At 40.4% G+C, this 72,089-nt stretch overlaps 1 protein-coding gene and 1 long non-coding RNA gene across 2 annotated transcripts in view; both read left to right on the forward strand.

Moving 5' to 3' along the window:
- The first annotated feature begins 7,004 nt into the window (after nucleotides 1–7,004).
- Nucleotides 7,005–26,678, forward strand: LOC117827626. Its single transcript, XR_004634246.1, has 3 exons — nucleotides 7,005–7,120; nucleotides 7,298–7,344; nucleotides 26,133–26,678. It is a non-coding gene; the product is annotated as an uncharacterized LOC117827626 (long non-coding RNA).
- Nucleotides 26,679–67,867: 41,189 nt separating this feature from the next.
- The window catches only part of cx39.4 (connexin 39.4), a 6,216-nt gene continuing 1,994 nt past the window's right edge, over nucleotides 67,868–72,089 (forward strand). Inside the window, exons 1-2 of the mRNA XM_034704190.1 lie at nucleotides 67,868–69,030; nucleotides 72,001–72,089. The exon at nucleotides 72,001–72,089 is cut by the window's right edge and continues 1,994 nt beyond it. Coding sequence (XP_034560081.1) covers nucleotides 72,010–72,089 — 80 coding nt within the window. The 5' untranslated portion in view covers nucleotides 67,868–69,030; nucleotides 72,001–72,009. The remainder of the gene's footprint in view (nucleotides 69,031–72,000) is intronic.

The raw sequence follows: 72,089 nt of genomic DNA on the forward strand, positions 1-72,089 counted from the left end.
TAATAAGGATATGAATAACTTATTTAATCGAGTACAGTAGTCTGGTGCTAACTGGCAAGCAATTTAGTTGACGTAGCAAATACATACGTCACTGTCCTTGTTACATGACTTTGGGAAATGATTTTATGAGAAAATCATCGATGAAGTTTTTGTTCAACTTGTCTTATAATTCCATTGGAAAAATATAGTATTATATTATTCACACGTTAGCACTAATTAGCACGTATTTGGTGTCTGTGTTCACCTTGAGCTGCTTGTTAGCATAACTTTGACTTTGTGACTGTATAATTTTCATAACTAACCTCTCACAACTCTAACAATCCTTTCTCTCATCCAAACATTGTCACTTCTGGCTCAAAAAACAAAGATAGTGATGGTCAAACAGTTTTTTAATGTTGCAGTCTTAAATGGTTGGCTTCTACTTCTTTTTTTAAAACATGGTAGGCCACTCTTGTATTTGGTCCTACATTCGCCAAATTAGTCTACCTACACTTGAGGTCAAAATTATTAGCCCCCCTTGTGAAATCAGATAAAACCCTTGATTTCTCCATGATAATGACCATTAAAATCAAGTGTTTATAGTTCATTTGTTTCCAAAATAACAAAGTCAAAATGTTCACTATGTTTGATTTGGATATTTTATTGATGCAATAAATTAAAACAAGAGCAGGTAAAAATGACACTTCCAAAATGATTAGCCCCCTGGCCCTAAGTAGTCAATAGTGTGTGGTTTCTGAGCATGGACATTCACTTTGAGCACCCGCCACAAATTCTCCACAGGATTTAGATCTGGGCTCTGCACGGGCCACTCCAGGACCTTAGTTTAGGTGTCCTTTAAGAACTGTTAGACCAATTTTGAAGTTTGCTTTGGGTCATTGTCTTGTTGGAAGACCCAGCGCCGACCTAAGCCTAGACTAAGAGCAGATTTCTTCATATGATCCCTCAAAATGTCAACATAACTTTCTTTTTTCATGATGCCATGCACCCCAACAAGGATGCATGTGCCTGAGGCTGCAAAACAGCCCCACAGTGCGATGCTCCCACCACCATGTTTAAATGTAGGAACGGTGTTCTTAAGGTTGAAGAATTCTCCCTTTATTGGCCAAACATGAACAACATCCATATGCCCAAAAAGTTCCATCAGAACCAAAGATGGACTTCCAAAACTTATCTTTACCTTTCAAATGTTCTCGAGCAAAACCTCAGTCTGGCTCTGATGTGCCGCTCTTTTAGTAAAGGGGTTCTTCTAGGATGGTGGTCCTGAAGCCCATCACAATGAAAATCCCTCACAACTGTGTTCCTTCAAACATCAACTCCAGAGGAAGTCAGGTGAGCAACAATCATCTTGGCAGGTGTCAAGGGCCTCTTGCAGACATCTTAGACTACTTTCCTCCCCAAAAGTTCTTGAAATCTTGTGTTTTCTACCATGCCCAGGTTTGTATCTAACAGAGTTTAACTCCTTGTACTTTGCAATGATGCAATGTACAGCTGTTCTGGACACTGTAAAACACCTGGACATGACAGCATAGCCTTCCCCCTTATTATGAGCCTCTGTTATCTTCTTTCTGAGCTCAAGACTAATTTCCTTTGTCTTTGGTGTGGTTAATATGAGTAGTCTCTCAATAACGTGTTCAAGTGCCCTGTTTGGAGTCCCTTAAGTAAATCTCAATGCTGTTTGAATGCTCAGGTGTTGTTAGGAAGCCAATTGACCGGCAGGTGTTGTTAGGAAACCAGCTGACTGCACAGGGGTGTTTTGAAAGCAAAAAAATCACATGGGGGCTATTATTTTTGACCACCCCATTTTTCACTATATTTGATATAAAGCTATCCTAAAAATGTATTTTACATTCTTAAATGTTCCAAAGCTACTAAAGAACACTGGTGAATGTTTGCTTATATCAAGTTTTATCAATGATGCAAACGTTGGGCAGAATTTAAGGGAAATGTTCCAGAATTCCTGGGGGGCTAATCATTTTGACCACAAGTGTACATATTCATCTAGGATCCCTGAATACATGTTGGCCCTGACATATCATCAACCCTGGTGAAGAGTAACCCATCAGAAGAGCAGATTTCTACAGGAAAGGTGGGGGCTCCAAGTGTAAGGATCTTGTCAAGGTCACAAATGATGTTACAGTGGAAGCTTCTTCAAGCGAAGTCATCAAAGCCTCATTTATCCTTTCACCAAGGCGTGCAAATTAGCCTCACCACTCAGGTGGTTGTGTGTGTATTTGTGAATGTCATTTACAGTCTAATTTGTGTGAGTGCAAACTGAACCAGCTTTGTGTGCATGTTCATGGGTGTACGTATGTGTGTTTTTGTGTGCACAGGTGCTAACTGCGTTTAAAATTCAGTCCTTCAAAGAAACACACAACACTTGTGGTCGTATCCTGATCATAGAAAAGGACACAGCATCAAAAAGTGCATCATCAAACAGCCAAATTATAATGACAAGTGTAAAGGAGGAGGCATAAAGAGATAAAAAACAAAGAAGGGAATATCTCGTCCTCTTAATACAGCTTTTTCATTTAAGAGAGACTGAGGGAGAAAAATTGCTGATAAACTAGAGAGGAGTTGATTTATTTTCAAATCGTCATCAGCCTGTCTTTCTGCTTGCAGCAGAACCATGGGCGTGACATTTGTCATGGACTGGCTGCTTCTGCTTCAATTTGCATATCCCTGTTTGCATAATGCACACAGGTTTGTGTGTCTAATTACAAAATAACGAGCATCAAAATTGATTGCTTGCGTATCTCTCCAGTTGGGGGAGTCGCCCTTGATCTAGACAGTGTGTGTGTGTGTGTGTGTGTGTGTGTGTGTGTGTGTGTTAAAACAAGTGACACTGTAACCTTTTAGTGAGATGGTGGTAAAATCAGGGATACACAAGCTTACATTCACAAACACACACATACAGAAGAAACTAACACTGAATGTCATCTTGGGTTGGTGCATTTATTTTGCTGATTGAAGATTCACCATATCTGGAGAGCATGTAAGACGCTCCATCACAGGGAGCTTTGCTAAAGGCCAGCTCTGTCACAGCTGCTTTGTGAGTCTCCAGGTAACTGCTGCACATATTTGCCACGTACATACAGCCCCCCTTAATCTGTACCGACACATAAGACAAAAGTAGCAGGGATGTGTCCAGGGGATGGGGGCTGGGTGGTAATGCCTCTACTCTAGTTTGGTCTATGAATTAAGTATATATATTTCATAAAGTATATATATTTTTGTATATGTTTGCAGATCAAGCAGGTATCAGTGGTAGCGACAAACTGCCCCGTGTGAAGAGGCTGTGTTCTTGTCGCAGCGGTCGTGGGTTTGGTGCTCGACCTCAACCATTTGCTGAATGTCTTCCCTTACTCTATGCACCCTGCATTTCCTGTCTCCCTCTGCTGTATTATCCATTAAAGATAAAGCTGCTTAAAAATATATCTCTAAAAAAAACCCCACCTCTGCTTTTACTGTTTTCGTGGGAAGCTTTTGGGGAACGCTGATGCCATTACCTGAGCTTGTGCATGGCAATTGGTGTTTACATATGTTGTGCATGAGCCAAGATGGCAGGCCACTGGTTTGGTTACGTCTGTTTGATACTATTATGTCTATTGCATGTTTATAAGGGAAACTTGCCTGATCTTCATCATTATACTGTGGTGCTGGGGAAAACTTAATTAATTAGTCATGCTCAATCGTTTTTAATTGGCCACTCCATTTGCAGTTTAAATACCACTGTTTAAAATTGCCTCTCACCCAACAAGACACTTAATTTGCATGGGCACAGTGTTCTTCTGTGGTGTTTGAGGTGACAGACTGATTACACATTACCGCCACCTACTGTTCTGGCATGCTAATTGAGGCATTTCAAACAGTTTCTGCATTGTTCGGGATAGAGGAATAGTCATAAACACCTCTAGTGTTGACAGGATTCTGTGTTGAAAAACATCTGTATGCGTGTGGACATAGCTTTAGTATTTGCAAAGCCCTCGCTCCTCTCCAGCTTCACCCACATCTCCAACTATGATCACTTCTAACTCCATACCTAGCGGCAACCAAATCCCAAACTATGGGCTTCATATTTATTTATTTTTCATCTAAGGGACAAATTAAAATTAAAAGCAACAAACTGCCCTTTAAGCTTCATGTGTTTGTTCTCTTATGTAGAAAAACACCTGTGACAGAATCCATTTTGAGCTCCCATTTTGTGACACATGAACACTCACCCTACTCCAATTAACTTGAAACAAATCTGCAAAGACTAGAATTACACTATAGGTGTCAAACAGACCTGCAAGTGTTTCCAGCAGAGAGAGAAAGAAAGAAAAAGAGGAAGTGAGGAAAAACTAGACAAAAGTAGACACTAATTAGCGAATGGAAGAAAAATGGCACCAACAGTTTTGACAATGAGGAATGTCGCAAATCTGAATCTTCCCCTCTACCTCCTCCTCCTCCTCCTTTCTGTCCCTCTCATTAATTGTCAGTCTCACTTGTGAGCGTCTTGATGTATGTCTGGTATGTGTGTGCTGATTGTCAACATCAGACCACCGAGGGCTGCAGTTTCCCCTGGCGATGAGCGGCCACATCATTAGAGGGAGGTGATTATCTTATTCAGTGTGACGATTCTTGGTACACTAGTGACCTACACACAAACACACAGTCTCTTTTTTTCTTTTCCTTTAACAGTTTTTTCCCTTCTTTTTCATCAGTCTTGTAATTCCTCCACCTTTTACATCGCAGTCCTTGTAATTTTACTCTCACAATGACACACGGTCATTATGAAGGCAGGCAAAATGCATAAGTGGGAGAAAATGCCACCCAAGTGATAAGGAAGAAAGACATGCCAATGCGTGCGCAAGCTAAGTGCCCCTATATACGTGTATAATCATGTATGTCCACTCATAAGGGTGTGTGTGTAGCCATGTATGTCCACTCATGGGATTACAATAGTAGAATACACGAACAGAGGAATAAGAACATTTCTTAAATTACATTTAAATGACTCATAGAGCAAAGAAGATAAATTAAAAAAGAGATAACTATTTTTCTCTCCTACCTAGATTCATTGACAGGCTGTAGAAATGTGCAATGCCATCTTCCCTGCTTGGCTTGTAGCCCTAAAGCCATACAGGGATTAGCGTAAAATTTGTTCTGTGAAACGGCTGTACAATGTGACCAGGATCTAAATGAATCTACCTCAGTGCATTAAGACCTGAGGGAGAGCTCTGCATAGAATGAGCAAAAACAAAGAGAGGAGGTTTTGGTAAAAACAGTTGCTAAAGGATCTGGTCTATGAAGCTAAGTGAAAGATCTCTTTCAGAATGTGAAGAATGTCCAAGAATCAGATGATAATAATGGTCGTGTTATCCACATGTAACCTAAAGTGACACATCTTGTTCTAGCTGTTAGGTTCTGTTGATTCACTTGCTGTGTCATCTTGTCATGCTATTATCCAGAGGCTGACTGAGGACATGTGTTGTGGTGCTAGATCTAGTACCAACCTTGTTGCTCAGTTACATGGATGCTTTTCAATTGGTTTCTCTTTATGTCTTTATTAAGTCATTTTCAACCCATTTCCTGTGTTTTGTCAATTGGTATTGTCCGTGCCGTAGATGACATGATGCACCAGGAAGGAAAGACCACATAAAGGAAAACATGAAAAATAAAATACCAACTTCTATCTAAAATGAATGTGGCAGCAATTTCCACACAAAAAGCAAGCTATGATGTGTTGGTTTCTCCCTTTGTTTGTTATTTGGTCATGATTTTGTTATATAACTTTTTATTTTCATGCAGCTCACTATCAGGCATAACTGGATTTGAGACTCAAATGATTGTACTCAACACTTCCCTCCAAACTGAGGCAAAATGAAGGATTTTCAAGCCACAGAATTTCATTTGAAAAGTTTTAGGTGGAATCATTATCCCTTTTTACCCCTCCATGCATGACATGCAAAGACACAAGAGTAAGCAGTTGATTGGCCTAGCTTGGCATAAAGGCTCAAAGGGGGTAATGGTGCAGCTAACCAGTATGAAATGCAGAGCAACTATCATTAACACAGTTTCCAAGCATGTGCCCTTTTTCACACACAGCATCCAAATATGTTAGAAGCAATTGTATTTGCAGCCAATCTAGTGTCAATATGCATGTTGGTATGAAAATGTGGTATAAAAGCACAGTTAGCATGAGGGGGCAAAGCTAATTACACTATTAACCAGCCAAAACAAGAAAACTCAATGAGGCAGTATTTTTCTGCTTTTGAAACAACACTCTGCTCTTTACCCACTGAGAGACACGCGTCCTGACACCAAAGTAGCACATGTGGCATAGGCTGCTAACATGAAAGCCATTTTAAAGATTCAAGAAGACAGTAGTGCACTCACTGCTATCTCCCAAAATGCATGCTTCACCTCAGAAAGCTTTGGAGCACTTGGCTTCTGAGGGGAAAGAGAGATGAGCCTCAAAGTGCTGTCCCTATTGTTCACTCTCACACTGGCTATGATGTGCTTTATTAAAGCAAGTAGCTCTTTAAGCTAACACAAATACAAGCTTGCAAACCTGGTCAAATGTGAATGGTAACATATTGCTTTTTGGCAAGTAAAGAATTCAGTATAGCATGCTAACGTGCTAAAGTAAGATGTGTCCAAAACCCTGTAGGCCCGCTGCTATACTGTATATGCTAAGTATGGCATCACAATGAGTATAGTAGATTCTAAATTCATAGTATGGCATTGTGTGTGCGAGAGTCCCTCAAATGTAGACAGGATTGACCAGAACTTTTAAGTGAAACTGGAGCTCACTAGTTATACTCAACCACCCCAGAATGCATTGCGTTTATTCAAACTGTACAACTTTGAAGCTCACCAGCCAGCTAGTAACAAGCAGCATACAATTGTTAGCAATGAATAAGTAATATGTTATTATTTAAAGTTATATCCAGTTAAAAATATATTCAAAAAGCTACACAGCAGCAAAAGTAAAGAGCATTTGTTTATTTTTGTTGAATACTCTGATAGAAACTGACAGATGTGCTAGCTTATAGCTATCATAGCTCTGACTGCAAATAGGCTATATAGAACACAGAGGGGATGTGCATCAGAATGTTGTTAACAGCATAACAAGCAAGTAAGTAAGTAGGTATAGTACACAGCCCCCAACTAGCTACATGCTGTAATACATTTTAGCAGTCAGTTGCCAGATACAGCAATTGATTGTCAAGTAATTAAGTTGATTTCTGTCTTACACTAAAATGCAATGAAACAAAGTCAAGTTGTTGACTTCAAAATACTTTTTTGACTCCAGGGACTGATCCAAGCTCATTGTTCCCTCTTTTCAGTCTGTGAACGAAGGTAAGCCAAGCTAAGCTTATCACCTACCTCCTCAAGCTGAATACTTTATGTACTTAATGAGAGTGGCAAGAAAGCAAATGCCGCCTTAAATGTTCTTCTAAATAGCTAAGTGCAGTCTTTTTACTGAATTTGAAACCTGCAACAAAAATCAAAGATAAATCATTTGACTAACAATCGCACACTAAAGAGTAGGGTGGGTGAGTTTATGTTTCAAGTAAATGAATAAGTTGTTCAGTGAAATGTGGATATTCACTTGGCTTGTGTCCAGATTGTAAAAGCTGAGCAGTAAGATTGACTCTCTTTACATACAATGGAGTAATACTATCTTTTAAAAGGAGAGTAAGTGAAACTGTCTGAGTCATGCAGTAAGATGATACAATCAAGGTTTTCCTCTCAAGATAGTCACAACAAAAACATGTAAGTGTTGTCTTCGTCAGTTTCTTAAAGCTTAATGCTGACATCTCAGGTTGAATTTTAGAAAAACACTCTATGCATTTATGGTAGGATTTTGGTCAGATTTAGTATGTAAAGCCAACCTGCTAAGCCTGATTTTTGATCAAGTGCAGTCTACTGTGTGACTGGAGGGTTCTGAAAATGTTGAGCAACTGTTTTGGCACTCTTCGTCTCTTCCTGTGACGCTCTTTCTCATTATCCTCTTGTGTTAATCCTGAGATCTACTCATTAAACAGAGCAAGAACATCCACACACTGTCAGCATCTCCACGGGAACAAAGTGCCAACACACAGGGAAGAGCTTGCACACAGATGCACACATACAGACCTCCCACGATAAATCTCTCTACCTCTCCATATGTCTTCTAGAGTCATTTATGCTTCAATCACACACAGAGCTGCCTTAGGTTTCCAGTTTGATGACATGTGGCATATTCCTAATCAATATTTCAATATGACAGCCTCAATGTGTACACTGAAGGCTGGGATTGAACAGCTACTCACATTGGCCTGACAAGTGGATGCACCCCTTTCCTGGTTAAAATCATACCTCTCCAGCAGACAACAGTTCATCCATATCAACAACTGCTCCTCCTCCACTGCCCCTCTGTCACAAGGCGTCCCCCAGGGTTCGGTGCTTGGTCCTCTGCTATTCATTCTCTACATGCTCCCCCTTGGTCACATCATACGCAAACAGGGTTTCCATTTTCACAGTTATGCCGACGACGACCAAATTTACATCTCCACCAAATCCATCACCTCTGCAACCCTCACCACACTCACTGACTGTCTTATCAAAATTAAAACCTGGATGCAAAAAAACTTTCTTCAACTAAACTACGACAAATCAGACATCATCATTATCAACCACAAATCCCTCACCACAACCACCCAAAACTTCTCCCTCACATGTGACAAACACCACTCTGACACCATCAATCCATATTCGAAACCTCGGTATAATTTTTGTCACCAACGTCACCAAAACCTCCTTCTTTCACCTAAAAAACATCGCCCGACTACGCCCACCACTCTCCTTCGCTGCAGCTGAAACCCTGATCCATGCTTTCATCACCTCCAGAACTGACTACTGTAACAGCATCTTATATGGTTCATCATCCAAAGTCCTCAATAAACTCCAGTACATCCAGAACTCAGCTGCCCGTCTACTCACTCACTCCCGTTCCCGTGATCACATCACCCCTGTCCTCCAAACCTCCACTGGCTTCCTGTCCCCCAACGCATTCACTTCAAACTCCTTACAAAGCCCTCCATCACCAGGCCCCCTCCTATCTCACTGACCTGCTTCACCTTCACAACCCCTCCCGTGCTCTCCGCTCCTCCGTTGAAAACCTCTTCTTCCCACCCTGTAGGACCAAGCACCGAACCTGGGGCGACAGGGCTTACTCCATTGCTTCCCCCGCCCTCTGGAACTCCCTGCCCAAACAGATACGCAACTCCACCAACCTACAAACATTCAAATCCCACCTCAAAACACACCTCTTCAGAACTGTTAATGTTTTTATATCCACTGTGTTTCTAATTTGTTTCTTTTATTGTGTCCTTTATTGTGTGCTATTTGTGAAGTGTCTTTGAGTTCTGTGAAAAGCGCTATATAAATAAAATGTATTATTATTATTATTATTATTATTATTATTATTATTATTATTATGAGTGTATGGAGCTGGATGTGAGTGTCCAGGCTCAAAGGAGTGTTTCTGTGTTGGTTGGGATCTGTTTGGGATATGAATTATCCTTCCCCCCAAAAACAAATACAATATGTATGTTTGGCAAAAGATAGCTGTCAGAGCTGATCTCTGTCCGGGCCTGCTTTGAGCATCTGTGCGTGTTGCTGCTTATTTTGAATTCCTGCATTTCATCATCAGCTATCTCCCTCAGAACAGTCCACTACAAAAATTACAGAGTATACTGTAAAATCGTTTCACACGAGATTCAGCCTTGCATAACATTACTGCTGTTTTGCATTGCTGCACACAAACTCCCTTTTAGTCCACTCGGAGCACTCAGCGATATACATATTACATGAGAGTAATGCTGTGTAGCAGTCACACAAACATTAAGCAGAACATGCATACTCCTCTCAGAAAAACCCATGCAGAAATATGCATATATGGAATGTATATAAAGACGGCATCCACAACACTCATTATAAAGTACTGGAGTTCATGAGTTCAGGTTGGCCTGCAGCAGAGATAGCATCCCCTCCTCTTCTTCTTCTTCTTCTTCTTCTTGTAGTTTTATTAATTGATCAATGGGAGCTGTACACCTCAAAGCCTCATAAACCATAATTTCACATGCATAGCGCTAACAGCTGTACTATTTTGAATAGAGCATAGTTACATTTCCCCTTTATCCTGTAGATGAAAACAAAGCTATCAACTGAGTTATTTTTGATCTAATGGAGAGCGAAAGAGAGAAATGCTGCACACAGACAATCAGAGAAAGAAATCAACTAAGCCCACCATGCCTGATGTATGTCAGCAAGCAGAAAACGGGCTCGTTAAAGAAAGCAAGAGAGTGTTGTTCCAAGCTTGAGGACACACAACCAAGACTAAAACACACTTTTACAGTATTCAAATGTGCAACTTATCCACTTTCTATCTGCCAGACTTTGAGTTAACCTTCTCTACTCTTGCAGCTTCCCTTCCCTGATTTTCTCTCCTCCTCTGCCCTGAGGTTGTAGGCAGAGTGCCAGCAAAGAAACAGAGAGAGTGTGCATTTGTGGATCCCCGTAGAGAGTGTGTAAACTCGACCTCTAACCCACCCTCGAGAGATTCAGACCATCAAATATGCATATGGAAGCCAGAGCAGAAGTATAGTTTTTGACGTACAGTAAACTCTCAATCACATCCATTCAATACATTTGAAGCTTTAAGATAAATGAAGTACACCATTCCTTCAATTACTGCTCTAAGTTTTATTTACTGTGAAGTTTCTTCATCTGGTCGTAGACTCACCAGATTGTGACCCCTCCTCTGCTCTCACCCCCTTGCCCTTTTATCTGTCTGTTTCTTTTTTAGCTTAGCATCAGCAATTTAATTTATTTCAACAGCGCAAGTTTCAAGCTATGGCAAGGTTGTTCTTGAAGAGATGGGTTCACAGAAAAAGTTCAGAACAGCCCTCTAAAAAACCAAGAGAATGATGGAACTGGATTCTGCTGGGTACTTTCTGTTAAATGCTACAGTTCCGGTCTGTTCACCTGGAAAAATATGAGACGATGGGAGGGAGTCAGAATCCTAAAATGCCATCCAAAGTCCTCTCTCAGGGTGCAGCTTCACACTGTTTCAAACGGGATTGTTATCATTCAGCCAGGATGTCTTTTTCGCAGCTTTGGATTCTGTCAAACACTGTGAACTGTAATCCAATTGAGCCAGATTTCATTTTAAGGTGGCCTCGCTGCCATTTGAAGCTATTTCGATATAAGCCTGGACACAATCCCATAATAGTGGTCTCAATTGAGTCCACCCTTAAGAATTCCACCCAAACAATGATGGATTTTTCACTGCTGGGGCTTTTGTGATGTTGAGTGTTTTTCCTCTATCCTTCCAAATAGTTTCCAGAGTTTACAGCTGTGGCATCAAAAGACAGAGGAATCCGGTTGCAGCCTCAATCTAACAGCTTGCATTGTTGTGGCCCAAAGATATTCTGCGGTTTTCTCAGTTCAAAGACTCCAACACTTAATTCTAATAAGTTCTTATATCACTCTTTAAGGCTTAAGTTAAAACAGATATGGCATTTCAAGGGAAACTGTTTGCACCAGGAAAAAAAGTTAATCACAACACTTGGAATTTGTTAAATACAAGTATGAGTGTGCTTTGCAAGGGTGTACTTTTTGCTTTAAAGTGCCGTGCATTAGTGCTTTCATCTGTCAGCCCTTGAATTAAGCTTGGTAATGGATACAGCCTGGCCTGTTTTAAAAAGTATATATTTTAAGTGATGAATATATTAATCCGAGAAGTCCTCCATTACACACAAATATGCAGTTTGATTATTTTGAAGCTCCCGCACTTAAATTATGCAATAGCAGTTAAAAAGTTAACTGGTCGAATGCCAGAGTGTCAGTCAGTCCACTTACTTGTAACATATCTGCAAACATCATCTATCGTTGTCTGAGAGTCAATATGCCGTAAATCCAAATCTATACCTTTGCTTTTACTGCAGAAGGTACCAGGCCTTTATATGAAGCAGGCCTCTATTAGGCTTATATTATAGGGTGAGCTCTCCATCAAGCTCATCATATGTGGATTGAATTTAACACCATCAGGATGAGAGCGCGCAGCCCCAGCCAATAAATAAAAGCTGGCCTTCATTCACACATAAAGGATGTGATCCTGGCAGTGATAAGGGGCTCAGCCACATATTTAACACCGTTCTTTGTTTAAGAATTTACAGACTGCCCTCTGGGAAAGAATGCCATGCTTTTCAGTAATTCCAGTGTAAGCCTGCAGGTACAAAAAATACTCCTAGCCAAGACTTCCTTTTCTGTGCTGAGTTTACGTCTGCAATGTAAACGCTGTCATTTCTTGGTCCAATATATCCCATGGGACAGTGCCGAATCATCAGTTTCAAGTAACCTTATGTTTCAGTTCAACAGTGGACACAGACACTTCACTTGGGCTTACTTAAAAGATTGAACCCAAATAAAAGAAACCCATTTCAATTTCATTTACTTACAATTCATGGTACAACATAACAATTTCTGATCTGTTCTCAAGAGGAGAAAAACACAACTTTTAAAGTTGTTTGTTGTTGGACCAATCATTCCTGATGCATTTCGAGTAGTAGTAAAACCAAAAAATTCCCATGTTGAAAATCCAGATCCCCTGTGTTTAGATTCTACACTTTTATATATAATCTATTAATAGAGATTAGTCAGTCCACAGCTGTATTATCATGACAATTTACAAATTGTAAATCCTGTTTCAAGGACCATGAAAATGACTTTCTTGTGTGTGAACTGACATATCTGAAAACTATGAGATGGCTTGTCTTGACATTTGCATGCAGCTAAGAGGACATATTCTCAAGATGGTGATGGTCTAAATCTAGTATTTGGGTATGTGATTGGATACCACAAAAAATAGGATTTCATATCAGCTAAGGGCGCTAATGAGCAAATAAACAACTTAGCATGATAGCCAAGTCTGCTGACTATTGAACATTCAATTTGCTAACATCAGAACGCTACAATGTGAACCTTTTAGCATGCTGAATTAGCATTCAATTGCATTCTGAATTATTTTCTACAAGAGAGTAAAGTGGACACTATACTGCTGTAAATGGGCATTTCAATCTTGTAAAAAGACAGAGCGGTCAAGCAGGACAAGGTATTCAGAATAAATATTTAAATAATAATCTCTCTGCAAGATGAATAATTGACATTTTTAGGCCATGTGTGTCCGCCCAGAGATGTGGCCTCATAACACAGAGGATCACATCTCTGAAGTCCCATTGAAATGATGAGTGGAACTAACAGACTACCCTGTTTGAATTGAAGAGGTTGGTACAGCTGTGCATGAATGGTCACACACACACACACACACACACACACACACACACACACACACACACACACACACACACACACACACACACACACACACACACACACACATATACACACTTAAGTCCAGTGACATACTCATAGTCTCTAATTAGCACCAATACTTTGTTGTAAAGGGCAAAGCTGTCTGATGGCTTTCGGGCATTACACTCCTACAATAACCTTTCAGTCATCAGGGAGAGGAAGGGGGAATGGACAAGAAGAAAAAAAGATAAATTACATCACATGTGCACTGTAACAACACACAGTACTCATCATAACACCATTTAGTGATGTTTATGACTTTTGTGTGCGTGTGTGTGTGTGTGTGTGTGTGTGTGTGTAGGTGTAGGTGTGTGTGTGAGTGTGTGTAGAATAGTTTGGTAATACTGTGTCTTTTCCCACTTGGTCATGGTGTGTGAGTCATCTCTTTGAGGGTGATCAAACATGTTGGACAGCCCACTTTATTCACTTGGCAGCCACTTCCTGTTGACGTCATACTCATGGTGGGAGGTTTTGATGCTGTTATTATGTTGTATTGCTATGACGGGCTTTCTTGTTGTATAAGGGTGACAAATTATTAATGGACCAGATCTGGAGAGAAGACATCTGATTACTCATTAGCTAAGATCAGATAACAGCTGACATCAGCTCTCAACCATGCAGCTGGCCAATCATCTCATAGTGTCACACAACATAAAGGAAAGGCATAAACTTGTAGCCTCAGGTCACAGTAGCTAGCGAGTGGTAACGTTAGCTAATAGTGATGTTAGTAAGCCAAAGGTTGTGTGGTCCAGCCAAACTACATTTGAGGCAGGAATCGATGCGGTGCTGGTTGGCCTTGCATTTTAAGTGTGCGCCCCATGTACGGAGGCTAGTCCTTGTTGCAGTGGTTGCTGGACCGACTTCTGGCCATGACCCCTTGCTGCATGTTTTCCCTCACTCTCTACTCCTGGAATCTCCTTTCTCTCTTCAGCTGTTCTATCAATACTGGCAAAACGCCTGTGGGGGAGTAAGGAATTGTTTGAAAGCCCAACTTTAGCTGTTGTGACTTGGCTTTCTGTAACATAGCCCAAAAGTGAAGCTGTGAAAAAAATGATTTAGAGCTTCCCCTTACTGACTGGGTTAAGTATATGACACAGAGTCCATCTCCTCAACATTCACAGACAGCTCAGAGGTCAAACTTAAAAATGAGAATACATGTCAAAGAATTACATTTTTCTGGTTTCTCACTATGATTTGTTATTTGATCCTAAAAAATTGGGTATGACATCAGGAGCTCCGTTGACAAATTGTACAGGGGTATTTTGGTATCACTTTCTAATCATTGTCAAGTTTGTGTCATTCCCGATACCTGAGTCAGAGTCTGACTAGAGTCCTCTGTATTAATATTCTCATAACTTATGATAAGAAGTGCTGATTCACCACAACTACTCTGTATGAACGTTGGCTGACTGTTCATGGGGCATGTCAGGAGATTTTAATTATCAGTCAAATCGCAGTGTTGCGCAATGTGCCAAAATGCATTCTGCAACTCACTTAATGGGTGATGCACTCGTAGATTCTGATGTGGTAGGATCACTTCAGATGTCTCAGAAACTCAAAAATACCTGCAACCAACCACTGTTTATCAGAATGTTGACTAACCAAACAGCTGGACCCAGTGGTTTGGTCATTTTCTTGGCTAACATTACTGTTCATTATTGATCAACAGTCTGAGTTGGTTAACTTTACCTCCTCACTTATTTTTTGGGTACATCCTGGACACTTCACTCTGCAGAAAATTAGGTATAACAGTGACTGAAAAAGGGGGCAACACCACAAACCCGTTAACCCGCCTTCACCACCATCCATCATCCTTCAGATTTCATCACGATTGAAAAAATAAGCTGTGGTCCCTTACACGAGATCTGTGTCCCTGTACCAGCTAATGATGTTGATGTAGTTGGCATACTGATGGCAGATGCCTTGTGGATGTTTTGTTTATCAGTTCATCTGGTTGCCTTTTCACTATTCATTAGTGTACTTCTTCTTTCTTGTACATTTTTTGTGTATTTATGATTACAGACTTTCTCTTTACCTCCCTATGCTTGCGTTTTAAGAACTTTGCCAAACAAAACATGAATGTTGAAGTTATAAATTAATTTGACTGATTATGTTTTTTTTCTATAAATTTTGCAATAATATCGTGATCATGAACTTTTTGGTTACAATAATGGTGAAATGAAAATCTGATATGTGACAGTACTACTTACTATCATTCTTTTTCTGAATTCTTCCCCGCTCATTCTGCATACTCTGAAACTTGACCACAACTTGATTCCTCTCCCCTGAGCTAAACCTCTCAGAAAGAGACAAAAACTGAAAAATGAAGAAATCGATGGCAATTGTGTTTTGAGTGGCCATGGTGGTGTAAACAAAGAACAACTGGGCAGGTAATAGAGATGGAGAGAGGCAGTCAGGGGGCACATGTGCTGCAAAAAGCGCAGACAGCCGAATCAGAGAAAATTGAGTGTGTGGCAGCGCGACACTGAAGGATTTTCAATGAGAGAAAAAAAAACAGTAAATTGATTTTAGATGAACCTCTGGGTCGGGTGCAGCTATGCAGTCAGATATTACCATATTTGAAAAGATGATCATTCCTGCTTAAGTAGTGTGAGTAGTACAGTTCGAGAGGTCCTCCGTCTTATAAAGTAGACTCCTTCAAACACACAAATCCATCCAGTTGTCAGTGGAGTGTACACGCTAGGTGAGCTGGATGCTGTGATGGGCTCAAAGCTCAATGAACCACGAGGCCTCCACTCTCTCTGTCTCATGTCAGAACAGATGGCAACACTACCGAACCCCACACTCATCCATCACCAGCCATTCATTCAGCGAGGCAGTACATAGGTGTCTGCGCAGGTTTGTGAGTGTGAGTTTGTCCAAAATGCACCTTCAGGTGAAGTGACACTGAGGTGATTGACAGTCAAGCGAGCCTGCACGCAAAAGCTCAGCTGCAGGATTTCAGGTCAGCTATCTTAACCCCTGTAAACACTGAAATAAATTTTACAAATAAGAATTTGTCTAAAAGTTGCCAAGCATGTACCTGACAGAAAAAAAGATTGTTTTCCAATCCAAGCTGAAAAAAAAGAAAAAGAAAGCGTATTGGTCAGACAGATGATGACTTGATGGATGCCATGTGTCAGCTGTGATTGCACTGAACACTGAGGCTACCGAATGTGGCACAGTGTCAGAGATGCCTGTCAAACCTCCCCCAATGTGCCCTCTTCTCTCTCCCCCTCTCCCCTTCTGAGGCACTGGAGGAGAGGAAGTGCAGATGTGTAGTTAGCGTTTCAACTCATCATCACTCTCCATCTCTCTTTCCCTCACTCCTTGTAGTGATTTCTGTGAGTATAGAGTGCCTCGGGCAAAAACGCTGAAACCATCTGCTCTGCTAAGCCTGGCCCTCCATCCCACTTTTGCTTCGAGTTTCTCCAGCTTTCTCTCCGCTTCTCACTCACTTTTTTCTTCCCCCTTTAGAGAGAGCTGTGTGATTTCCACCCGTGCCACTGATTGTTATTTGTGCGTTGGCTTGGTCGTCCAGGGCAGCTTAATCCTGAATTTAGATAGGCCTCAGGAATTTTTATGCTTGGAATTGCAAAATCAGGTTATCTTAGCAGCCTGCAATTACAATGTTTATCTGAAATGTATCTTATCACCCAATGTAACAAATGACTTGAGCTCTGAAGCATAACTGCTGTTTCTGAGATGAGCCCTGATTGTACTGACATGTATAGACTTTTTGGCTGTTCAAGTTTTATTTTACCTCTTTATTTTCAACCATATGCTCACTATAACTGAGAGAAATGTCAGCGAAAGAACAGAAGTAAACTCTGTCTTCTCAGTTGTAAGGTTTGCATGGTAATGAACATGTCATGACTTCTTATGTCACATACCTTCTGTTACCAAAGAAAACAGCTGGTTCATGCTAACAGGCTAGTGCATGCAACAGAGAGCTTTACACCGTTGCACAGTTTTACTTGGCAAATACTAACATATGTACTATAAGATAAGATAGTCCTTTACTCGTCCCACAATGGGGAAATTCAAGTGTCACAGGAGCAAAGTAGACAGTGCAAAACAAATATAAAGCAAACAAGGGCCTATAAAGAACAAATATTAAAAAGTTATTAGCAAAATAAAATTAAAATTAAAGAGATGAAAAATAAGCATATCTTACACACACACACACACACACACACACACACACATATATATATATATATATATATATAGCTCAGGAGATAGGTTGTGGAAAGTCCCACTCTGCAAACAATGCATTTGGGTTTGCATTTGAAATTGTTAGTACTTTGAAGTCCAGGCAGAGTTAAACTGACATTTTCTCATTGTCAAATCTTCTGCTTAGGTATGGACAATAACATTTTTAAATCCTAGGCTACTATAGTCTGATGTTTCTTCTGTGAACCTCCGTTCTGAACATGTGCAACTCTAGTCAGATTTAGATACACTTTTTGTTATACTGGTTAAAATGATCTTTATGTCCTGATGGCAATCAATACATAATGTGTTCTTAAAAAATAGCGAAGAAAAGCTGCTATCTACAGCCGGAGTAAACCTGGGAAAACACCAACCAATCCCCGTTTTTTTGGGTCCCCAAATTTTAAACAAATCAAATCCCGTCCTGGCGTTCTGCCTGCCTCCTGCGCATACATTTCCCCGGCGTGCACTCCCCGTCCCCTGCTTCTGCTTCCCCTGACTCTACTGACTGCCCCTCTGCTCGACCTCGGGCCTGACCCCTCTGACCCGATGAGGTTCTTTGCTCAGGACTGTAGTCCGGATCAGAGTCTAAAAAGCTCTCACCACGGGGGCTCTGACAAGCAAAAGAATGTATGACATATAGTAAGTCCTACAGAAAATGTATATGTATTGTAGTGTCCGTCCGGATGCTGTAGGGATGACGAGCCGATTCGTGAACACGTTGATCTTTACTAACCGGTCACTGTCGGCCGTGAACACGCCAACCAACAAACCAACAATCAATGTTTGAATGAATGAAAAACTTCTCCTCTTGTCTCTTCTCTCCCCGCTCGCACACTCTACACCTCTCTTGATGCCTTCACTGACTGTCAACACTGTAGGAATTAAGAACATCTACACTGAACACGTTTAACAAACAGTAGAGCTGTTACAGTATTATATGTATTATAGCTTTTCTCCTGATATCGTGTCACCGGTACAACTGGATAATGCTAGCATGACAGCTGTGAGTACTAACAACAGCCATGTTTGTTTGTGTTTTTAACTTTCACTATGATACCTTTTGGTGAGGACTGGTTTTGAATCAGTCATGATCATATGGTCATGAATCAGCGGCGCTCGTGCATGCTAGCGGGGGCGTCGTCTTGGAGGTGCTCCGAGGGGAAGGGGGGGTGGGGTTAGACGGAGCCCTGAAGGCATGTTACATTCAAATTCATGCTAGTTTTCCAAGACTACCAACCCCAGCTTTAAGCTACTTTGCAGCTGTGCAGTTTGTGCTGTTAAATAATTTTTTCATATACTAAACCTGCAATATATGGTATACCTCTCATATATTAGAGGTTGCATATGATGGGGCTGCACAAAGCCCTAGCTCACAGTATTCAAATCAGCCTATTGATTTTGTTACAGCCCTGAACAGCCAATTTTGGTGCTAGAATGACATCTGTAGCTAGCAGGTTTAGGGACTGTGTCCTCTAACTCAGATTGCTCTCATTACTGGAAGTTCTGAATTTTAGACTTTTGGATGCAAGAGTGCAAAAAAGATTCATAGCATGATCAATAAAAATTAACCAGATGCCAGACAGACAACCTTGCATAAAAAGGGAGAGCATGGTGGGAGTCCAAGCAATCCCCAGGTTTACAGCATTATAAAGATCTGGAGATATTCATTGTTGTACTCTTTGTCTTGCATCTTTCACATTTTGAACTCTTGTGTTTCATCTGTTGATCAACACCATTTACTTGGTGTCTCCTGAGAAGTAAAAGCAGCAGGGTGCACCTTTTGATTAATTGCAACTGGGGAACTGCTCTCCATTACTCTCGGTTCTTCTGCTGCTCTCTAAACGTGATCTTTTCAAATGACCCTGCGTCCATCCTATTCAAACCAGTCTATTCATTAACTGATTAGAATAAATGGCCACTTAGTAAAATCAATTCTGAGACGACTGCTGCACCACCAGAGTCCAGCTCTCTGCCCACAGATCGAGGCCTGTGAGGGCTGATTGCACTTAAGAAAAGAATGTCCTTCTGTGTGGAAACAGCTGAGTTTTTACCGCAATTTTTAAAGATACCGTTAATCTTTCTTAGGAGGTTTTGTGCATTTATATAGTGATAGATCTAAAGTTTTCAAAAGCCAGTGTGGGTTGGACTCACTCTCAGGATAAAGCAGCATCAATGTATTCATAAAAAAAATCCCTGCTGGACAATGAGCAGCATCACAGGCTTCGTCAATAGCAATGTAGTGGTTTGACGGTGTTTCTACCTATGAATTATTTTCTCACAATTAGTTTTATTATACTGTTCGAAGCTTCAAGATGTAACCAGGGAGCAGAAACATGTGTGTATGTCAACCAGTTAAAAACAGAACTGAATCAATGCAACAATACAAATCATTCTTTCATTAAATTTAGCATACCGTTTTTTAGAGAATGGTCAGGAGGATTTAGTAGTGTTTGAATCATTTAGGGTGTAAGTGGGTCACGTCCATTATCCCTTCCATTTCTCTGCTAATGCTGTGTCTGCTCATCAGATGCAGTGTCCAGTAGGGCTGTGCTACTTATCATTATATAATCGACATTACAATGTTCAAAAGTCGTAACGCATAACATATAATGGCAAGTGATGCAAAAAACATATTTTGCCTCAACTTTCTGATTGCCTCCTACCAAAAAAAGCTTGTACGATTCTCATTTTCCATAACCTACCTACCTATAATCCACAAGAAGTTCCATCTCATTTTATAAAACATTGTCTGCATAAGCTGGAGACATGTACTTCATGCGGCTACAGTCCTAGCAATTAAACAGTTGCTCATTATTGTTTTAACCTATGAAGAAGAAACTCATAGAGGCAAGTTTCATGTGCCTTCAAGTCTTGAGAGATCAAGATTCTGATGTAACATTTATTGAGGTATGGCAATGTCCCAGCACAACTGGGCAATAACAAGATGAGACTGATTTCCAGCCGAAGGGTGCCATAAATACGCCCAAACCTTCTTAGCTATTTGATTAACATATGCATGTGTCCCTGATGTCATGAAAACAGCTTTGAAAGTTAACAGGATATCAAGAGAGCTTGAGAATTCCAGCTAGCTAAAATCAAGCTCACACTGTCAGCATGGAGCCATGGCTGGACATGCTTTTCAGAGACAAAAGCAGAACCAGATTTTTCATGTACTTCAAGTTAGGTGCCTGGCGATACAACCTCGAGGGAGTGACGGACTCCACTGCAACATCAGTCTGTCTGACACCCTCCCTGTCCAGTCACATTAACACTGTAGGTGGGAAGAGAGCTGGTGGTTTAAGGGGGTCTACTTCTGTATCTCCCTGCCTTTCTCCATCAGCCGCACCTTGTTTTGCACCTTTAACCACAGACAAAAAGCAAACATAGTTGGATGAGAAACAAACTTGAAGTCTGGTAATTCTACAACAGATGGATGATGATGACTGAGGGAATTTACTGTTCCATCAAGGTTCAGAGATGGATCTCTTGAGGATCTGATGTGATCTGTGGTGGGACAAGCAGAGCTATAATAATTGAAACTGGATCTGAAAGGTAATCACAGCTCTATTATTACTATCAACACCTGGGTTACAGGAAGGAGTTTAATAAAAAAGGACTTTCCTTGTATTCTAACTGCTTATAATCCCTGGGAACATAGACAGTTCTACCAATGTTAAACAGTACTCTAACAGCACATTCTGAAAGTACATTTTGATCATATTGCTTGTTATAATGCAGATACAAGTGTTTTTGTCTGCCCAAATCTAGACCAAAATATGCAAAAGGTTACACCCAACATTAGAAATGCATCATGGGTTTTTGTAATGTTTAAAGGCTATGTAAATGGCAACAGTGTCAAAGGCTGATGCATTTGATACAGACTCATTTTGTTCTATCTGTTGCCTCACTGCACATCTCTGTCCAGATAGAGTGCAATCTGTTTTCCCAACTGAGCAAACAGGCCAATCCAGTGCGCACATGCATTCTAACACCTCTGTGTGCACAAATGTGTGTAACCACTACACACAGATAGATTAAACAGAGGCATAAATACACATGTGCATACATAAGCACATCATGCACGTATTAGATAAACAAGGCACACAGCATTCAAACTCCTCTCACACGGTCCAAACTGTAGCAGGGGAGCTGTACGAGGCAGAGATTGGTAATAAAACTTTCCCTTAGTCAATGGAGTGTGTGAGTGTGAGTGTGAGTGTGAGTGTGTGTGTGTGTGTACTGTGTGCTGTGTACTATTTGCTGCTCTCAGCGGTGTGGGAGGTCTGATTTGTAGCAGTAATATCGACAGGAAGGGCCTCGGAATGAGGTCTTTCCTTCAGGGAGTCCTCCTACCCTTTCGCACAAACACATACACACAAACAAAAACTAGGTTTGTGTGAGCATACGGAGGACATTTGCACTGATGCAACTTCATAGGGTTAAACTAAAATGTGTTGGGGTGTGGGGCCTGTGTCTCTGTGGGTACATGTACACGTGTGTATGTGCAACAAAAATTGATTGATACCATTTGACAAAGCAAGATAAAACCAGGTAAGATGATGCAATGTCCTGGACACTGCATATTAGCAGGATGCTTGATCGTTGTTTACAGTCTGACTTGCACTTTAACAAGCAAGAATGGAGTTACTGTCGACAGTTTTTAGGCAAGTCTTGACAAATTAACTGAAGTTAACAAGCCGCCATTACTACAGTGGCATCTTGTGACATTTATGTATTTAAATTAGGCTTTTCAAAGAAGTGAACAGTTTTTTACTTTTATCAATACTTTAGATGTTACCGTATTTTGACAAAGATTTAGAAGACATTGAGAAGAACCTGTGGAGCTCTCAGCTACTGTAACAGTCAAGAAAACATGGAGTTATTAATAATTTTGTCTCTCTCTGAGCGACCTGTATAAGACATTTTGTTGATAAGTGCCAGGCAATAATGGAATGATCTCATAATACATTCCTCTACTAGTTCGCAAACTCATCAAGTAAGAGCTGCGTGTAAACATTACAGACCAGTAGCATCAGCAAAAAAAGGTAGAAAATGTGTGCACAATGAACATTTGTAAAAAAGCATCTTTGCTAATTAATCTACATGTTAGATCCATGGAAACAGTACTGTGTTATGATATACTGTTTATGTTTAGATGATCTGACTAAGGTACATTCATCAGCAGGTATCATTTCTATGTAGTTAAATTAGTAGTAAATTGCTGTGAGATGGCTGTAATTGGGTTACAATACACCATATCATTCCATATCCTACCGTACTATACCATACAACAACAAACTATACTGTACCTTTCCACACCATACCAAACCAAACCATTCCATACCATACCACATCACACGATTCAATATCATACTGTACCGTACTGTACCATACCACACCATACATCACCATACCATCATTACCATACCAAAACACACAATACCATAAAATTACAATACCATAACACATGGTTCAATAACATACTGTACCGTGCTATACCATACCATACATTGTCATACCAAACCACAACACGCCAAACCATACATTACCATACTTTACCATACCATACCATACCATACCATACCATACCATACCATACCATACCATACCATACCATACAACAACACACCATACCATACCATACCATACCATACCAAAATAACCCTTACCATAACATAACATTACCATACTTTATCACATCACAACACACCATACCACACCAAACCATGCCAGACCATACCATAACATACCACACTACTGTGTACCATACTTTGCAATACCATACCTTATCGCAACATGACACAAGATACCATACCATACCGTACCATATCATGACACACCATGCCATACCATACCATACTGTACCCTACTATACAATACCATACCCTGTCATTTCGTCATAAATTGACAATTTTTTTCTTGAACTCGTGTTGCAGACATTCAGATTTCTACACAGTGTTTTGAGGAATAAAAACAACATAGTTGCAAAACTTAAATATTAAACTTAAAATTTATATTATAAAATGTATTTATAATGGTAAACAACCAATTTATTATTACTTTTCTACAGTTTTTATCCTGACTGTAAAGCACATTGAGCTTACTAGTAATGAAATGTGCTTTACAAATAGAACTGCTATTACCAGTTCTTGTACAATACGAAACCAGAAAACTTGTCATACCCAAAGCTAGCATTGCACCTACAGATATTGCATAAAAATACATAAATAGAATTACTTTGACATAACACTACTTCCAGCCTTAACCTTTAGCCAAAGCAAAAACTATCAAGGTAGCTCTTTAGAGAACACAAACTACAGACATAATAGACCAAAGATACTTAATGTTCTCACACCTTGGAGCGCCCATATGTAACGCAAAGATTGGCACCATACACAGTTACACACCTTTCTCACCTGCTGCATGAATCGGAACAGTGGACACACAGGAGAAACTGACAATCAGACGAGAACATATCTTCTTCAGTAAACCAGAGATCTTGGAGGGTGTTGCGCTCTGCAGTTGTTCACACTTATCTAACACATCCTGTTCCTCTACTGACACAATGGCCAATTAAACTTCTAGATTGACACTCAGCCTTCATGCCTTTTGAAGCATCTGGGGTATTTTCTGAGAGTGTGTGTGCGTGTGTGTGTGTGTGTGTGTGTGTGTGTGTGGTGTGTGTGTGTGTGTGTGTGTGTGTGTGTGTGTGTGTGTGTGTGTGTGTGCACACTCGGGTTATTCCATCCTGGCATTCTGTCATGTCGTGGATGAGTTTCTGTCGGGCTGTGAGACTGCAGAACCTTTAAAAGGTATGAGACAGCAAAGCACTGCCCTTCCCCTCCCTCCAGCCCTGTGCAGTATGGTAGCACAGAGACCTGAAAGAGGACCTTTTATATCCTCTGTCTTTGTCTTCATTCTCTCTTGAGTCACTTAAAAACATATTAAGTTGTTTGTTGTCCAAAAACCAAGTCGTATCCATGAAGCTCAGCCAAACTACAGATCAAAAATAAAACATTCTTATAAAGCCAAATGGATCGTCCTAAATCACAATTATGCTGGGGAAGGGAAGGGATAGTCTCCTTCAACAAAGCAGAGAGACATTTTTTGGATAATTTGGGGGACATCAAGTTTGTCCTTCAACATTCTGAGAATTAGAGCTTCACCAATACATCTGCCAACAATTTTACTGGGCTGATATGGGCCTGTCACAGATATATAGGCATCAAGGTATACCTTTCAGAATCGCATAAGTCACTTTTTATTGCATTGTCATAGTGTCATAGTGTCATAGTGTAATTTATCAAGCTCAGCATCCTTGGCTCATTACTGTCATGACTCTCAGCACTGTCTGCAGTACATGGAGCATATAACAACAGGTCAGTGCATGTGCATGAGTCACATTAGTATTGTTGATAAAACAATGTTAATACTGTCTTAAATATTCTGATTCTGATACGTCAACAACACGTCAACAACAGGTCAACAACACGTCAACAACAGTAATTACGGGGCAATCTGATCACACGCATTACATCCAATTAATGCAAAGAAAAGACTCCAGTACATTTCAGTTCTGCATGTTGACAATGTGGCAAAAATCTCTAAGGTGCTGATCACTACAATGTGACTCAAACCACAAGCAGTAATATAAAAGTAGTGACATGTGCCTCATTTATGAAATCTCAGAGACAAAGGAGAGCTGAATGAGTACAGAAGTGTCAACATCAATATTCCTGCATAAGTCCCATTCACATTGTCAAATGTAAATGTGATGGAAACATTCGGTTTAATATACTTCATCAGAAAGATGCAGGACCATGTTTTAACTTAACCGGAATTTAAATGTTCAGTTTTATGTTAGTTGATCCGACAAAGAGGCTGTTAAGATTCTGTTCGCAATTGAAGCATACACACCATGGAATCAGATGGACTTCTATTTTTATTATAATAATATTTTTCAAACAGATATCTTTAAATCAATAGTTTGTGTCAACTTGTTTGTCTTTAGTTGGTAGCCATGTAATAATAAGGGTAAAGTATAGAGAACGTTTTTTTTTTTTTACACATTATAATCCTGCTCACCTGTTCACAATCAATCATCCGTACTTAGATATGGTTATTTATTTTAAAAAGAAGCCTTCTGAATAACTCTGAATGTGCAATTGGATTGATACCTGTGCACCTACTGTAAACATAGAAATGTCTTGTTGCTTTCTAATTTTAAAATGATCTCAATCGGCTGCAATGTCAGCCTGCCCTCTGAAAGTGGTGCTGGTATCAAAATCACATATTGATCAACTGTACTGCAAATGACTTCTAAACGATATACTCTATAACACCATGACAATAAAAAATCCCTCGCACACAATGCACACACTCCATTATGAGTTCAATCACTCATTTTGCACTACAAAGTGACAGCATGGAAAGTATTTCAGACATTATTCATATGGTTTCCAGGTGGCCGGCTAAGGCTGATTGACAAAGCCCATTCATTTTCTTTTCAGATGAGAAAAAGCTGAAGAGATGAAAAGGCCAGAGGATCTCAGAGTATTTCAAAAGCCTGGAGACCATCAAAGATTCAGTTCACATGTGGCAAATCCTGCTCAGTGCAGAGCCATTAAGATCGCAGTAAAGACAGTAAATGATTGTCACACTCTTGCAGAGCATTACTGCAGGTTATCAGTGGCATGACGAACACCTGCAGCAGGTGTATGTATCTGTATTTGAGTGTCTGCCTGTGTACTGATTTGAATATCGAGTGCGTGCCAGTGTATGTGTGTGAAAGTGACCAGCTGAGTGCGTACGTCCATGCAGGATTATGGAAACACTGGATTATTTCCCCCGCACCTCAAAGAAGCTTCTTTAAATCCTTAAATGAGCAGTGAAGGAGAGGACAGCAGTGAAGGAGATGAAATAATTTCTTCAGAGTCATTCAAAGTGTTACAACTAAAGTGACCTTGCGAATTCACAATCTGCTGTCATTTGTATTGGGTGTTTGGTGTATTTGTTTCAGTTGAAAGCCTTTTTTTGTTGGATAAAGTGTCAGATTTCTGCTGGTTTTGTGAGTATGTTTGTACGTGCAAATTGAAGTATGAAAAAATATGTGTCTCTGTGTGTGTATTTGTGTGTGTGTGCATGACACAAAGTGTGAGCCCGACACCAAGTAGTAACAGTCAAAAAAAGAAAAAAGGATGGCTGAGCCCGGCAGCCTGTTAGAGTGTTGATAAAGAAGAGACCTTCCTTTAAAACACTAGACAAGCAACATCATGTCATTTCTTCTTCTCTTTTTTCAAAATGTCCCTTTTTCTTATTCTTTCTCTACACTTTCTGCCCAGCATGTGTCAATCACTGGAGGCCAATTGCAAAAACAAACAAACAAAAAAAATGGTAGAAGATGAGGGATAGTAAGGGTAAGGAAAGGGAGGGAGGGTATTTGAGAAACAGGCAACAGGTATTCCAAAACACTACAAAATGATGGAGGATAATGGATAGATACAAACAATAATGCAACATGCTGCCTAATAGAAGATATTGTGATCAAGACAAATGTAAAAAAGAAGGGGAATATTGAGGTGTGTGTGCGTGTGTGTGGTGTGTGTGTGTGTGTGTGTGTGTGTGTGTGTGTGTGTGTGTGTGCGTGCGTGCGTGCGTGCGTGCGTGCGTGCGTGCGTGCGTGTGTGCGTGCGTGTGTGTATAAGTGTCTGAAAGCAAAAGTGTGGGATCTGGCAAGCGTTACTTTTTGCCCTCCATTGGGAAGCTGATAAATCCACAGCCGTTTGACTCCTGCCAGACGCCGCCCTACACGCAAGCACACATACACACACACACACATGCTCTATGCACACTACATCTCCATCTGTTTGACTTGTGCCAGTTGCCCCCTTTCAATTACCCAGCATGCCTCAGTCTTTCAGAGAAACCGAGCCTATTCAGGAGTGCTGTGAAAGGGAGACAGATGGACAAACATAAAACAAGATAAAGAGTTTGGGAAAAGACGACAGGGGCTAAAATTATCCTCTTAGTCACCTGAGTTTTACACTTTAACTAACTAGCATGTTGCTGCTGATCTGATTCAACCTGTTTGGTGGAGGTTACTTCATTAGGAGCCTCATGCAATCCAGCGCTGAGAATATTTGAAATAGACCAACCAGTGATTTAATGCAACTTAGATAGTTTCCTGAATGTGTCCCGAAATTACAAGATGCTGACATGTCAAAATGTTCATTTAAAGTGGGACATTCCTCATTTATATACTGGCAAATAGGAGTCTGGGAACATTTTGTATTTGCCTGGGGCAGATTGGGCCTCTGGATTGTCCCTAACCCCAGCATTAAAATTTGGGAGCCGGCATGCTAACCTACTGCCCTAAAAAATTATGCAACGGTACAGAGTCAGAATTGATTTATTTGTCATCATGACTAAAGGCAGAGTATTGAATTTTGGTTCCAATGTAAAAACAATGCTGAACTCAATCAGGCATTTATTGTGACAATTGAGTCAAAGTTCTCCATGACTAAACACCAAATGAAGCCAAACCACAGTGGCTTGTTAAATTGTAACAAAGTGACCTACCGACCGCCACTATAGCTTCATGCTAACATGCAGCTCAGAACATGCTAATGCTAGTCAATCACAATAGCTCTGTGTTAGCTTTGTTAGCTTGGTCAAGTGTTTTTTTAAAAATATCCTAACTTTAAGGTTACATGCTCTGAATTCCGAGAGAAAAGTTAGCATTGATTAACCCTTGTGTACAAATCCACTGGTGATGGATATTTCACTGCACTATTCAAAATTAATTAACATTTTAAATTGCTACAATCTAGAAACCACATTTGATACTCATTGCTCTGAACAATGTTCAGTCATTCAGAGAAAAGCTATCTTTGTGATTTTCATGTTTGCTAGTAGAAGCCCTTATTTAACAGTAGTCTCTGTGGTTCAGACAGCTGCTTCAAGGACTGGATCACCATGACACCCATGCTTGCTGTAAGTGCATATACTGTACAGCTCAAAGCTTCTTCACAGTGACATGGGTTTTATCTCACACCAGCATATTCAGTTTGCTGATACCTTTGTGTGTGTTGAGCCTATTTGCCACCTCAAGGTCTCTCTCTATGTTCAATGGTAGCATGCACTTAAGTGTATCCATGGCCCAATTATGCATATGTTATAGGAGGGATAATGGATGTGCATCTCTGTGGAAACAGTCCCTGATTGACAAGGAAGGCTTGTCAATCAAATGGGAATGCCGTCACTGGAGCTCTGGGTGGGAACACAATACAAGAAAAGCAGAGAGAAGGGGAGGATGATGAAGAGTAGATCTAAACAGTAGTGTCTGATTACATGCTACTGACTTGCCTGCCTGAGGCAAAAACTTAATTCCTTCAGCATCAAACATCAATTCATACCCACCTAACAAGCATGTGAAGGAGAGCCAAACACTGTTTGCTGTCTTCCTGTAACAGTTATCTCAGCCCTAAGGTGAGTCATGGACACTCCATAGCATTAAGCTGGCTGCTGAGAACAGCATAAATTTAAAGACTCAACGCCCAGTATTGCCTGCAACTTAACCTCCATAAATCCTTTTTGGTCATTAAGTTATTCCTCGAGTAAAACGGCTAAAGCGACACAGCTCCTTAGTTGCTCCTGTGCTGAGTTGGGTAGCGTTGATTAACGTGCACTGGTTTCCATTCTGCTGACTCATTCAGGGACCAGCTCTTCTCCCCACCTTATTTAAATAGCAGGGCAGATAAAGAGCTCCACTTGGTCAAACAGTGGTGAAGAGCGTGAGATGGGCTAATGAGAGCTGCATGGGCCAGCCTTCCAGAGTGGTTTGTGGAAAAGAGAGAAAAGGTCTGGATGTTTGGCTACTTTACAGCTACGCCTGTAAAATTAATAGAGCAACAGCGGCGAGGAACCGCTAGTTTGATAACATATCACAAACACACACACACACATTAAAAAAACAGAGCAACAAAGCTGCCCTGCATGTTGGCTCAATGTGAAGCTAAATAAGTTACAGTCACAAACCCACATCCAGAAACAAATTGGCGTGATGTAATTCACAAAAGATGAGGAAAAAAACACAACCTGCTTTGCTCACTTCCAAAATCTAACATCATCCCAGCCTCCCACCCTCCCGCTCCTGTCTCTGCTCAGCTGCTGTAAGTAGGGCACATCAATTTTTCTCACTGCCTGTGTCTCTCACTCAGTCTGTGGCTGTGATCATAGCACCTGTCTGGGCCACATATGTCATACCCCTCTCTATACATCTCATCATGCACTGCCCCGCCCGCTCCTTCAAAGAAACCCTCACATCCTCACTCCCCTCTGCTCCGCCGAGGTCTCTTCAGTCAGCTCCTCCATCCATCTTCCTCTCTTTTTATACAATCCCTGTTCCATCAATTCTCTCACAGAAACACACCATCCAGACTTTAATATATGCAATATGTAATAATCACAGAGGCAGGGAAACACCCATCCATTCCCCTACACACAAGAGATGCAGAAGCACACCTGCCATGCGAGGTAGTGTGATATGGCATGGAGATTAAATGGTTCCTGCACTTTGGAAGAATTTATTCTTTCACCACACACTCACAACACAAACACACACACACATCTGCAAGCACTTGTTCGCACTCCACACTGAAACTGACATTTTTCTAAAGTTCAACTACCATGACTGTGGCTATTGATCTCTTTTGACACAAAACAATAAAGATGGACTGTGTTGTACTTTTTGCCAACAAGCTAGCCCAACTGGAGAAAATAAACCTTATCTTTTTGTTGCATCTTCCAAAAAATGTTTATGCCGTTCACTAGTTATGGGCAAAGTTCTCCATAAATGAAAAAAATGACTTCAGTAACTGCAACCAGCTATTGAAAGCATTAGCTGGCTATGCTAACATTTCTTGGTCTGTATTACATTAGCCGATGTTAATGTTAACTTCCCTCCAAAATAAGTTGCATGGTTTGTAGGGCCACCTTTAAATAAAATAGCACTACCTGTTGAGTGCCAATGTGCAACAGAATTAGCATAACACTATGTTCAGTAATTATCCAACAGGAATGTTGTGCGTTATTTGAGCAGTGTGATGGGAAATGTACAAAGCTAGCTGGAAGAGCGAGCGCACACGAGCTAATGAAATTTTACAAATTGTGAAGCGCACTGAAAAATGTTGTACCTCTGTACCTCACAGCTATACAACTGATTTGCTCTATGCTGTTGTAGTACCTGACTTGAATCATTTAATGCTTGCTTTACTGGTAAATTACTTCAGAACAAATTCATAATGCCATCAAGGAACATTTTCCTTCAACAATGCTCAGTTCAATGCAAAAAATCTCCAATGCAGCACAACCACAGATTCATTCATTTTCTTCCTGTCGTTTCTTAAAATTTCCTACACAGGTTGTAAACTAGGTGTTTTGATATTCAAGGAAAGAAGCAGAGAATAAACATACAAATGTTGCTTTTATTCCAGATTAGTCAGGGGTTCCATCATGATACCCTGCACATTCACGTACACACAAGCAGCGGTGGCAAATGATTTGGTGGAACTAGCGTGACATTATTAGAATTAATAAATCATTAGGAGAACAAAGGTCAAATCTCTAATTTCATTAGTTCTTAAACTTGTCTTTAGTATACTTACCGTTCTCTTTGAGAAATGTCAGGTCAATTGTGGTCAGAGTTAAAGTTCACAGTCACACGGTTGATTTTTTTTTTTCTGACAGTAATGTGGGCTGTGTGTGATGTGCCCGAGCCAAGTTTGCCAACGTGAAAATGCTAAATATTCACACAAAAGAGCAATTTTGAAAGCCCTAACCACCTGTGCTGACCTATCCAATATTATAAAAAAGGGAAGTCACACCACATTGAATAATATGCTTTCATTTCAACCCACTTCAGAGCTAATATGTCTGTAATACCAGAGGGCCCACCCAGGAACCTGCTCCATATTAATACACAATAATATAGTCTGAGCGGAGAAGATTGAAATGAAGGTCACTGCAGGTAATTTCAATAATGAATAATGAGCAGTCACAAAAGCATCAAACAAAATAGTTGTCTCATACTCAAAATAAGACCATAAGAAGAGATCTTTGTACCAATTTGTTCACAATTTTTTCTTCCCTTTAAAAGTTAGTCACTGTTAAAAAATGTTCTGAATGATGATACATGATAGACATAAAAAAATCACAGTGAACCTTGTCCATATGTGTGATTATCAGGAGGTGTTGCCACGCCAGTAGTTGCAAAAATGACAGCTTTAAAATAGCTGTAGCTGGTTACATAAAGAGGTCTGGAGATGGTTTTATATGGTGTCTTTGGAGAGATAATCCATTTGTCAACCAATCTGTGGGCTGAGGACAGGACCCGATACACAGAGACAGACGGAGAAGAGGAGGAAGGGATAACACTTGGCAGCAGAGGCACAAACACAGAGGAGGGGTAGGTAATAAGAAATAGATGACGAGAGGGAAAGACAAACAGAGAAAAGAGACTGAAAGGAGACGATCAAGTGATTAAACAGATGAGGGTGTAAACACAGAAGAGAGGGAACCAGGAGAGAGAGAGAAAAAAAAAGAGAAAGGAGTGACAGTGGAGAAAGGGATGAAGCTGGAGCAGATCGTGCGCAGAAAGAAGCGAGGAAGAGAGGAGACTAGCGGGGGCTTGGAGATACTGTATAAAGCAATAAACAAGCAGGCATGACAAGAGAGCCACAGGGAGTGAGGAGGGCAAAAGAGCGAGCGAAATGAAGGACGAAGAAAGATGAAGACGTTAGTGTCTGTGTGTGTATAAAGAGAGGAAAGAGCAGAAGGGCAGAAAAAGATCAGAAGGAAACAAGGATGGGAAGAGAAACAAGGAGAGAAGATAAAGACGTGAAGAGCAGCAGAGCAGCAGAAATCAATTCCCTTTGGGGGTTCCAGGATCAGGGCAGTGGAGTGCAAATGCTACATCATAAACACTCAGTGGGCTATGGCCGCAAAACAAGAGCCACCAATTTGCCCTGAATGTGTAATGAAAAGTATCTTGATTGCCTCCCTTCCGAGCAATTCCCACACAAGTGGAGTAAATGTTGACCCACAGGAAGTAGAGTCAACGTCATGAAGTTGATGTTTTGAGTATTTCACCACTATTGATGGTAACAAAACGTCACTAAGCACTGGTGTTGTAGCAAAAACAATCTTCTGTTAATTTAAGTGTTTCATAACCACATAAAAAACCCACAGAAACTTTAATTAACATACAAAGCAAGTTGTAAAAATGGCTATGCTGAATACAGAACAATGTGTAATGCTTTTTTTTTATATGAACTAGGCTGGCTTGTATTATACTTTTATTGTGACATAATTATTTTAAATATTTTTTAAACTGACCATGCCCTTTGTACAACCATTTCCTGGCAATCAAATACCTCAATTTAGTAATCCATTCACTGCAGAGAACATTGTTGTTGGACACAAGCCAAACAACGATTAAGTTGTCACCGCAGAGTTATTTCTGGCAGATGAGGCTGACAGCTTGTGGCGGTTTGAAATGTTGTGTGTGGCAACATTCATGTCTTTGGTTGTCCAATTGAAGAGTTGAGACTTTGATTTGCTCAATAGGAAGTAGCTCTTCCAACATGATATCAAGTCCAACTGTACTTACAGAGATAATAACACTTTCAGACAGGTATTCATTGATTGTATATCATTTTACAAATGAAAGTGATGGATTTTTGTGGTAAAAGGAAATGAAAGACACTTCAACTAAAAAGATTTCATGTGTTGGAGATATGCCATCAAGATTTCAGAGTAGTTTGAAGCATATTAAAAACTTACAGGCAAGTCAACCCTTAAAACTAAGAAACAGAAATGGTTAGGCAGAACCAGGGATTTTGTAAACGTGGACAGTCAGTGACCTCACCCATTGGATTTTTTTGGAGGGTTTTAAAGATACAGTGTATAGAAATGGGAATATTCAGCGTTATCAGGTTCTAGATTCAATTCTCCCTTAATCGCCCCTCCTGTTGGTGAAGTCTAGAAGGGACAGTAGCCTTTAAGGACAAAAAGCTCCTGTGATGCATGATAAGTATGATCCTCTCTTTGTTGGGGTTTCACCATCAAAAACATTTAGCGATAAAAAAAAAATGCTTGCACAACAACCAGTTATCTCGTCTAAATCCAAAAAACGCGTTGCAAGATGGCGGCTCCGAAGGCTTATTATAAGTTGACAAAATTAAATAGGCTCATTAAATACTTATTAAACATACTTCTACCAAGTCTGTTTTGCTAATTTTCAAATGACCCTGAAATGGACAAATAGATGGAGCTAAGGTGGGTCTTAAACAGCACATTCCTGTCAGTCCAACACCCTTAGTTTTGCAAATCTATGCATAACTCATGGTCTTAATATCTTCCAATCTGATAAGTTAGAACAAATTCACCTCCAGTACATTGTGTACTGATAAATACATTAGCAATTCTGGCCTACTGTTTTTGTTCAAGGACATAAACATGTTTAATTTTGCAGAAAATTATGGCATTTCAAAATGTTTGTTTGAGGAATCCTTGGCTTTTGGGGCCAGCCTTACGTTGACATTCATGGAAGTGCACTTCCTCACTGGCTTCAGTTTTCAACACTGAACGTTCGTGCTTGGCCGTTGGTATTATCTGCAGGTTGTGATATCATTTTTTGGCATTTCTTCAAATGGTCCACGGTCATTTTTCATAAAGCACAGAGGATGATAGTAACAACAATCTCCGATGGACACAGTTGCAGACAACCCTTGCGACCCACGCATCTCCACTTCATCTGCACTTCACGTTACAGGATGTTGTAACATTATGAATGAACACACTGCATGATGCAAAAGTTAAAGGCCTCAGCTTTCAATTGCAAAAATGATGAAGGGCTTAGATATAACTATAATCATTTTAGATCTAAATTGATGGGATGGTATTTACACTTCACAAGCTTGCAATGATAACAGTAGGAATCCTCAGTCTTAGTTGATCTGTGGTGTGATGATCAACTATTGGATCTGATTATCATGGGATGCATAGCCAAAGTCCTATTGACACAAACCTTCAGATTAGTTTAATGCTTTTGAGATTGAAAAAGGCCTTCAGAAAGTGTTCGATTGAGCAGATATTTGCTGTTTTAAGCACTTCTTTGAGGTCTTGTATGCTTAAGAAAATGGTTCTCATTGAATGTGGATATGTTGTGCTCCTTTGTGCCTAATGGGCTTACTTATGACTGGAGAGGATTGTGAGCAATAATACTACCAGGTACTGAGGTTTAATTCATTGATAATATCACCTAGGCGGCCTGAGCTTAAGCCTTTATCCCCAGGTGCTGCTATGAATCAAAGCTCTACCTCCTCTCTCCCTTTTTTCCCTCTGGCTTGTCTAGTTGAAGTATTGCTAACGTGTGTAAGTTTGCTTTTGCCCTCCGATTCTGCAGCCAAAGGTATCAATAAATAACACACAGGTCTCTTTTATTTTTTGCACCGTGTAGTTTGACTCTTTCACTCAAACACATACACAAACCTGTGCGAAACCTCTGCACACATTAGCTTGCAATGCAGACCCATAAAGATGCCCTGCCAGAGGCGTCTTCATTATTAAAATTCCCACAACCAGTGTAGAAGAATGGCCGCCTCCTCACAATTATCCCATACAATTACCGACAGACTCGGTCACATAATAGCTGGTTTTCATTCATTGAGCTCTGCTGGCCTGTTTCCTTTAAGTCTGACTGTTTTTTCTTACCATTATTTTTCATACTCTCTGCCCTGAGATCTGCTGCCTCAAAGCTACTCTAATTGCATTGGGGATCGGCCTTTAAAGGGTTGCCATGGTGACCAGTAGAGCCTCCACCATGGCACATGACTTGCTCTCTGTCGTTACTTTAACTCGCTTCCTGCTCTCATTCCTCTTTCATGTGTCACTGTACTTCCTACCTCATCTCTACTTTTCCACTTCACTCCTTTTACCCTTTAATCATTCCCGCTTTTGCACAAGCTTGATGAAAGCAAAGGGAAGCCTCCTGAGGAAGACTGATCTGCACATGTGGGAGGAACTTGCCTCGACAATAAACTGTTTACATGTGCAGTCACACACGTATACACACACATACACACACACCCACGTACACACCACCAGACCCAACCCCCAAACACACATGGCCTGGAAAGCTACACTGCTGTGTTATCCAAGGGTGAAGCAGCAGCAGCAGCCTTTGAACGACAGCCCGGATAGTGTGTGTGAGTGTCACCACAGCTGGCCAGCAGTAAATACATGCTGGCTGACAGCTTTCACAAAAAAGAAGCAACATTGTCACTCAAGGAGAAATACCCTGTCAAAAAGTTTCCCGCATTTCAACTTTAATCACTGAGGTGGAATAACAGAGCAAAGGATTGCAGTAGTGAATGAAAAGGTGGAAAACAAGGACCTCATGCTGCGGATTTTTGCAGGAAATCAGCTGCTTGTTGTTTTGTTTTCTGGCCTGTCAGTCATAAATTGCACTACGTAGTTATTTCTTTAATATGGATGAATCATATAAATCTACAATTTTCTGTTTTCAAAAAAATGTGTTGAAATATTCTTTTAAATCTCAAAATCAATTTTCAAACCTATTTCTGTGTTTAACATCACTCATTTTTAAATTGTGTGAAAACTAAAGATAATGTTTAGTGAGTAGGTGGTTACGCAAGTTAGAATCCTGAAAGGGTTAGCATGTAAAGCATAACCACCTGCTCACCGTACATTATCCCTCAGAGCTGCTTTTTCAAAACATGGTGTTTGACAACAGAGGACGGGGCAAAAGCCTTTTATCTTACGCCAACCCACTGCAAGGCAGAGTGAGAAGCTCACATTGTTCTGGACCAACTTCCCACCAAAGGAAGACAATTATACTCACGTTTATTCAGCAGTATATTCTCAACAACAAAACTGCAGGTTAACAAAAGAGGTTGGCTCTATTATACATGTAACCACACCCAGCAGTGCAGTCACACTGTTTCAAAACACACCTGAATGTCACTGCAGCTATTTGAAGAGAAATGACATCACCTTGCATTGGTGCATTGGTGGAATTGTAGTTTTAGAGCTGTTAATCATTGAAGCATACCTAAAATAAGACACATTTTACAAGAGATGACAGACTAGATAGATACCCATGGGCACATACAAGATAGTTGAAGAAGGAAGGAAAGAGGAAAACTGAAAAATAGATGAAAAGAAACTTTCCGGGTATCACATTCAGTTGCCCAAATGGCTGCAGATTAAGTGGCTGTTATCTGTGCCACCTGCTGTCTAAACTGTAAACAAGTCCAAATGTGTGTGTGTGTGTGTGTGTGTGTGTGTGTGTGTGTGTGTGTGTGTGTGTGTGTGTGTGTGTGCGTGTGTGTGTGTGTGTGTGTGTGTGTGTGTGTGTGTGTGTGTGTGTGTGTGTGTGTGTGTGTGAGTGAGTTACAGATGACATTGATCTGCAGCCACATTCAGCTTGGTGCTGATACAAAGCCAGAACTAAGGGAAGCAAAACCCCCTTCAGATGTGGCACTTTATAGCAAAAATACACACATACAGTACATGCAGTGTATACCCATCTGCACACACACACGCACACACGCACACATGCACACGCGCACTTAAAAGTTTGCACACATGAACAGTGACAGGGGCACTAAACCACAAAAATGCCTGATATCCTCGGCAGCTCTGTTGAGCAGTGTAACCTGAGCATGAAGAGGACATTACTGCAGTGTCTGTTTCTCTCACAACATCTCCTTCAGTCTCTGGGGATGCAGATTTCATGTGTGTGTGCCATGCATGCATTACACATCTAGTTAAACTTGGTGTAGGTACTCCCACCCCACTTCTGTATCTTCCTCTGCCTTTTATTCTTTCCTTACCTTCCATTATACTCCTCTCTGCCCCTCCATATCTGTCACTCTACCTTTTCATTCCATCATGCACAAGTTCCCTGTTCACCTCCCTGTCTCTCCACCTGCATTCAATAATTCAGGTGACTTTTCTCTCAGTGTACAGTTGTACGTGAGGTTGCAGTCCCTTCAGAGACACTGACAGCCAGCTTGAGAGCTTCAGCATCATTGGACGAGTGTTTGTTTTCAAAGAGTGCATTCTGCATGTTAGATGACGAAATGGATTGCAGGGAGTCAGATGCATGTATTTAAAAATACGTATGGTCAGTGTTCAGATACAGCAGGCTATTCCAGCTGCATTTTTTGGTGTGTGTATATATGTGTGAGGTTGTGTGTGAGTGTAAGTATGTGTGTGTGTGTGTGTGTGAAGACAGCACTGGGAGTGTTGGTGAGTTTTCAGGCTTTAGAGTTGTGTGTGTTCCTGTGTTGGTCTGTAGGCTATATATTTACTCAAACATCACTTGGGGCTCTAGGATACTTTGTTAGTTTATTTTCCAAAATTAAGCTGTTATAATGTTCATGCATGCTTGTGAAGATAAACTTTGTTGCAGAATTCAGCGCGCTTGCAAGTTATTCAGCAGCTAGCTTGTTGGCCCATTAGCTGGCAAAAACAGAAAGATACGGTGTTCAGTTTGTTTTCAAGATTAATAAAGCATTTTTGAAGGAATTTGACTACATTTAAGTTGCCTGCTAGCTATATACCTAACTACCCAATTAGTTCACTAGCTAGCTAGCCATAGATGGATGCCAAAATTAAGTCTAAAATTTGTTACTGATAAGATAATGAAGTATTAGTTAAATTACGTAAACTAAGGTTGTTTTGTATTTGCTAGGATATATAGATAGCTGTTTAGTTAGCATGCTAATTAGTTCACTGCCTGGCTAGCCATAGAGAGATGCCAACTTAGCATTGGTTATTGATAGGATTAATGAAGCATTGGTAGCATATAAAGGAAGTAAGGTTGTTGCTACCCCATTAGCAAAAACTGTCAGCTAATATCTAGATCGGGTGATACAAGTTGGTTTCAAGGTAATCATTAATTTAGGGAAGGCTGCTAGCTAGCTTTTAAGCAATATGGCCAACATTATGTGTAACATCAGTTAGTGCTAGAATTAATGAAGCATTGGTATAAAGGAAGTAAGGTTGTTGCTAGCCTATTTACAGCAAGCCAGTAAGGTAATTTTTAGGGACAGACAGACAGACAGATATACCTAAAGCGATGGATGGATGGATGGATGGATGGATGGATGGATGGATGGATGGATGGACGGACGGACGGACGGACGGACGGACGGACGGACGGACGGACGGACGGACGGACGGACGGACGGACGGACGGACGGACGGACAGACAGACAGACAGACAGACAGACAGACAGACAGACAGACAGATAGATAGATAGATAGATAGATAGATAGATAGATAGATAGAAGGGCTGAACGATTAATTGCATTTGCGATAAAATCGGGATTGATAAAACGAGAATTTTGTTAAGTAGTTCTGGTGAACAAATACAAGACTGCAAATCAAAGTATTTAGTAAGTTTACAACTGCAATTAAAGTAGATAAATAAACCGTCTTTCATATTAATTCAATGCTTCATTTGCCTTTATCTTAACATAAGCCAAGCCTATGAGAAAGAACGATTAAATCTGATATTGTTTATTATGATAAAGATGGATTTTGCTTGCGTTTGTTGAAAAATACTTGAGGAGAGGACCTTGAAAAAAATAATCGCATATTAAATCGCAATCGCATAATTGAGGAAAATAACCGCAATTAGATTATTTTCCAAAATATTTCAGCCCTTATAGATAGATAGAGTATGCTGTGTAGATAAAGCAGGTAGGTCTGGTGAAACTCCTTAAGTCTTAATGCTTTTGAGAGAACAAGAGACAGAGGGGCATTCAAACGGAATGATACAAAAAGATGAAGCCAAAGAACAAGAAGGCAAGCATAATTTTCTTTTCATTTAGAAAGGGAATTTTAGGTCAAGTAGGAAAGCAGCGATGGAGTGTGCTTGTACCAGCCTTCAGATAATTCAAATGGGGAACCATTCGACTTGACAAGGACATTAAAATCCAATATATTCACATTATAAGGCCTGAGTGTTTCTGGGGTTATTTTGGACAGCTCTTCTCCATGCAGCACTCTCACACATATACACACATCACTTGACGGGCTGAAGACAGCTCTTCCGGGTGTCATCAGTAATATTATTCGGGATTTGTCACTTTAGGTACTTGACTGTGATCTAACTGACACTGTACCCCTGATTACTCTTCATGACCACTCAGCACATGCCGATGTCTCCAAACACAGCCCAACCTGATAGTTGAGAAAGGATCTGCCTTGACACACACACACATGCACACAAAAACAGAAATGAGTGTGCCGTTGAATAGCGCATCATGCAGGCTATGACAAGAGCACAATCATTACCATGAAAAAGTCAATGACTATTGTTTACCACTGGCTTAGGGAGCCTTATGCCTGTAATGAATGGCATTAAGGTGCATGTTGAAGACTCCACACTAATGGGAGGGTGAGTCTGACATTTTCCTAGTCCGAGTATTACTCCTTCAATTACCTCTTGACATTTCTGCATCAGAATCATATTTAGGCCTTGTCTCTGTGTGTCTCTGCGTGTGTGTCTGGCCAAAGTGGACGATTAATCCTCTTATTTACCGCCACTGCAAACATTTGCAGCTGTAATTTCCATCCCTGTCTTTGATAAAGAGAGGGCTGCCGGTGTATCTACGTGGACCCAGGCTCCAAATCCCCACAACGACCACAAACATGACTCAGACAGGCCTTAATCGACTTTATTTCTTTATCACCTTGCTTTCATTTAAATGAGGGATGGGAGTCGTGTTTTAGGGGGGTATTTTTTTGTGCTGAAGGCGAGGGAATGTTAAAACGTAGTGAGGGATCACATAACGGCAGTCTGAGCAGCATTGATATTCCCTCACTTTACTAGGCTATAAGGAGAAAACTGCTGTGTGTTTGTGTAAGTGTAAGTGTGTCTGTGTCTGTGTGTGTGTGTGTGTGTGTGTGTGTGTGTGTGTGTGTGTGTGCGTGTAGCTGCTGCTTCTTTTACATTGCCCAACTTCAAAAGCAGCGTCTCCACTTTAATCTTCTCTTCTCCTGCACTGCGGACCCACAGAAAGACACAAGAGAGAGACCCGGGCTCTTTCTGCCACTCCCATTCCTCCTTCGCTTCCTAAAGATGCCACCTTTTCTCTTTTTGCTCTTCTCCCTCAATTCTTCTCTATACCTCACTGATGCACATGCACACACACTCTGCCTCTCCCTCACCCGCATACACAGACTCCCCATCCTTTCTGTCTAAACACACAGCTCTCCCAGGCTGGACTCTCCGTGACTTACAGTAATAGCCTCATCTTTCTCTTTCTGGCTCACACAAACACACACAGTCACGCTGCATTGCAAAGAGCTGGCGCAGTGAGGTGAATGTATCAGGCATATTAAGTCATACTAGGCAGGCGCTGAGAGGCCAGTGGGGGTGGGAGAAAAGCTGGCACCGGCTCCTTGTGATTTCCACCACTGCAGCGTCAAAAATTGAAAAGCCAATTCCAATTGGACCCCACTAATTAGAAGTGACCTGAATGGCTGCACTGAATATGGAATGAGAGAGAGAGAGAGAGAGAGAGAGAGAAAGAGAGAGAGAGAGAGAGAGAGAAGGGCAAAGTGGAAACAAGGACAAATGACCTACTCCCTGAAAAGTATTGTTGCAATTGCTGGTATGAATGAACCCTGTGGAGGCTAACTGTCATCATAATGACCACATGATTATGTTTGACAGTCATACTGCTTACAAGGCTAACACCAATCTGGATAGTACACAATTTAGGGGGGGACTCTTTATTTCCTATCGGAAAAGAAAAATCCATATCAGTCCAACCGTGAGTGGTATAAAAAAAAAGCATTTGCCTTGTGCTAATCCTGCTTAGCATAAATACAACAGGCAGCAGGAAACACCTAACTGGGCTCTGTCTTTAGTTAAAGCTCATTTATATACATGATTTATCTTATTTTATATACGTATTAACAAGGTATAAAAAAGGTAATTACAAAAATGTAAATTACTATGATGTATCTACATTTAAATTATTACCTGCTTGTAGATAATACGATTTACTCTTCCTGTAATTGTGAAGTGCTGCTCTGAATAAAGAAGGACAGATATCTGACTTTGAAATCAGTGTATTTCATGAAAACTTAAACGACAGCTGCTTTAAGCTTAAAAGAAGCCTTTCTAGTTCATTTTCTAAAACTGTAATCAGTCTGGTGAGTGTTATTGTCATTATTTCTGTGCTAAAAAAATGAAGAATGTCGAATAAGATCAATACAGTGCTGACAAGCAGTGTCGACATTAACACAAGCATCCAGATCTTACTTTGAGCACTGCATTCTCTTCTGGTCTTCGTACAGGAAACATTCAACCAAGACTTATGATGAGACTTCTGAGAGCTGCACACAATATTAAATAGTAAAATATTAAATCCTGTAAATAAATAACGATAACTGTGTGAGCAAGTAAGGGCAGTTTTCCTAGAATCTCTGCAATGCAAACCCCACCCACTGTAACATAAATGCAACATGTCCTTTTGATCATGGTGCTGAACATAAACTGTCAGTGTGCTTCTGACTCTTTCACTGCCTGCTGGAACATCGTAATCTGAAAGCTATACCTGTGTGAAGTCACTTGCTGGGCTTTTCAGTTAATGCTCCTTTAAAAGTTTGAATGATCACTTTCTTCTTCCTCTTTTTTATGAGGGGGTGACATGCCCAGATACAACACAGAACATTTATGCAGTACTTCTGACACTAGCTACAGTATCTTGCAAATAGGGAGGGGGTCAGGGTTCTATATGCTTAACAGAGGTTACAATCAAGTGGCAACCTCTGGTGTTCAAAAATGATGCCAATGTGGAAGTGTAAAGTCTGCAGTTCCTTGAGTTTTCACTTGAGGCAGGGTCCAAAAGCCCATTGATATAGATTGCTGCCCATATTAAAATGGCCATTTTTTAAAGCTGAATTAAATGTGTCTGAAATTTCTGATCCAAAAAAGAAAATAGATCAAGTCTCTATATGTTGTTGAATTTCATAACTGTGTGTGTGTGGGTGTGTGGGTGTGTGTGTGTGTGTGGGGGGGGGGGGGGGTTAATAACTCATCTGTACTTGTCATATTAAGGCTGAGAACATATCTAATTGGGAATAATTGGGGTGCGGCTGATGTCTTACAGGTGGGTGTCTTAGCCAGCAACTAAGATTAATTCCATCTCTTTGCCTGCTCCCAGGTTAGCCCAAAGTTAGCTGGAGTCAGTCTTTCAAGATTGGTCACCACCATGACACCTCTTTAGAAACCAATGGATGGCATCAGACTACTATAATCTACATTGAGATGACAGTTTCTTTATGCTGTTAGTCTTGCTGCTTAGCTGCGCTAAAAAAAAAAGTCCACACCTCAGCTCTAGTGTAACTAAGCTCATGTGAGGTTGATGTTGAATCTTTGATATTTAATTTACATTTTAAAAAGACAAAATGAATGAAAATGACAGTTGAAAAACTATTTTTTTAATATCATGTAATCCTAAAATCAAAGCTGAGGTTCTGTTTGTGTGTTTCATGAGGCAAAGACACTTTTGAACCTGTTCTTTAGAATGGTGAATAACCTAATTTCATCAGAGTAATGCCACTTAAATTAGTGAAACACTTCAAACAAGTTGATTAACATTTGCATGATCTTACTGTACTTGGAAGTGAAACTTCTCATTTCTTTATAAGAGCAGCACCACAGACTGACACACCAAATGAAAAATGTGTTAAAGAAGAACAGTCGTGCATTACTGACCCTGTCAACCACAACTCCGGCAACATTTGTCCTTCCATCTTTTTTTATCTTACCCTTAAATCATACCCCTTCTTCATCCTCTCATTTCACATCATCCTGACCCCGACCATCCTCCACTCTCCTTGATTCATTCCTTTTCACCACCTTCATCCAACCTCTCCCTGCAGACCTCATCCCTCATCTCCTAGGCTCTCGATCACTGCTCACCCTCAGATCTGCTCTCATTCTCCCCCTCATAAACTCCCTGATGACTTCACCTTGACCCTCACCTTGTTCATATACCTCAAAACCTCCCAAGGCTGATGAGGTGAGGCAGAGACCCTGAAAAAAAAGGCTGAAACAGGGGAGGGAGAGAAAAAAACAAGGGGAGGGTGAGCCTGGGGAGGGTAAGTTAGAAAATGTCAAGAGTGAGTGACAGGGGGAATCATGTAGGTTGGAAGGGCAGTTGTATAATGATATGAGCTTTGGGGGTTATTTTTCAAGTCACACACTCTTACACTCGCTTGTACCTTCACAAACTTACACATCATTCTAGTAGAGTGATCCAAATGAGTGGTCACACAATGTTGGTGGGACGAAGTTCAAAGGAAACATACACAGACATGCACACACACACACAACAGGAATACATCACTGTCATAAGTCCTAGCTGCTTTCACTGAGACCTAAATTCAACAAAGAGTTCAATAAATTTGAATTCTGATTAACTTACTATGTGAAGGTTGTTTTAAAAATTGCCTTAGAAATGATTAAAAATGAAGTCATGGCTCAAACCAGCCGATGTATTCTGTGTATACCCCACATCTGTCTACTCACATTGGGTCGTGACAAAAAGCCTAACCAGCATTATTCAGCTCAGTCGCTGTTACTGGCTCAGGTAGATAACTGCTTTTTCCTCATTTTTGACGGCACAATATCCTCTTCAGTACATCAGATACATTTCATTTGAATGATTGTTGAAGTCATTTTCAAATAGCCTGCTTTGTCCAACAAATAATCTGAAAACCATACCAGATATATCTGGCTATATAGCGTATATTCAGGGTGTCTTGCACTCACAAGTTCTAGCAAGATAGAAAAAGTACTATTGAAATCAACTTTGTCAGAAAATGTTTGTTGCATTGCAAACATAATACTCTTTCTTTTCTCTCTGCATAGAGCTTTAAATAAAAGTCTGCTATACACGTCAATACTTTTGAACAACCAGAAGAACTCATCAGAAATTCAAGGTGCTGTACAGGGAAGACTTTTTCTATTGGACAATTCTACAAGTTGTTTTTAATCCATAACTGCGCAAATAGATATATTTGAATTTTGGTGCTTCTCATAATGCTCTTTAGTTGCGTTGTTTTTCATCCGACATCATGTTCATCATTTCAGTTTGTACCAAATACTAGTCCATCTTCCAGGAACAGATTGTTCTTCACGTTACAAAATACAGCAGTTTCAATAAAATAATTTTATGAACCATGCAAAACTGAATTAATCTCCTACTTTAGGGACTTCTATGCAAAATATCTCAACAACAAATGTTTCTAATGAGTAACCAGCTGTTCTGGCAGATTTTCAAGTCTGCTCCAAAGTGAAATCATCTCATATTTATGTCTTTCACATCTACACTGATGGCAAAGATGTATTAGAAACTCCAAAAACCATATTAATTGGTTCGTAACACACCGGGTTACAATCTAAAATGTTCAATATGAGAATAATAACACAGCCTCACACAGTTGTGTATGAAGGCATCACCCCAGATTCTAAAAACGCAGCAAATGGTCTCATTGGAGAAGCAGTAAAAAGCCAATTTCTGGCAATTTGTTCCTGGTAAATCATTTTAATGATCCATTGCTTATCAAAATCAATTAACAGTCCCACCAATGGTTTTGGCACCAATCCTCTTAACAAAATGCCTACAGGCAATCATCCCCACCACTATATGCACATTCCTGCAGTGATCATTTGTAGAGAGCGTGCAGAATTTCCTTGAGCAGAGTAAATGGATGCAGAGTGCAGCCAACACAGGACGACCTGGAAAGCAGTAGCATGATAGGAATGAGGGAGTACATGCATTCATGCATTTACAGGCAAGGATTTATCATTAACTGCGCTCACACACATACATGCACATGCACATTCACACACACACACACACACACACACACACACACACACACACACACACACACACACACAAATATGTTCCTATGTGCACACTAATGGTAATATCCACATACACAGTCACAGGGGTGCTGATGTATTCCATTAGTGGGTGCTGTGGGTACATGAACTCTGGCTGTGCTCCCTCTCTAATGGTCTTGGTCCTGCAGCCCTCAGGTGATTCGCAGCAACCGGGTGTCACACAGGTAAGAGTGTGTGTGTGTGTTTTTGTGTGTGTAAATCTTTCTAGTGTCCCTCTACATAGAGCTCATTTTCTTGCCTGTTTATTTGCCTGCTGGTGTCACTAAATTTTCCCAAGTCTATAAACAGTCAAGGGTCAGATAGAGTTAAAACCCAAACAACCACAACCCTAATACAAGTGAAAGTACTACAATTAAAAGTCGTCCAATTGCTTCTGCTAATGCTGTTATAAATCTCTGTTATTTAACAAGTAATTAGTTCAGGTTTGTCTTCAGTTCTGAGCCCTTCTTATTGAATTATTATTGATATCTGAGTTTTTCTATCAGCCATAGCTGTTACATGGCAGACAGAGGTCAGAGTCTTGCAGTATTATAACAGACTGCTGGACCTTTGCTCCCCTGTATGCAGTCTGATCAGAGCTGTGACAGCTGTGGGCTCCTCCTGCCCTCCTCCTGGCAGCCACCGCCACCTCTGGTCCTCCTCCAGATGAGCCACATTTAACCCAAACTGGCCCCAACTGGGAATTAGCATCCCTGTTGCACTGACAAAACTACAATTTTATCTGTGCTCTGTACAAATCTGTTCCCTATTAGCGGTCGCATTATTCTTTGGAATAATGAATGCATCAGTTTTAACATAAACTGGCTTAAGTAACAGCACTGTTCAGACAAATTAAAAAGTTACAAATGAATGGACAATGTCATGGTTGATTAGCATAGTGCATTTCTATAGTATTGTGGTCTAAGCTAACACTCTATTTTGTGCGGTCTTACAGTGAAAACAGAATTTGATTTGTTTGAGTGACAGTTCAACTAATGGTCAAATTAAGGGGTTCCTTTATTAGTCAACAATTCAAGAAGATCAAAAGTCCACTCCCAATTTGTCTTGAGTCTGCTCTCTTTTAAAGTTGCTTCATGAGCTCAGAGCAACACAGGAGCTGCATTAGCATGGCAGCTAGCTTTATAATGAGCATTAATTGTTCACATACTGAATTATCCACAGAGGTCTTCTCATCTCCAAAGCAAATGGATCAATGATTCAATTCAATTAAAACACTAAATGAAACAGTAAAAATCAGTGTCTCTTTAACAGACTAATGTGGATACATGAGATAAGAGGAGTTGACTCTACTGCTAGCTTGTTTTTCCATGCTATGGCTTCTACTCAGGTTAGGGTTTCTTCAGTGTACATTGCTTACTTGGTTTTTGAATGGCGCTGAATTATCTGTAGGGGTCTTTCTCTGTGTTGACTCATTAGCTCACCATCAGAGGTAGTAAGCAGTTCATTTACTCTTGTTCTTGATTTGTAGGGGTATATAACTTATGGAAGGTTTAGGGTTCTATGAGCTATGCGACCCCTAACTTTAGCTCACTAGCTAACAAAAAATATTTTGGTTGACATTATTTGAAACACTGAGACAAAGAATCCACCTTTTCCCCACTTTGGGGAATATGATAAATAAGCATAAAGGTTTAACTTGAAGACATGGTGTGGTGCTGATGAAAAATAAAGAAGGCTAGAGTAGTTATCATGAAAAGAGAGAGGCCTTGGAGCATTAGCAAAATGTACATCTGTTTTATTGTTTCTGGTCAAGTCCAGTGTGACTACATGCAACAGTAATGGATCCCTCTTCAACACCTACTCAACATCATCTTGAAGCTGCGCAGCATTGTTGAAGGTGTGAAATGGCAGCTTTTAGGGGCCCATATTTGTCAGCTCTGGCAAGAACACTGCTGTCACCAGTATCCTGCACACACTGTCCCACACCTCAGATAGATGACAGGATTTTTGCCAGATTACTCTCCAACTAAAAGAAAGACCCCCATAGAGACAGAGACGGGGGGGGAAAGCAAAAGACAAGATTTTGCATATGTGTCTGCACGTTTTTCTTCTGTCAAAGACATCTTGAAGGAGGAAGAAAAACTCTCAAAACCCTTTTTTAATCTGCCTCTCTATCCTCCTTTCTCTGTTCCCTCTCCTCTGTTGCAAAGCACCAATCTCTCCATCACATCCCAGTGTGACTCAGCACCCCGCTGATCAAACAACGTCTTGTCCTTCCTCTCCTCCATCTCCTCCACTGCCCTGCTTCCCTTCTTTTCCTTTTTCTCTCCGACAGTCGGAGGCAGCCACACGCAAACAGCTCCCTAAAATGCCCCCCTGAGGGACCAGCCCTGTATTCCTGAAAAGTGAGAAGCGCCCTCCAGGAGGAGGCTTTAAAGAAAAAAGTAGTGAATAACCAGCGAGAGAGAAAATAACAAGATAAGATCACAGTAACAATTCTCTCCATCCTCTCTTTCCTCTTCTCCTCAAGCACCAATGCACAGCTCGCAGCCTGGATACCAGGAGACAATGGGCCATATTTTTACTTCTTACAGCTCCACTAATTTCTCCTTTTATAATATTTTCCTCCTAGTTTTCCTTCAGATGGTCCCTAAAACTTTGAGAAAAATTGACAAGCACAAAAAACTCAGTTAAGTCATGTGTCACATCCAGGATAACAAATTTAAACTTAGAAAATAAGTGGTTTTCCTTCTCTTTTTTTTCTACTCTTTTCCTTGTGGACAGGAGGAGTGAGAAAACTCCATTGGATATTCTAGCAGACAAGAAAATCCCATATGAGCAGCCCAACAGTGCAGAAGATAAGTTATCACAACAGAATGGATAACACATAGTTATTAGTCCAGTGGATTGTGGGAAGGGAAACAATCAGCCTTCTGATTATGTTTCATAAGCGCATGACATGAGATCAGATGACAAAGTTAGAAATTAAAGAGGGTTGTGTTGAGTTTATCTTTTGAGATCAAATCAAAGTGGTTATGGACTATATCTGCACTCCCTCCTGGGTACTTGAGACACCTGACCATGAACTGGTTAGTGGTCTAAAAGTAGTTTCTAAAGATCTGTTTTAATACTAAAATCTGACCTCTGCAAATGCAATGCTTTGCTGTAAAGTCCCATTGTCTTTATCCCCCTCTTACTTAAAGAGTAAAGTTTTTTCCCAAAATAAAAACATGTACTCCAATAACAACTGTGCTGTGTTTGCTCATTTTCACGGATCCAGAAATTAATTTGGGAAAAGCAATCAAATTGGCACTTAAGTTTTCATGATGCACTATTTACCACTTTTCACACAATATGAACTGCCTGTTAATTTTGTATGTACTGAAAAGTTAAGTTCACATACAGTAGTTCTTAGTGTCAGATTAGACTGAGCTTTGACACGCCTAATAGTTCAACCTCTTCTATGTTAAGTACTGTCTAGTACTTTAAACAGTGCATAAGGGGTATCTGTAGGCAACGTTAAATCCTTATTCAACAGGGCTTAGACTTATAGTATACAGTAAACCGCAACACCAGCTGATGAACTTTTAACTTTTCAGACAAATCTCGCAAAGTAACTCGTAACCAGCAGTTTCTTGACTAAAGGAAACACAACAGGTATTTTTCTACTATGGTTTTGACAGATGAAAATAAAATACGGTCTACTTATTTGAGAAAGTTATGTTTCTGTTAATGGTAAAATGTATTCAAGGGCAGCACGACACCACTTAGAATGCCAGGCCAATCCCTGGCCTCATGTTCCCTTACAAAACAATGTACATCTATAAGTTCCTCACGTTAAAGTAGCTGGGTTCAAATTCAGGGGTGAAGAGAGCAATTGTTTTTCTGAGTTGAAGTGATATCATTTTAATTACAAGAGAAAAACTTGGAATCAGTGACGGTGAATTCATCACCTCAGTAGTCTTTTTTTCCTTTATTCTGTCCATATTAGAATATGTAAATGAACCATGGCCCCTATGTTTTATATTACTTTGCTTGTATCACCAAGCCGGATAGGAGGATAGGATAAGAAAACAGCATTCTTTGGCTTGGATTATCCACTCCTCTAAGGTCACTGTCATGGTCACCGTTAATATAAAAACTACTTGGCTGGGACATGAGAGGAGCACAGTTTCATGGATTAATACCCAAGATTTTGTTAAAGATGACACAAACTCAATCGCCCTAACCACCTGCCAGTGTGGAGTCTGTAAAAGGGGAAATAGACTGCACTTATAAAGCATTTTTCTAGTCTTTCAACCACTCACTGCATGTTACATCAACCCTTTCACACCAAAACACACATTCATGCGATACACTGTTGGAGGAGGCTGTTATCATAAGTCGCAATCTTCCTATCAAGAAGTAATTTGAATTCAAACACACATGCACATCTATGGATGCCTTTGGAGTGAATTTGGGTTTAGTGTCTTGCCTAAGAAGTGTTTGACACGTGGACTGGATAATCTGCAGATCAACCCACCAATCTGCTGATTAGAAGACGACAGGCCATAGCCTCGAATAGTTTACAGCTCTGTCGGCATGTCTCTCATTCAAGATACCTTTAATACAACCTCTTCTCTCCACTAATGTTCATTTAGACATGTAAGGTAGCATATATTTTCTTCCAACGTGGGGTTAACATCAAACAGTTTGGTTAAAGCTATAAAAAGCTATATAAAGATAAGGGCATAATAAGATAATGAAAAATGTCATGGGTCGGATTAAATAACTGCCATGTTTTCTGTTGCACGTGATTTCAACCCAGGTTTCAAGAGCAAAACACGCCTTATTGTTTGATCCTTGCTTTGCCAAAAATCACCACCCCACACAGAGTTTGTTGGTCCTTCTAGTCCCTTATTAAGAGCAGTTTTAGAGCGTCAACATTGCTGCAGATGAGTTTACATTACAACTTGTTCAAAACCAACTGGGACTCATGCAGACGGGGAAAGATACCGTGCGTGTCTTCATGACACACAATAGAACTGTGAAAATTTGTACATGTTCAACAACTTGCGAATGACACCAAGCTGCTTGTCCCTTTGCACCGAAAGGACAACAGTCAGAGGTCTGACAGCTCTAGGGGGCTTCAACCACAGATTCTGTTTTTCTTTAAAGGAGATACTGTTTATGAGTTTAATGCACAAAACTGGTATGAGGGGTTAAAAATAACTAACTATAACTAAGTCCCTTCCTCTCTCTTGATATCAATATTGCAGGCTTGGGAGCTGGCATATGCATGTCACCATAAGTGAGGCCTGGCAACAATGCCTTCAGGATCCTATGCATTATTCAGAGGGCCCAACAAGCACTCGGGCTCTGCCATTATCTATTTAAATCTGAGTGCAGGCATGTCCCACTGAAAGCATGTACTTGCACCACCACCTGCCCCGCTTACAAGAGATAGAGAGGACTGAAGAGAGGGGGGGCTGTGATGTAGAAGAGGAAGGGAAACATTGCAGAGGGACACAAACAAGGAGGCCGAAATGTTATTCTTGAGAGGAGGGGGTGATAAAGGGTTGAGAGAGAGAGAGAGAGAGAGAGAGAGAGAGAGAGAGAGAGAGAGAGAGAGAGAGAGGTCGCAACAACATGAGGACAGAGGAAGGGGGAGGAATTACGCATGACAGCTATTAGAGTAAGGCAGAGAGGTTAGACAAATGTAGTGAAATAAATATGGGAGTCATGGGTAAGAACATGGAGGCAGGGTGAGAAAGGAATGGAGGCAGATATTAAGAAGGCATTAGGGAAATAGGAAGAGGATGAGATGAGGAGTAAAGAGACTGAAGTGATGAATGGAGGGTAGAAAGAAAAGGAAGAGGAAGGAAGGAGGAAACATGAAAGAGGAGTAATGCAAAGTGAGACATAAAAGCCAAAAGATAGGGATTAGGAAAAGCAGGAAAGGAGCCAGAAAAGGAGAGGGGAGATGAAGTAAGTGTAAAAAAGTGAAGAAAAAGGCACAAAGAAAAATAGAAAAATGGTGCACCTTGAGGAGAGAAACGGAGTAAATGAAATGAATTGCTCCCACATGATGTAGCATTTAAAGACTACTACTCTCCATCATATCACATCCATTTCCCTCCTACCTCGCTCCCTTCCATCATCCATTCATCAAATGAGTGCCATCCCTTCATCCTGAGTCATCGACGCAATTGCTCATCCACTCCATTAGGCCATCATCCGGCCCTCTTTTATTCCTGCTCTCCCCCTTCTTCCTCTCCATCCTGTGATCATCTTCAGGTACAAAACATCCCTCTTAAAGTGCAGGCATGGGGGGAGATCCATGCTTCGAACATAAAAACATCCACTTTAACAAGTCATTTAATCTAGCATCAAGTCTTCTAATGTCGTTACCATTTATTGCCACTGGGGAAAGATCATTTCATATCCAATCAGTCTTCTTGTCCTAATGATTTTCAATGAATCAGGCTACACACTAAGGAGCATGTGATCTATCTTCAGCAACCTTTTACTGTAGACACCAATGGTTGTCTCTTTTGTATTTACGAATTGGCTCCAAACGTGGGCATAACTAGCTAACTAACTTAATACACTTTAACTCAATGCTACTTTCAAACCTATAGGAACTCTATATTAGCTGACTATATGTTTTGTAGAATAACCAGTTCTATAACCAATACTTCTTTGTAGGACTAAAACACACTCAGTCTGGCAACTATCATTAATGATAGTCATTCTGTACTGCTCTCTATTCAGTGTACATCATGGCCTGCATAAAAAATGGACATAGTCTCAGTGGTATAAAGACCTTTGGTTTCTGAAGAGGTGTTATAAAGCCCAACTGCAGAGATCTCTATATTAGAAATTTTGGTCACTCTGGATTTTTTTATGAAGCCACAAATTTTCAAACTAAAATTTAAATCATGACTGACTGACTGATGGAGTGCGGTTTAAGATAGCAGAGTTAGCACCACCAGCATTTAGTCTAGTAGGTTAGCATCCACATTCCTGTGTTGATTGCACATTGCTTCCGTTGAGTGGTTTTATGCCAGTTTAAGCAAACAAAGCATATGTGCAACTTTATCTTTATGTTCCTGATCGGAATATAACAAAGTGCACTGCGGTGCAAGATCCCATTTGTCATGTTATCCAGGTAGCTGTGCATTATAGCATTATGGCAGTAGCCATTAACTGGAGCTACAGCCCCAACTAGTGATGGACTGCTGCGCTACAGCTTAGACACAACATATAAACAGTACTGCAGGCCTACAATAATAAATACAAAGTCTGGAGATTCAATTTGTTGAGGATTGGCATTCTCTGAATAAAGATTGTTTGTTTGATTGATTTAACCGAGCAATTCTGATGCTAATCAAGGAACAGGTAAAAAAGATGAAGCTGAGACAGCCACCTGTCAAACAGCTGTGCTCCAACTCTGTCACACCCCTAATATATGAATAACTATTTGCCTTATTATTACCAAACTGGATCCTTTGTAGTATAAATATATCCCATTACACGTGTAATCAATACATGCAAAGCTAATGATACCAAAACCACTATGACACTGGCTATAAAAAAATAAATTTCAATGTTATGACTTTAGAGGGGTTTCTGTGGCTTTTGCAGACATCTTCAAGTGGAGACTTTAGGAACTGTGTTTTTTTGCACATCTGCACTGGGTTCAGTTTACGCTCAAGAGTTAAGAGTACATCAAATGCTGCATTGCTGCTTGGTTTACAGTGTGTTCAGTCTTTAGTCTGTAGGTTTGTCTTGGTTCCGCTTTTGAATCTGTAAATATTTAAGTTTACTGCCAACTCATGAAATTAGCATTGATAGTTAAGCTAGCTAACAGCTAGCAAAAGTTAGCCTTCAAATATGACTTTCATTGTGAGATTGAAGATCATACAAAAAAAATTACTATAAAACATACAATGCGATTTGTGTGAGAAGGTAAAGCTTGGCAGGTGTAATGGTAACTGCACAGTGATGGGTGTTAGCTCCTGGTCTATTCATTTCTGGAGGAGATTTGAATGGCATTTCAACAACAGGTTTAGTATGCTAACGCATTCACTCAATTCTTTTCATGTTCACAAAAACAAACTTGATAAAGACATTCCTTTATGTGACCACATTCATCTCATGACATTTTCATGACAACAGTAGGTCCTATCAATGCAACCATGCAGGAAAATATTTGCTTCTCACAACTGGGTGCCCACTCTTTAAAGGATTTCTCCTGCACAAATTGTCATGGGAAATGCTGTGCAGAGTGTGTATTCCCCTTGACAATTTCTATAGAATGTACAGCGAGATTATGTAGTACAAACACTCATCCCTTGGGCAGAGTTTATTAAGCACGCAACACAGCAGGAAGCATGTATGATAATGGCTTTCTTTGCACACATGAATGGAGACATATATCATACAATCTGACTTGTTGGACTTTAATGTAGCACATGGCTGTGATTCAAAGTCATCACTCAAGAAATGTGTCAATTCATCAATCATGTGAGAAAGAAACACACACACACATACACACACACACACACACACACACACACACACAGACACACACACACAGAGACACACGCACACATTCCGCTATCAATATATGAATGAACATGTGCAACTATGATTCCTTTCCAGAAGCACTTGAGCTACACTCTTCAAATCAGCTTCTCTCATTCTGTTTTGTCTCTCTGTCTGATTTTAGCGTGAAATGCTCTGTGATCATTCTGCTGCAGTTCTCCATACAGCCCATAATCATTGCAGCACTCTCTCACTTATTCTGTCAGTCAGAGAGAAATGGAGAGGGCCAGCTGACACCCAACACCAATTCCCATCCTCCTCTTTCCCTCCAAATACACAACCAACAACAAGCACTCAAACAAACACTCACACAGGCAAAGCAAACAGGCAACCTCGGTGCACAAAGACACACATGTAGAAAGGCCAACTCGCCTGGCTGGGGATAGGCAATGGACTTGGGCTCGGGGGCTTGCTAGGGTGGAAAGGGGAACAATTTCATGCCCAAGTGCATCAGAGTACAGAGTACACGAGTATACTGGGAACACGAGCAAACATTTTTCCACCCAGATAGGTTACAGCAATTACCCTCGCCTCTTTAACCTCGCCGCACGCCTGCAAGCTCTGTTTCAGGTTGCATCCACGAGAAGATCCCGAATGCAATTTTTCTATAGGAGAGCTTGGAGTTTGATGGGCATCTTTCTCTCTATTGCATCATATTTATGCGCATCATGAGTGTTCCGAAGATTTGTTGTGAGTGTGTACAGTACGGGCAGCGAGTTTTGGTTGACCCTGCAGTAACAGCTGTGATTAAATACTCATCATTCGGTTGGAAATGTGTCAAAACAAGGTGCCAGAAAGAGTAGCTCAATTACAACAACAATGAGGGTTTGCATGAATATGACGGTGAGTGCTGCTGATAATTACAGAGAAGTGTGAGGGATATGACAAAGCGACCACATGTGTGTGATGCTCTTCCTTCACTCCAACAAACCTGGATCAACAACACAGACCATGCTTTTTTATTTGTGTTTGCCTTGTCCCCAATACCTGAGCCTGCCAACAGCCATGAGGGAATAGAAAACATCGAGGGGAAGAACAGCATTGACAATACAAATGCACTTAGATAAGTTAGGGTGGTATTTGAGGAAAACTTAACCTTTTTCAAAGCCTATATGGATTATATATAATAAGTATATATTGACATTTGTCATTCTTCTTAAGTGCTATATAAAAGCGTTACATTATTTTATACAGGCTTTTAAAGGACCTAAGCTTTCTGATCATCCCAAAAGATGGAAAACGATTGACTCACTGTAATTTTATGCAATTTGCAGTAATTTACATGATTCGTTCCACTTATGTAAGTGGGATATGAGAAATGCACCTGGGTCAGATTACCACTGTATGTGCAGAGTCATCATGGCAAGCTTGAGAACAGCAGACTTTTTTTTCATTCACTGCTTTAGCCAAATTTGAATCCACCCTGCATTGATAATAAATGCAACTGATTATTTTAGCTACAATAATGTCTGCAGCATCCAATCATCCCATCTCTCCAGGCCTGCATTTCATAACGGCAGTAATCTACCTCGTTCTGTCTGTGTGGCCCTGTGAGGAGGATACAGCTGCAGGACAGGCAACATTTAAATGGCTGTTTTAACATCCAATGATTAACTGAAAGGAAGATGTTTTGCTGTTAATTACTGCAGGGATATTAGCAAGAAAGTCAAATTACATCATAAATCAGTCAGTGTATACCCTGCAGAACATGAGCTGAACACTAAAACAAACTTCTGCATCTTTATTATACAAATTAAGACCAGCACCCATGCCTCTCTGGATTCCACACTGGATCCTGCAAGCTGGTTTTATCTACTAAAAGTGTGATTCATCCCATCTCTACTTTGATTTGTTTTTGTTTCCACTCTATCTAACAATTGAGTTACAATGAGATGCTGCTACTCATTAAAGTCATCTGGTTGACGTCTTGATCAACCAGATGACTTCTTTAAAACTCACCTCCATAAAGCACATGTATGACAAACCATGCGATCTGCATGAATGGGCACCAATCTGCTGGTTGTGTCTGCACAAGCCCAATGAAACTGCCAGCTCAAGAGCTGAATGCTTTTTATTGATATGCAATATGCAAAATGGCCTGTTTGTGGCATAACACTCAGCGTGGTTTGTAAGAGTCAGAGCTGAGGGGCAAAGAGACAGAGTGGTTGGAAGCAGGGAGGGAGAGATATACGCATGGCTACGACCACACAAAAACTGTTCTCTGTGCTCATCCATTTATCTAGATTTTAAATGAATTCACTTTAGACACATAGAAATCTCTTATTCTAAATATCACCATCTCATGTGCTCTGTAGTTCCATGCAGCAGAAGGCTTTAAAAGCACATCCAAAGAGATGGGAAAAACATTATGGAAACAAAGCCCTTCACCTTGTCATTCACACAACTACCAGGTTCCCGCTACTGCAGTATTTCAGCTCAGGGCTTTGGTTTACTGTACACATAAAGACAAAGTGCTCTGTTGCACAGGGATACCCAATCAGTGCCAGCTTGTATTGGGAAAATGAAGTAATGGGGAATCTGAAAAATGATCATGGCAGTGCAATCTGATATTTAATATTTTAAAGATGGCTCACAAGCCATTATTTATCTCAATAATGTGCAGTTTATTACATTAAGGAAGAGTTTAATCTTGAACCAAGTCCAAATTAAGTTTTCCTTTTAAGCCTGGAGTCATTTGATAGTGAAAGAAGTTGGGTTATAATGTCTTGGCACTCTTTTGTTTGTTCGGCATCACTTGGCTTTTAAAGAGCTCATCCTGTCAGACTGAGCTGGTTGTTTTTTACAGACAACGGTTACCAAAGGATTGCCATTAAATTTCCTGTGTTCATGGTCCCAAGGGGATGATTTATACTGACTTTGGTTATCCCCTAATCTATCAGCAGCTCCAAATTTGTACTTGTTTTCTGAAATGTTTCAGTATTTACTGCAGAGAATGGCACGGAATTTGGTACACAACCACATTAAAGGTTCCCAGATGATGAATCTTGCTTTTCAATTGACGCACAACGAAGAGACTGATGTCGTGGTTCTGACTGAAATGCTTTCACAACTGCCATATTGATTGACATAGATCTTCTACTATAGAAAAGGAATACTAGTTTTTAATCTAATGATATCATCAAACAATTTAATTTAAATACAACATAGGTCCAGTGCTTTGGGATATGACCTTATTTGGCATGATAAGCATGTCTATATTCTGAACAAATATGGTGTAAAATGTATTTTAAAAAATGAGCCTAAAGTTGCTTAACATCAGCATGTTATCATCATACTGTTGATGATGATGTCATCATCACTGCGAGCATGTTAGCATGATAACATAAGCATTCAATAAGAAAGGGATCATTTAATGTGAGCTTTTTGATATGCAAATCAGAATCCCAACAGGGTGAGCAGGACCCTGACTCGCATACAGCTTTAAAAATATGTCTGTCTAATTCCACGCTCAGCAATGCTTCCAAGGCAATGGATACTTGTGTTATGAATACATAATGAACTGAACCTGTTAATTCACAGTCAAGTTAAAACATTAACCTGCTTTTTGGGTAAATTGCATTGAACAGAACAATTCCACTGAAGGTAAATTTTAACTAGGAGAACTTCTGCAGGAATATTTATGTTGATATCTCTGTTCTGATTCAGCTCTCCTTCTCTTCACACACCTTCAAACAAATGACATAGATGTCAACTTTTTTCATTGAATTGCCAATCACTTCAAAATAACTTCAACCATAAGCCATAGTGATAGTAGCAACAGAGATTAACTCACCAGCTCTGCTGCCGTTGCCTGGATTTTAGGACAGGATCCAATAAAAAAATATCCTCCATGTTGTTTAGTAGTTTATAATGCTAATGGAAACTAAAATGTTTGCCTTGGTGTCAACAGACAGAGGTGAAATGTGGCAGACCTCTTTACACAGATTGACTTTATAACAAGTGTGTGATCAGGTTGTCACTGACATTGTCTTTGCCATTGAGAATTGATAACCATTGCTGGGATTCGACCAATCAGAATCAATTGTTTAACACTGCTGGGTGATTAGTAGGAGAGCTGTGTAATACGGATAAAATAATATCTGGATCTCATCATCTTCAGTCAATAATGGCATTGAAATGTAGTGTTAGATACTATTCTCTGAACATGTACATCGATAAGACTGGGCGATGAGATGAGGCTTTAATTATGCTCACATGGTGCAAACCATTGACTTGTTACACATTTATTACACGCTTATAGTGTGGAAGATTCCAGCTCATATTTGAAGAAATTTTCAATAATGTTTCTTACAGCCAAAAGACAATGATTGCAGGAAACACTGATGTGCATTTGTTACTGTCTTGAGGTATTAGAAACATTCCAATACCCTGCATCCACACATTCAGCGTTGAGTTGGCCTTCAAGGGCCCCAAGCATGGCAGTTGACAGAAATTGCGTTTTGAGTCATTATAGAAAATACTAGACTGGAACTTTTAGATGCTTGTGTGCCATCATGTCTCTGCAAGGCGTTGCTTTTCCCTTTTGCCCCAGATCCTTTTTCCTCCAGGAATCCGACCGTAGAGCAACCTTGAATAATAACCTCATCTCCATGCACTCATCAAAGACACAGCATCACTAACAAGCCTCTGATGTGATGGTGAAAAGAAATAATGGGATTTGTGCAGTGTGTGTTGATGCACCAAAACTAACCCTGGCAAATTCAACCCTACACACTGCCAGAAATGCCCGCCCTACGAATCAATTTTGAGGATGAATGAAACCTGATAAGTCATGGTGAACCTGTGCTTTGATATCATCTTGCTTTCTTAATGTTCTGTATTTTCTGCTAAATGAAAACGAGACGGTTTGATTAGCCGGAGGAAAATTGGATTTCTTCCCAAATCTGCCTTCAAAACTTTGCAAGGGTTTTATTTGTTGTTTTGACATATTTATGCCCACAGCACAATGAGATTCAAATAAAAATGGAAATATGATATAAATACTGTACTTTCTTCAGTATTCAATGCATATTCTGCAGATGTTTATTATGACAACAAAAAATGTGCCTGCCAAACGGACCCTTCTTTCAATTTCTAAACACAATCAGCATTGGTTCTTTCATTTACCTGCTATTGAGTGCCTCCATAGAAAGCCAGCAGGACAGACTCAAGAGGAGGCAGGAGAGAGCTAGGTGGATATGGCACATTCATATATTTAACTTGTGGTTTGAATCATTTTGAGAAGTTGTGGTTTGGATCATCTTGAGTGAAGCTAGGCCTGAGCATTCAGGGCCAGTGTGCTACTTGCAAAGCTTAGATTCTGATGCCTTGCTGTAGCATTAATAATTCATCACCTTGACACTAAAAACTACAGAATATTTTCAGTCAGTGAACACACCACTTTGTTATCCAATGATATTTGGTTTCACATGAGTGCATTTTGGAAGACATATGGGATGTAAGGATATTTGGTAAATGTTCACACAAAACATCAGAGCTCCACAGGGAAACCCCTTCACACACTTGCACACACTGGATTCTCGGTAATCAGGCAAAGCAGGCTCATAATTAACTTGATATGCATTAGGTAAACACATCTCATGTGTATACAATCCGTGGTTCACACACAATTTCAACCAATCATCCATTTAATCTGCTTTCCACATCACACAGTATAAAAAAGAGCATCAAACCACACCTGGCTGGTGTGGATGAGCCATGTTCTGTGTCTGATCTCCCTTATCTTTCACACATTATCCAAATAATCCAACCAAAGCCAGGAGATTTAGTAAGGCGGTGCCAGAAGAGGGACTGGATTGCAGCGGCATGGCTGTATCATGCAGGGAAAGGGGCGGTGACTAACTGAGGTAATTCATGTGAAACCAGATGTTTGGAGGGAGAGAACGGTCAGCATTTTTCAAAACAGCGCCAAGTGCAGTAAAAGCTCGCCTCTTCTAACCATCCCTGGCACAGTAATAAATGTGCAGCATCCTAAACGACCCCCATCGCGCCATCAGCAGCTCTCCTTGGAGAATTCCTGGACCGGGGTGGTCCTGGTTGAGGAATCATCTCCCCCTGTCCCGAGCGCCATGGTCGTTGTGCTCGACTCTCTTGTGATTAATCAGGCTGCTGTGTGCACCTCTGCTTCACAGTGTAAACGCGATACTTCTGCAACCAGCGTGAGTTCCTCTCCGGGACACACACACTTGCACATATAATACCCACATTCACTAAACACGCAGACGCAGAAGCGCGCTTTCACGGTCAGCGAACATTTACGCACGGATGGAACTCAGCAATCGTGAACAGCTTCTAATTTTTTTCATGTGTGTTTACGATTTGCCAGCCAAAGACAAATTAGCTCTTGTGCGTTTGTCTGTGTGAGTGTGTGTATGTGTATAAGGGGGGTCGTCCTGCGTTCGCAAATGGCGCAACTTCTCATGTTTTTCCCGTTAAGTTGACACAGCTGGAAGCCCCGCTGACAGCAGACCGACCAGTCTGGTGTTAAATGTCACAGTGCACCAAGACAATCCAAGATCCAGTCGTTCTCTTCACCACATAAAGACAAAAAGACACATGACAGCCTGCCTGAGCTGGTTGCACGGACTGTGAGCATTCAAAGAAGAAGATTTGCGCTGCAGCACCTGCATCAGTGAATTAGTGTGCTTACCTGAAAGTCTTGGTTTTTCTGCGTCGTTATCTCGGGACGTTATCTTATCTGGAGTGACAGAAACGCACGCCTATTCCGCAGCTCCGCGATCGCAGTGTGCAGGAGAACGGAGGCTGGAGAAACAGCAGTTAGATCCAGCGGTGCCTCTCTCTCTCTCTCTCTCTCTCTCTCTCTCTCTCTCTCTCTCTCTCTCTCTCTCTCTCTCTCTCTCTCTCTCTCTCTCTCTCTCTCTCTCTCTCTCTCTCTCTCTCTCTCTCTCTCTCTCTTCTGTGGTTCACAGGCAGGGCTCCCCACTGAAATATTACCGGCAACCGATTGGTCCACGCGATCCTCGGCGGGCCCTCCACTGTGAGGAGGGGCCAGTTAAAAGCAGGGGGACCGAGGCGACCATCACCGCAGATGAACCAATCTCTCAAGCCATTCAGCTGTGTAAAGTGTTTACTTTTAATCAAAACAAAGTGATACAAATTTTGTCTTTTTGTGACAAAATATCACGTGTTTCCGAAACAACGTATTTGTTCATCAGTGCTTAGCAAAACAATTTAAAAAAACTGACATTGCTGATATTTAGTTTCTACTTATCTTCAAACTTTGCAACTACCAATGTGACATAGGCTATTAAGTTACCATTCTGAGCTGTGCCTCACATGGTTCTTATATTAAATTGAAATTTGTCAAATGCTTAATAGTACTATATACCCATGAAAACACAATGGCACTGAAGCAGAATTAAGTCACTCTGAGGTGAACATTTTTCAGTCATGGAGTTTTAGCAGCGCAGTCTCTCATCCTGAATATGACATTGCGTCAACCACTTAACTTAGATCTCAGTTAGTGTATATGGGTCAGAGCAGAGAGAGAGAGAGAGAGAGAGAGAGAGAGGGGGGGGGGGGGGGGGGCAGAGAAAGTGAAGAGTAGTTTTCAATAGGCCAGCAGGCCATTTCATGACTGCAAGTGCAAGTGTGTTTTCATTGCATGAGTTCATGTGCCATATTTGCAATTAATGACGCATGCATGATTTTTTTTCTCAAGTTGTCATTATAAAAGCATTTAAGTAATTAGCAGGAGTGCATGCCCGCTTGGAACCAAAGGGGCCTTGGAGTCTCGGAGCCTCCTTCTTTTTTTGTCACCTTCTACCGGGATCCGTCACTTTCACAGCAACGCCTTCGGTGTGAATTTCCTCTGATGCTGCGTGAATAGATTCAGTGCTGCTGCTTCCACAGAGACAAACATAGGATCATCAGGAGTCAGCTCAGCGGGACACACCCTGTAAGATCTCTGACACGCAGGTGGAGGTCTTCACTACTATCTTTCCACCTTTTAAGTGGAAACATTTTAATACATACAGTGCTGGATGCTTAATGACAACACCCATATCTTCCCACTTAGTATAAACCATTACAGGTTAGTGATGGATGTGCTACTAGAAACACTGGTACTTAGCTCCCCCGCTCTCACACTGCCTCTTTGAACGTTTAATTAGCTGTTCAACTGTAGGCCCATAGCTTGTTTTCATTCTGACTTTTGCTCCCAGTCATCAATACATCATCAATACTCTATTTTCCTGTTACTGCAATTCTGATAATGTTTCACTACTGTTGAAGATAAAAAATGTATATCATTAAAAGTGATGGTTGTACTTATGCTCAAAAATGTGTCATACCTTTGAATAAATAGTCATATTCCTTTATTTATAGCAGTGGCATTGGTGTCTAGGCTCTCGGCTCGGCAGCCTGTAGCTTCAGCACCATGGTCAGTGACACTGAAGGAAAATCTTCCCTTCGACAGGCAGAAGCCTCGAGCAGCACCTGTCTCATTGGTGAAAAGTAATCTGCCACATATTCAAGCTATCACTTTTTCCTTTTAAGGTCTGCATAAGTTGATTTCTCTCACATCATGAGCACTGCAGGGAAAATGTGGATCTGCATGTCGTAATATATGCACGCTTCCACTCATGAACCAACCCCAATGGTAAGAAAGGCTGTAAAATATGTATTAAACATGCATATTACGTATTCCAATACTGACAATGACATTTAGTACATCAACATGTAACTCAAGGCTCTAAGCTTTGCCATAGGCAGTGTGTAATACTCAATCACAGTGTATTAATGCTGATTCAAACTATAGAAGAGAAGAGCCCACTCTAGCATAACAGCATCATTAAGTTTGCAGTGGCATGCCATTCTCCTACATAGCAAAGCCACTGAGATGTTACCGTGCACCCTCTGTCTCAGTGGATAGCAGCCTAATGAATATTTATGGGTTCACTGGGTCAAGGTGTAATATCCGCATTTTCACCCCGACACAAGAAGCGCCCTCACCCCTCATGTATGTGGCAGGGCATTCATCACAGGGCTACAATCGTTTACAGCTTGGCCTTGCAACACCTGCTTCACAGCCTGCCAGCAGATCTCTTCGTATCTTCATTAGCACTTGTCCGAGCTACACTGAAAACACATCAGGAAGTCCTGACCCACCACACTTTGACTAAATTCAACCCTTTGTTGCCATTTATGCAGGAGAAGGGTTTCCCCCTCAAAGTGGCTGTTTTTCTTCTGATCTTAAAATTAAAATGCTGACATTGACAATGCTTTAAAAAAAACAATGGCATTGTATTTGTTTAGGAAATCCATAACCCCTTTTTTGTGATTTCACAGTCCAAGTGTTTGCAGGCTAGTTCCCATGGGAAATATCTTCCTTGCAGGCAAATACAAGTCAATTGCAAAACAAATTTGAATCTTACTCTTAATCTTACGCTAAGAATGGGTAAATTAAACTTTGAACAATCATTCATATTGAAAACAGCAAATACAAATATCATGGAATAGTAAAATACAAGTGATAATTTTACATATTTGACAGAAACTTGGAACAATGACGGTAAAATCTGCTCACTTGTCCTTGCAAAATGAAAGTATTATTGATAAAAACTAAATTACCAAAGCCATTTCAGAATGTTCTGCTATAAGAGAATAACACAAATGCCCATTGGATGGTTTTCCTTCAGTGATGACTCATGACCACCTGTGATTGGTGTACATAATCTCCCAAAATTGATCACCTTTGAAAAACCGGTCGCTCAATTGATCCCCAAACAAATGTGATGAGCTCTATCCGTAGTACATCCCCTTTGGGCCTTTTGATGTGGGAAACTTGCTGATCCACTGTGCCCTCCTTTTTCTAATAAAGCTGTCATCAGCTGCCAATGTGCACTTTCATGGCGTCGCTCCAAGCTGGCTGAGATCAATAGTGCCTGTCAGGGGGCGCTCCCTTGGCGTAATAAGGCTGGGAGACACATGGTAAGTAGACCACAGGGGGGGGTCAAGGCAACACTGTGACTGGATATGGACCCTGATTTCAACAAGGAGACAGGACTGTGTTTACACAGGGGATAAGGAAAAATAGACTCATTCATAGATAAAAACTCCTGCGATAACATTTAATTGTCCACTAAAAGGAGAGAAACCTGATGCAGAATGAATGAGATGCAGTGACCACTGTATTTAGTTTCTGTTGGCACCATAGTGATGTCGCAAACCCTGTTACTGTAGTGTGATATCACTCTTCTCCCACTGGCCTGCTAGCTTCAACACATACTATACATATATATCCATCGCTTCAGAAGATCTACAGCTCTGCCAGTGCCATGCATATTTCATCAAACAACATGCAAGGCTGTGGAGCCCATAGCTCATGCAGCTTTGACATCTTTACTAACCAGGCAGCACTGATAGACACACATGGATTTCTGTGCTGGAAATTTACTGTTAATGTGACAGACTGATACAAAGAGCCATTCTTCTGCTGCCCCTTGCAAACACACACAAAGTAGACACACAGAGTGAGATCACGTGATGCAACCCCAGAATAACTTGGGATATTTATTCTTAGTCTCACAGATTAATTTTGCATGATATAACATGTCACAAGAACTCTAGTGTTTCTCAAAGACTTCTTTGTGCACACAGTCTTCAACTTTGGGGTGTTTAGAGATACACAGCCAAACTATATTGAGTAAAAGACAAAAGTACATCAAATGAGGTAGAACATCATTGGAATACAGAGCTGGTATTTCATCTTTCAGTATTCCTCTTAGATTAGATAAAGGCTGCTGATCCTCTAGGGATATGATACAGTGATGATAAACAAGACTTAGTGCCAAGGTTAGCATCTCTGTGGGGCTGGACGTTGGCACAGTGATGCCTTGAGCAAAATACTCCCATTAGCATGCTAATATCCTCATATGCTGATGTTTAGCAGGTATATTGAATACTAGGTTAACTACTATCGTAGGTAAGTCCACTAATGCTTCCATTGGCTGTATAGCTAAGATGAAAAAGTGACAATGGTCCCTCCGCTAAGAATGTTTGAACCAAATCCCATTGCAACAGTTTGGATGGTTTCATTAAACCACACATATGGGCTTTTTCTTCCATTCTTTTGGAAAAGTAAGTGGGACTCATCATCTTAGAACCATGAAAGTTTACACTGAATGTAGAGCCAATCCATCAAATACTTGATGCTTGAATATTCCACTGGATCAGAGAACATTTTGACCTAAAGTTATTAGGGTTAATCCTCTGGGGACTACGCGTGTCTGGGAATAAGCGTCATGGCAACCTATCCAATAAATGTAGACACTTTTTACTGAAATACACAAATGTCAACCTCAATAATAAACCAAAGGCAAAGTAATTTTATATGCACAGTCATGAGGACTAATCATTTGGGAAGCATGAATTTCTGAGAAAACTGAAAAATAGGTGTCAACACTACTACATGATGAAAAAAAAGTAAAACTTTTAATGGTGTGTTGGAAAAGAAAGGTGGGCACCAAAGCCTGTACATCCACTGGGGACAATGTAAGTAAAAAATGAATCTTAAAGCCTTCTTTACCCATTTCAGTCTAGACCAGAGCGGCGGACTGACCAAATGACAATGCTATACTTATAGCCAGCAAAATTAAAAATAGCACTGGATTCAACCCTGTTTTCTAAAATTAACCCTCCTTTGTCAGTAAAAAAAAAAAAGAGCGCTGCTGAATATACGTTGTTCTTTTTTTTTTCCAGTTGTGGTTGCAGTTAATCATTTAGCGAAGGGAGCTAAGGTTGATTTAACATTCATCTATTACTTATTCATGTAAAAAAAGAATAACAACCACAAACATGGACATGATTTGTTGGCTGTCAGCATTTTCTTTTTTCTGAAGGGACCCACGCTGTCAAGTAAATGGATCAGCTATACAGTTTCATTTTAAACCACGAGGCTGCACATGCCTGTATGTTCATGATATAGGCTCTAAGAGATAAAAACTGACTGAATATCCAAAGGTTTTTCATCCCCAAACTCATAATTTGGTGTCAATGTCTGAATAAATGTTCCCATTCCCTATTTATATCTGAATCATTGAGTTCACTGATGTGCACCCAGGACTGAATAAGTCATACAATACAATAGTGCATGTTTAAATGTGTCCAACGGTGGGGAATTGATTGAAGTTGAAACTGGCAATTAGTTTCATTGATAATCGTACCGGCGAGGAGGAGCACACCGAGCACAGGAAGACATAACACATCTCCTGAATGGAAACAGTCCCATTACTCTCTGTCTGCTGTCCTCACTTCCCTCCTCGTCTTTCATCTGCTGATATAATGACCAAAGAAAGAGCAAGACGCTGATCTGTCAGGATGATTCACTGTCAATTTAGCAGGCTTTTTACAAAGGTCCGCTCTGTGCAGCACCCGCGTGGATGGATCCAGCCCACTACCCGCTCTTATAATCTACATATTGACACATATGATGGTAACGCTCTGATTGGGAACGACTGTGAGGAGATGACTTCTCGGAAGTGACTTTAATTTGACTGAGTGTGCTGTCAGGAGGTGATATCAGGGGTGGACATTAACATTGGGATCTCAGACTGTGATATGCCAGGTGATATGTTGCTGAGCAGAATTATGACAAATGTGGCTATCTTTAAATGTGTGTTATCGTGCAGAAAATATTCTTGAATAGAAAATGTGTTAAGCTTAGTTTCATCTGTATTTCATGCAGCGTGGAGTCTCGCTTATGCCAAGATAGTTTATAAGGTAAATCTAGGATTCCAGCAGCCTTTATTTTGTCATACTGAACTTATAGCCAGTTCAATTTATTGCTAAGCTGTGCCTCAAGGTTTTACATTATCCCTATATAGACTTCTGCAGATCTGCATCTAAAACATAGCAGCATCTGGATCTTGCTTGGGTTGGCAAAGGTCTCAAACAGGCAAAGCCTGTGCACAGAAAGCTGTCTGGGCCTTGAATTAAGAAAAAGAGGCAACAGAACTTACTTGTAAACAAAAAAGAGATCATGTACATAGCTTGCATCAACAAACTGAGCTTCTCCTGAGAGAAAATTATAAGGTCTATGGAAAGATGAGAAACTACACATTGTGTTATTAAATTATTTGAATGTGCAGAATCAATACTATGTGGTATAATAGCTGTCTTGTGGTGCCAGTAATAGACTGAAATTCAAACCACCCAAGTCAAAAGCACACACAAAAACACACACAGCAGGGCTCCCTCCACTTACATCTCAGGAAAATCATTAATTGTGTTCTAAACATTGCCTGCCATAATTAGAGGTACTAAAACAGTACTGGCAGATAATTTGAAGTTACAAATGTAAAAAAAAGGCTTAGTTTGAACAAAGTGAATTGATACAAACCCTAGGTTACAGCTAAACATAAGGAGTATGCAGGCTAAATGCATCACAGCATGGAAAATAGCCAAACATCATCACTATTTGATAATGGCAACCCATGGTCCTATCTATGAAGTACGATCCATGTCAAATGAGGATTTTATTTTAACTAAACTAAAAAGCATTAAAGTTTGCATGAATTAATTTATGGTATTTCCCATAATGGCTTTGCACACAAATCTTCAAGAATCAAGAATCAAGAAAGATATTGGCAAGTAAACTCACACGCACCAGCAATTTGACGTGCTGGTTGGAACACCTATACTTAACAACAAGACAGTAGGGACAATAAAGTAAGAGACCTACATATAAAAAATCTAAGTAAAAATACTTTATGTACAAAAAAGTATGAAAGTACTATTTAAGGACATAAATATATACATTTGCCTAGACCAGAGTGCAAATCTTGATCAGAGAAGAAGCTAGGCTACGACTGTCAGGCTTGAGGAGATAGAAAGTGCATGATAAACTGGTTTAGAAAAGTACACTAATGGATTTAGGACTTTCTGTTGTTCTATCCTGTCGATTTGAAGAGCAGTCAAACACCTCCTTCACCGTGCCGTTACAGTTAGCAGTGTGTAAATTCTGCTAACAATTATAAAACCATGTAGTCGGTGTTTTACAGCTTAGGATGTCAATACATTGCTGTTAAAGTTTGGTTAACTTTCAGTGGTTTCTGGGGCATCAGTCATCAGCCCATCATGTGCTTCTTGGTGTCTGGCGCCATTGCGTGGCGTAATGGAAAATTACAGCCAACAGTAAATTAGTCCATCGTCTCATTTGTTGTGGAAAAATTCTGTCTTACTAGAACAAAGGTATCGAATAAGACAAAGGTAACTCGTATAGAAAGTGTAACAGAACAAAACGTGTCGTCTTTATAATCGAGAAGAAGCTCGAGACCAACAGAAACACGAGCGTCTTAATAAAGTGTTTGAAGTTTTTCAGTTTCTTAAAGTGGACTGAGAAAGTAAATTTTGTATCTTAATAAACTCGACTTAGCATGAAGGTGTGTTTTTTCTGTAAAGAACATGACATGGAGTCCTTCCTATAGCTCACTGTCCTTTCTTTCCTCCATTTCTTAAGCCTCTTCACCTCTAACCTTTAAATAACTCAAGTCAGGCGATATTCCGTGTGATTGATGCAAATTACTGGTCTTCCAACGAAGTTAAACCCAGGCATTAAACCAGAAGTAGCTACTTTGAGTTCATCCATCCCATTTCCTGGACCAAGTTCCTGAGGGAGGGACACTACAAACAGCCATGGGAAAATTCTCCCCTCTTTTTCCGACTACATCGAGTCTTTTTAAAGAAGACAAGCACAAACCGAGTGGAGCGTCAGAGTTTAGAGCTCGTGTGAGGAGCGGAGGGTGACACTCAATGTACACGGAGTGCTGAGTAAACCTGTAAGGAGACGAAGAAGGCTTCACGAGAGAGAAAGGTATGAATATAATACAATTAGAGAAAAAAAACTTTTTTGTAAGTGGGGAAAGACAACAGACACACTTATGTTTGTTTTGAGGTCCTCTCAATAACCATAATGACATGTTTACAAATGGGTAATGAAATTTGAATGACTTTTGGTTGGTGTAATTATTGTTTTAATATTGACTGTGTTAAAGTGGACTAGTGTCAGCACTTTTACAGCATGCTATCAGTCCTTCAATGAATGAAAATCATTGATGCTGAGTTATGATTATTCATTTAACCCACTTATAACTTTAATTCTCATATGATTTCTCTACTTTACAAGAACAAAGAATACCAATAAGAGGGAATTTAAAAGTGAGTCCTGTTAATGGTCCTGTGAGCCCACTGGGACTTAAATAGCCTAGTTGTGCCACTTTTCAAGTTTTTATTGTATTTCTACTGCAATATGGACATTACAGTCTTATTCCCTGTGATTTTTCTATTAAACGAACAAGTATTCCATTGGTTTTGTGATTTCTAGAGATAACAGTTATCCTCAGGACAATAGTCTTAGAAGTGGATCAATCCAGTTTTCAATTTTGTGCCTATCCAGACTTGCGGAGTCCATCACAGTCCATTGTCTCTCTCATCCTGTCAGAAGAGTTTGTCTTTTCACTCCAACAGTTGGTTTTTTATTCTCAGAGGAGAAGAAATAACAGAAAAACATAAACAGTCTAAACAAAAAGACAAGTGTCACAGCAGTGTCCTAACTCCCACTCACAGGATGTTTATTCAGATGTGTGTGTGTGTGTGTGTGTGTGTGTGTGTGTGTGTGTGTGTGTGTGTGTGTGTGTGTGTGTGCGTGTGCGTGTGCGTGCGTGTATGACTTTCCCGACATGCCAGTGGCTGTACCATTTGTCATTACCAGCTACCATCAATCCCCCATTTAATGTTTTATGGAATCAGTCACAGTTTGATTTGACTCAGCTTCAATTGATTCATAAATCCAACTGTAAAAATGAGTGCAAACAACAATGCAGTGTACATTTTTAGGGGCCTCTTTTGGACTCATTTACTCCTGTTTTACTGTGAACAATGAATGCGAACACATTTTCCATTCATATTAAATGTATGCTCCAGTAGCATGTGTTTTCGCTTTAGTTGGTTTTAGTGTATGGGGGCCTTGTTTTTCACATCTTGATGATGAGGAGTTGGAGTGCACTCTAACAACAGTGTGAGCTCATGGAAGAACTAATAGGGGTGGTGAAGCCAGATAAATGTTCCCCCCAGTCTAAAAAGACACCATTGTACAGGAAAGGTTGGAGAAACTTAGCTCATTTGTTGCTTATAGAAATCGTTAAACACTTATGCATTAGCAGTGTGTGTTTATGAAGCCCCATGATAATGCAAGTGGTGGAAATAAAACATGGCAATAAGGTGTTAAGAGGTACATTAAAGCCAATACGTTCAGCAATGTAACAGTAAAAGGAAAGTAAAGACCTGTGTTAAAGTACATTAAGACCTGCAGGCGGGATGAAATACAAGGTAAGGGAGGTCTTTACCAGCCTGCTTACCTCATGATACAGGTACATTTTTGTGTGTTTAATTTAACACTTCAATATTTTCCATGCTGATAGTTGAGATTTTTTATCATGGGTGGTTTCGGCTTCGTTAACCCTTTAAAATACATCAAATGAAGTACAAATTGAGGAGACTCCTGCATTATCCTAACATTGTTGTTTTACAAAAGCTTTGGATGAACAGAAGGTGGCTTCTTTTTAATTTTATCATTTAGATTTAATATCAATGTTTATTTATAGAGCACTTAAAGACCCAGTGCTCCACAAAGGAAGCAAATCACACAAGTAGATCATAAAATAATGAGCAACAGACATTTTAAATTACGTTTTAAATGAATGATATGGTTCTTGTATTGTGGGTTCAGTCTTACCCTTTGTCTCTTTGCATTCAACCTTTACATTGTTATGTCAGCTTTATTCAAAGAGTCAAATGATTCACTCATCACATAAAAAATCTTTGAAATTCTAAAAACAAACAAACAAAGGGCTATTACAGCAGAATGTAGCTAATCACTTTGATACCTCCCCCTGGCTATTGTTTTTGACATTAAAAATAACTGAAAATGAATAGTTAATCGTCACGTTGATGGGCTTGTTTGCTTTTGTCGGTCATAAAGAGGCACCAGTTTTTAATTTCAGCCTGATTTATTACCAGTTAAAAAGTCTTCACAAGACCCAGTGAGCTTCAGAATTCAAATTACCATCCAGAGATGTACTAAAGGGGGCAGTTTAAATCATTTTCCATAGTAGGTGGAACATGCTCAAGGACTTAGGACGTGCAGCTCTACTAGAAAAGTTAATATGGATGAATCCTGGTGGCTGAAAAGGAAGAAAGCTAGGTCTGCATGTGGGTGAAGCGTGTTTCGGTATAGTCTTTGCAAAATAGTTCCCCGATAGTGACACCCTGCTCACTTACAGTCCATTTTGGCTGTTATACTTATGAGACGCAACATGGAAATGACTGTTGATGTGTGTTGATTTGAGACGAATCCTGTGATGGGGCAGATTTTCTGGTGAAGTGTGGTCTGCAGATAGAATGTCTTTCAACAGCGGCCATAGATGTTTTTAATCGTCATTTCACCCGAAACATGCTCACTGGGGAGCTTCAGAATAAGCTTTACTAAATTCAAGTAAAAGAAGGAAAGGCTTAAGAATAAAAGTCAGTTTTAAGAAGGGACTCAGACATCACTGACTTGGCTGACCTGATCAGAGTTTTGAGGCCTTCACAGCAAACTCTCTGTCCCCGTTTTTGTTTTCAACCTGGTATTTGGAAAACAAAGTTGACCTCATTGTACATGTTAGCTCGTAGGTGGTAACAGGTCTGAGATATAGGTGGGAGAAAGGCTATGGAGAGTCTTAAAGTATTGAGTTAAACCTGAAAATCAAAAATAAGTTATTTGTCTAACCTCCATCCCTCCTAGGAGCAGAGGATGTCCAGAGCTGACTGGTCCTTTCTGGAGCACCTGCTGGAGGAGGGCCAGGAGTATTCAACAGGCATCGGCCGCGTCTG

Source organism: Notolabrus celidotus, chromosome 16 (genome assembly GCF_009762535.1).
Source record: "Notolabrus celidotus isolate fNotCel1 chromosome 16, fNotCel1.pri, whole genome shotgun sequence".
NCBI classification, from domain to species: Eukaryota; Metazoa; Chordata; class Actinopteri; order Labriformes; family Labridae; genus Notolabrus; species Notolabrus celidotus.